We start from the raw sequence: 60,948 nt of genomic DNA, 5'->3' as shown, positions 1-60,948 counted from the left end.
ACCTGCAGCAGAACAGACGACTGCAACATCAACTACCACTGCTGGAACACCACAAGGATCACGACCGGCGACAGCGTGACACGTCTATGACGTCATCAGACGGAAATTCAGGGACCCCTTTTTTGGACGCGGTAAACACACCAGTTGAAGACGCGTTCCAGGGACCATAGCAGAACGGTCACGTATCACTCCGCGAGCGTCGTAGGCTCAAGAAACGCGATCTTCCTCCGTGTCGTCTGTTTCCCAGACTTTGGAAAGAGGTTTTAAAATATCACTCTGGTTATAAAGCAATGCGATTATACTGTACCCAGCGGCTACACATAATGTTCAATGGCCAAGAAACCTTACAGTTTGTTCGAATTTAGTGCAATATGTATATTTTGCAAACGCAAAGCGAGAAACACGGTCCGCCCGAAGCTCGCCACCCGCAATGTCGCTTTCCCTGATGGAAATTGGATTCCGCTCGGCGCACGTGGCCGCTTCTCTAACAATACGGAGTTGGCGGCGCTCGGAAAAAGAACGCAATACTCTGGCTCTGCAAGAAGAGCCTATACAGTTACTCTAGGGTAACCTAAAGCCCTTTCATGTCTTAAAAATAGCACAAGGTGCGTCGATGCACGAGGCACGTGCAACGTGCAGCCCTTGGGTAGATCATTGCGACACAGAGCAGCACAGAGCTAGGCTTCAGACGCCATGTTCTCCCCAGGAGTGGCGCGCGGAACCTGTCTGGAGCATTTCCACAACAATGAATGGTGCCACTTCTCCCAAGATAGAGGGGTTTAGGGTAATCCTTCAGCCAGCGCCACCAATAAGCGTGGTGGCCTCTACGCGAAACAACCACAAACCACACCGAAGAGAAAAAAGCAAGAAGGAGGCTACTGGCGGGCATAGGTCGGCATTTCCGAACCCACTCACTCACCATCACATCACTAATTACAGCAACACCAAAAGTCACAGCCCTTCACATCACAAAGTACATCGACGTCCAAAAGTCACAGCCTTTCACATCACAGAGTACGCTGACGTCTAAAAGTCACGGTCTTTCACACCACAAAGTACACCGACGTCCAAACGTCACAGCCCTTCACATCACAGAGTACACCGATGTCTAATATTCACGGCCCTTCATATCACAAAGTACACCGACGTCCAAAAGTCACGGCCATTCACATCACGGAGTTCAACCGGACAACAAACTCATCCCCATCACGTCACCACAATCTCTGAACTCACAAAGTCATTCACCGTCACTTCACGAATCCGTCAAGTTCACGAAGTACTTCACCGGCCATCACCGCCAGCTCTGAATTCACAAAGTCGCTCACCGTCACATCACGAATCCGACAGAGTTCATGAAGCATTCCTCATCCCATCACCGCCAACTCTGAATTCACGAAGTCGCTCACCGTCCCATCACGAGCTCATCGAGTTCAGCAAGTCGTTCCCCTCACGTCCGTGAACTGATCCCGTTCATGAAGTCGTTCGACCGGTTCGACTTCACGGCCCTTCACCGAGTCACAGTCATTCACCGAGTCAGCCATTCACCGAGTCACCGAGGTCACGGAAAGCGGCGTCGGCCCCTGCAGCCGCGGCCACCGCCACTGCCTCCGGCTCTCAGCCATCCTCGAAGTTCTTTCGCAGCGGCGCTGACGGCTCCAGATGTGTGTGTCAGTGTGTGTGTGTGTGTGTTGGGGGGGGGGGGGGGGCGGGTATTGGGCTGGGCCGGGCGACGCACCCTGCACTTGTCATTTTCTTTGTTTAGCTTGTTCCCTCTGGTTTTAGTTTTGTTGTCCCGTTTCTTTTATTTTCGTTTTGTTTCGCGCATTCTTCATCGAGCGCGCATGCTGTGGAGAGCGAGCGGCTTCTTGACTTCCCTGCTCCGAACTTGTGAGATAAGGTGCTTGTTTCCGGGAGAGTTATTAGCCCCACGGATGCCCAGAACCAAAATGGCTGCTGGTTTGTGGGCGAGCGGTATTACGAAGGGTGGCATCACTCTAGCAAAGCGCACATGAAGGCTCCCTAGACTTCGCCTGGTTGTCGGCGTTGTGATTGTGGAGGGACCCCACCTGAAAACCTTCTGGCCTGTCCTCTTTTTTACCTTTTGTTGCGGACGGTTTTTTCTACGAAAAAAAAAAAAGAAGGCGCTTATAGTTTTGCCAACTACCGCTCGCCGAGGGGGTAAAAAGGAGAGACAGACACGAACCTGCGTGCACGATTTTTGTGAAACATCTTACAAATATTAATACGAGTCCATATTATATGAACGAAGACGTTTTAGCGCATTAGAGTTTAGCGAATGGAGATCACATACGCGAGTCGACGTTTAGGCATTTGTAGGGGCGGAAAACTGGGCATCCAAACAGACCGCGCCAGGTGGTCTGTTCAGAACGATAGCAAGGGGTGCTTCGGTATAGTTTGAGGAAAATAATATGAACTCAAGTTCGAGCGTCCATCGCCAAAGGTTCGGCAAGCACGAAAACAGGACAGCGGCGGCCTTCATTTTATCTATTCGGTCAAATGAACGCCGCCATTCGCTAAAGTGGCATTCGATGAAACGCCGTGGGCCAGGTTTCGCTCGCTAAACCGTCGTTCGATCAGTACAAAATTGTTCTGTGTATTTTGTCTTAATAATTATGATCCATGGCAACCAGCCTCGTTGCCTACCTCACTTTACGTCGTAAAATAGCGCGTTGATGTCACTTTCATAAGAGATACCATAATAACGCAATACTTCACAACCAACCGCTGAATCACCCGTCTAATATTTTGTCACGGATTTCATCATATATATATATGAAGTAGACATTCCAAAACAAGAGTCATCCATTCCCAAAAATTTCAGTGGACTGGAACTACCTTCCCACATCTGTTGCCACAATTGCCACTTACTATATGTTTAAAAATTGCCGTAAATAATCTATACAGCTCAGACTGAGCTCCAAAGTGTACAGCTTTGTTCTGTTCTCTTCTAACTCCCGCTCACCTCTGTAGTGCTGATGGCCCTGAGGGTATGTCAGTTAAACAAATAAATAAAAAAAGTAAGTGCCTCGCCTGAAAAACCTCTTAAAGAGGTCGCCTCTTTAAGAGGTTTGCAGCTTGCCGAAGCAATGAAATCTGTGTTTTATTCGAACCCGTTGGTCAGAGTACACCTCATCATTAATTAAACCACTCATTGGATCATTCACCTCAAAGCAATATGTTTACTTCTGAGCGTGTTCGTGTCGCTCATCCTACTTTGAGCGAAATGCAGTCGAGATAACTAATGATGGCGCTCGACTCCACTTTTCTCAGCTTTGAACCGAGGCGATCGGCGCGCGACTCACGCGCGCCTCGCGCTCGTTATTTTACGCCGGGGTTTGGCTAAGCATAGACTCGTATTAGATGTAGCGTACTGTGTTTTCGGAGTTCATGTTTGAATAGAATCGGAGCGTGTTTTTAGGAGTTTATTTTGTAGCGTAGTCTACACTGGCCGAGGCTGAGCAGTTTCGCGTGGCTTCTGGCGAGCCGTGCTGCGTATGCGCGAGGAGCAGTGACGTCACACGTGTCAGCACCGACTGGCCTACCTTCAAACTTTACCACAGTTCGACTAAACATCTGTTGGACAAAGAGTCAATCATTTGCTAAAGTCCGACGGGGCGGTGTTCGCGAATATAATAGACTCGGAAACTTGATGGGACGCAAGTTCTTGAAGCGGGAATCTCTACGAAGCGTTTTATTAAAGGACAGGGTCTTCTAGTTTCACCCCTTGACATTGCTTTCAGTCAGGATGGCACGCGCTGTGCGATTGATTGGGAGCTAGTGCGCCACTTTCCGCGAGAACACCAGTAATGCAGGCGGCTGCTACCAACGGAGAAAACTGCGAATGACAAGGTCTAAAGTATCTAGACTTAAAGGGGCGGTGCAACGATATTCAATTGGAATGTTTTTGACTTTACACGAGCTTACTGGCACTAGTGGTTCTCAAGGATACTCGCACGCAACACCACTGGCCAAGAAACTCCTTTGTTGCGCTGTAATTTCGAGGACAAAACCGAGCGTTTTCATTCAATCTCTCCTTCGCAAAACCTGGTAACGTAGCTGGGCGGTAGCAGTACCGCCCAGTGACGATATGTGAATGCGGCTCATAGATTGGACACGAGCATGGCGTGGACACTCGATTTGGGCTCGTGATAATCGATAGCTCGAGAAGCATTCGGGTAGTGCCCTGCGTCCAATCGCTGCAATGACGAAAACAGCCGAACCATAACAATTTCTGGAACGCAGCGCGTGTCCTGTGCCTTGCCAACCCCAGCGCGTGGCTATGATCAACACTGGCGGCATATAATCGGCTCCAGATCACGTGGCCGCTTGTTCTGGCTGCGAGTTGAGGGGTGAACTTTGCTCGTTTTTCTTTATTTTTTTCTACCACTTCGATTGCGTGTGGTGAAAAACGAACGGGCAATTTACAGGTCATTAACGCCAGGGATCCGTCCTAAGCGGTATTTGCGCAAAATACAAAAATCGTTGCATCGCCCCTTTAAAAATGAATTTCCTAACGTTATACTCACATGACGTGACGTGAGCATGTAAAACGTGGTGCTCAATGGCACCTCATTTCACATCATTTTTCCACTATATTTTATACACCAACTCGTGTTTACAAACAAACTGGAGCGCTCCTAGCCGACGCCACCGGCGCCGCGCATGCGCGATGGGGTGTGGGCAAGAAGCTCGCCGCGTCGCCGATAAACAAACCATTGAATTGCGTTGTTGTCGGCGGTGGTGTGAGTCCAACGCAGGTTTCTGCGTTGGAATTGTTGATTCTACGTCTTCCTGGGCAATGCCTGACTACTTGAGCAGCCTCAGCGAAATTACTGAGGCTCGCTATACCACAAAACTTCGCGTGAATAATGTGACATGCGGCGATTCATTCCGCGTGGACGCCGCAGAGGGTACGCTAAAGCCTGATTCGCATGATGAAATTTCGGTCGCAATTTTCAGTCATGACGTCGCTCGGGTTACAACAGCGTGAACCGTAGCTGAGATGTTCAACATCGATACTGAAAATCGCAAGCAGAATCGGACCAAGTGAATGAGGCATAACAAGTCGTTGATGGTCACTGGTAACAGCGATCAACATCTCCTTGTATCCACTGTTTACATCGAGCCTGCTTACCAATTTTTTAGGCCTGCACTCACTTCTTATCGCAAGTACCGGGCCAACATTTGGTCCACGGGCCGGTGTCGTCTAAAAGAGCAGACGACGAGCAGAAGCCTTTGAAAGAGCAGACGACAGTTCGAGCGATCAGGCGGCCGTTCGATCTTCAAGACGCACTGAACGTCCGCATGCAGGCGGTCCCAGCAACTTGGCCGTATTCCCGCTTTCATGACGGAACAAAACAAATAAATCTGATGACAACAAGTATCCGTGAATTTAACCCAAACTGCTTCCCGCCCAAGCAATCGTGGTCCGACGGCGACTGGTTTTCCATTTTCACGGCACATATCCACGTTCTCGGACGAACCGAGCACATGAAAACTGATCTTCAAACCTTTCTCGACTCTTTTGGTGCAGCCCCAGTCGCGGCGTTTTGACGAGAAGGCAAGTTTTTGTCAGGTTTTTTTTTAATACAACCCTTGAATACACGTCTCACATAGGGACTTCCGCCTTCAGCCCCAGACCGGAAGTGCGCCCGACGTGCGACCATCGCGCCGTTACGTAACAGAGATGAGTTCGTTGGTTCGTGTATAGCACTGCAGAACATAATTTCGGCGAAATATTCGCCTATACATGAACTCATCTCTGTTACGTCACGGCGCGGTGGTGGCGCATCGGGCGTAACAGAGATGCTCCTCAATACAAAAACCAAAAGGCTCCTTAAAACCAAAACCGACAGACTCCACACGTAACCCGTAACAGAGAAGAACAGGTCATAACGAGTCGACAAAGGACTTAAAAGGAAAAACCCGAACAACGAACTTTTCCCTACACCTGGCAAGGTCAAACTTTGTACCTACAGGTTGCCTCAAGCTTGAAACACAAAAGCACCAATCACAAACGAGCGTGTTGGGGACGAATTAAGTAAGTGCTTATACTTCCTTTACACGTCTAAGGGCCGGTTGCACCAACGTCGCTTAGCGCAAAGCGGAGCTTAGCCGGGAACTTAAGCTTAGTTTCGGTTTCGTTCGGTTGCACCAAACTCGCTTATCGCTAAACCTAGCACTAAACTACGCTTAACTTAAGCGCCCAACATTGGGCGCTTTGCTTCTGGTTGTTTCTTAATCCTGGATTAAAAACGTGGCGGCTGGTTTGTCACGGTCGACGCGGTGGACGAAATTGGTTGTGCAAAGTGTTTTAGGCTACATCAGCGTGAAAGTCTCGACAAAATGACTTTCGATTGTGACAAGGGTGCAAGATATTGTCGCGTGAAGTGTTTATCGACCCCTGTTTTCAAGTTGGCTCTCCACTTTCAGGGCGTGTTAGCCCTAACCGAGAAACGTACGGAGCTGTGGGGCTCACGTCTGTATTCCCGTTGGTTCTTCTGTCAACGAGCTTATTCGTATGCACTTACTAATTTTCGTATACACTCCGTGCGGGAACTATAGGGGGCGCTTTGAAAAACGCGCGCAGCGCCGCTAGCGGAGGAGCTGGCGTTCGACTGTGAGGCGCGTTCAGCAGCCTGCGGCGCCTTTTCGCATGCCAAACTGTGGCGGCGGAAGCGCGCGCGGACGAAACTTTTGCTTTTTAAGCCGATAAGTTGAGGGTGACGTTGCATGAGTGCTGGGGCAGAAGGGCATTTAGCTGTTCTCCACTTCTTATATATTGAGTTTGAGTCGTTATTAGGGGTAATTTCTCTAGTTGCGGCCGAAAAAGGAGTTGGAGCAATTTTCCGAAAAACAAGACGGCCGCCACCGTAATTGCTCTCATTGGGAAATTTATTTCGCTCGTCGCTATAAACCTAGGACTGCTGGAACGATGATATTTGGAGGCGAGTGAGATGTTCACTAAGTTTGTGCACGAAGAGTGCCAAGTTTCTTTGAGACAGCAGGTGTGAAAGTTATGTTTCTAACGAATAAAGAAATAAAGCTGTACGGGATATCCAATATTGGACCCAAAATGTTGTGTTATAGCGGGCTGTGCAAAGTGCATATTTGGGCAGACAGGTGCTTGGACTTGACAGTAATATGACACAGCACTTATTATACAAAAAGAAAAAGGTGGCATAGGGAAACCAGATGAAAATTTGGTTTAGGCGGCGTAACTCAATGGGAACCAGTTTTGACCATGAAAAGGCTGTCAAGAGAATACCACTGATTGTGGGAGGTGGAGACTTTACAGGTAGGAAGGGACTGGTGGACTGTACTTCCAATTGAAACAACTTTACGGAAGGTGGTTCCAAAACCGAGAAAACAAAGCTGTCGGCCAACACACGGTTTGGCCGCCAAGGGCTTTTGCGGCCAGCTGTTGTGTAATAACCTGTTGTGCGAGGTGCTGATTTTCGGCGCACAGCTACTTTGACATGACCGTCACTTGGCACAACACTTATTATAACAAAAAGAGTTGGCATAGCGAAACCAGGTGGAAATTTAGTTTGGGCGGCGTAACTAAATGGGGAACCAGTTTTGACCGTCAAAGGCTGCCAAGATAATACCACTCATCGTGGGAGGTGCACACTTTACAGGTAAAAAGGGACCAGTGGACGGTACTTCCAGTTCGAACCACTTTGCGATAGGTGGCTCTAAAGCCGAGAAAAAAAATTGTTGTCTACAAAACTCAGGGTGTCAGCGTTTTCACATCCAAAAGGAGGCTGATCCAGAAAGAAAGCACACCACATAAACTTCCATACTCAAACGTCGATTCTCCAGTGATTCCGAGTTTCATTGTTGTTTTCTTTAGATTTATATTTGTCACTTTGTTTACGGTTCGAATCTTTCTTCATGAAGTACAGATTGCGTGCCATACTTGTCCGGAAATATCATCGACACGTACGATGGGGACGAAACTTCTTTGGAGGTCATTCCTCCAACGAAATTGGCACTTCATACCCGCGAGTGTGGGATGGCATTTCAGTTCGTCCCATCGACGCTTACACATGTAGGCGTTACTGGTACGAAAACAAACGCAGAGCGCAAAGCGGCAGTGTAGAATATGTCAGCCGTGATGACACAGTGGCAGACATGATCGGGAGACCAAATTTCTCGCGTCGTACGGCACGGCTCCATCGTTGTCGCTGTCCCAGAAAACATCGGCGAGGTGAAAACTGTGAAACTTTGTCTCCACGAGATACGACGCATAACTATTGAAGCACTTAATGACGCAGCACAGGCAGCACTTCATGCTGTGAACCCAGCGCAACCGCACCACTCCGACTTCAATGCGTACCAACGTACGCGGCGTGGTTTCGGTTTCGTTTTCTCCGGGGTTCTCACTGCCTACCTTCGCTACCGGCCGCGCGGCGGCGCGCCAGTCGCGTCGCACGGAGTGTATAGCTGTAACGTATTGTTATTTACCACCTTGTTTATTTACACTTGCAGCGCGTATCCTTGAATCTGATCAGCGCGTTGAATAGTGGCAGTACATGATCTCGGCGATCAGCTGCTTGTCGACACCTCTGCCGTTTGCATTAGATTGCGGCGCTTTTAAGTAATAAAACAGCGAAAATTCAATTTCTTTCGTTTTCTGAGTTTTGAGACAATCTTCAGTGAATTTTTCTCATCTCGCGAGTAGAATCTTGGCTTCAGAAAACTGTATCGTTCCATAACTGCTTTTTTGGTGATCGCATTTTTTTTTTTTAAATATACTTTGCTTTATATCTTTCATTCGTTTCCCGAGAACGAGATACTGTTGTTTCCGAGTTGTGCTCTGTGATGGTGTTTTCCCTTTACTTTTGTTGTTTGTTGTCATTGTGACGATGGTTGATACTATATACCGGAACACGTTTTCAATAAAATTCAGTTGAAAGTTGCGCCTTGTTGTGTCCTCCGTAACTTTTTTGGTGATCGCGATTTTTTAGGAATATTTTGCTTTATATCTTTCAGTGGTGGTGACGACAAATCGTAACGAATACTATGCTAGATTCGTTCACTGCTGTATCGGGGCAGGCTGGGGCAGGTGATGCGAAGAGACGACCGTTCTTATCGGCACGATGTGATGTACTAGTGGGAGTTTTTTTTTTTTTTTTTCTGAATTCGACAGTGTGAAACTGAAGTCCGTTTGAGGCTGCAGCGGATGTTCAACGACGGTACACTGCAGTTCTGTCACCTTGCTGATAGCAACGAGTACCGTCGATGCAAGGACTCTTGACTTGACCTCTCGACGACTTCTATTCGAAGATTTCCGGGCATTTTCGCAGCTGCCGTGGCGAGTTCGTCACTGTTTTGAACTTCATCGGTCTCAGGCTTGACTTGGTTTTAGTAGTCATCTTACCTGCCTACTTATATCCATGATGTTTTGTCTTCAGCGATGTAGCGAGTAGAGTGTCCTTCTCGCGTTCGGTGAGATTTGGGGCCCCCGATGGCTCCTTCGCCTCAAAATGTGAGACGAAAACTACTACCACTGTCAAAATATCCTGTTATCAACCGATATTAAACACACAATCAAAGATGTAAAGAGCATTCGTGTTTATTTGAAGCTCTGACTTCTGTTATTGAAAGTTAAACGAAAAAATGATTGAATTTGGAGGCCTTTAATTTGTTACTCGCCGAAGAAATACAGCGAAAAGCAGACGCCGACGACGACTACTACGGCAGTTTTTCTTTTTTTGTTTACATCTCGTGATTCCTCTCCGCCAATCGTATTAGTCGCTCTGAGCGTTCCCTAGCTTGCTCTGTTTGTCCCTAGATTCCCTACGCAAATCCAGCGTTTAGCTAGGGGCGCGTCTGTAAAGCCAGCTTAACGTTGGTGCAACCGGAATTTAAACCCGTGCTTACCTAAGCTCGGTTTAGGGCGCTAAGCCGGCTTAGGAAAGCGCCGCTTTGGGTTAAGGTAAGCGGCGTTGGTGCAACCGGCCCTTAGAAACTAGGGAGTTGTGTGTGTTGTTCCAATAACTCCTGTAAGAATACCCGATACTCCTCTGTCGTCTTTGTGCATGCATAGTATCGTTATTGGGTATCGTTACCGAGCACAAAAACCGTCTACAAGAACTCCCTACCGTTTATCGTTTTTCTAGTGAAATTAAAGACGACGTTAGCAAGGAGAAGCAAGCTAACTAACCTCGAAGGGAAGGGAAACAGAGGTCGTCTTCGCTCCCTCAGCTCCCCTTGATAACCGGTGATTTCTTCAAGCAGACAGAGCCAGTGAGGACGCCTTCAGCGAACATCAAACATAGTCTTTGAGATGAATAGAGGCAGGTTCTTAATTTTGTTTTTGTTACAAAAGAAGGGTCATTTTGAAACAAGGTCTGGTGGGAAATGCAAGATGGGAGGACGGGTAAACAGCTCGTCCACACTTCTAGACGGGGAACACAGCCTGTCAGAAAAACTGGACATCGCCGGCTCATCTGACAAAAAGGGGCAATGCCAGGCTCTAAAGAGCGTGGGAAAGTAAAAGCTCTTTGAGTGAACCGACGATACGTACCCTAGAACAGCACAGCGACGTGCGTGAAAAAAGTTTAAAGGAACGCGGCAAGCCCGGTTGAATAGTTTTCCATGTTTTAAAAGTAAGAGGCTTATTCAGCTCTTTGCGCACCTCGTGTGTTTGTTTACCCCTCAGACGCACTGACGTACCGCTATTTACACCTCGTTTTGACCAATGACGGCGCGCGCTTTTCTGTCTCGTCTTCGCGCGTTCTGTGCACGCCCTTTATGTTTCCCGCTGATTGTTGTGATATTCTTCGTATTTACTTCTTTTCAATGGGTCACGATAACGTTCGCAAGCGCGGAAGACACGTGTTGGTACCCCTACTTGCACGTCGTATAAACACTTACTTCGAATTTGACTTCGACCTCGACCGCGCACCTTGTTTTTCATTGGTAGCCTGCTTGCAACAGAAGGATGACGGTGATGACAACGCAATCACGGTTTGCTTGTGGTCCTGTGTGATGGGCTCTCACTTCCGATCGAAGTGAGAGCCATTCGTATCGCTCCGACGTTGTTGAAAAAACTCAGCAGACCTTTGAATGAGTCACTTGCTCAGGAAAATAACGAGGAGACGAATGCCTAAGCGCTTATGTAAGAAGAGTGGTCTCGATTTCAAATGAAAAGCACTTTAGCAAAATGTGGCCGATATGGTTCGTATGCAAAACTAGCTAGCATAAAAAAATAGATAAATTCAGAAATGGGGACGGACTATCTGTCTCCCCCCTTGGAAAAGATTTATGTCATTTTATCAAGAATCTTTGAACACTCGTACTCCGCCTTCGCGTTCGGAGCGCTGTTCACAGAGTAAGGCTAGGCTGCTTAGTGGATTGAGTTTCGCCACGTGTTCGTCGCATATTTTCTGATGGGGTCCGGCTTTTACAGACAAGTATCGTGCCAGTAGCTGACTTTTGCTCAAATAAACAGAAACAAAAACCTCTTTAGTCAATATTCACGTTCAACGGAGATCGAAGAACTCTGTTCGTATTCCTAGAATTCAAGAACTCAGGCATATGCACGACTGTGATGAAACCTATTATCGGCAACAGCAAGCGAAGTTCCCCACCTAAACGCCTGAGAGCACGTAAAATTCTCTCTGCCTGTTATTGCAACGGACACGTCCGCGCGCTTTTTAGGAAACGTGGGCGACGAACCGTGATGCCAATCGGCTGCTTCCTCACATTTTTAAAATTATCATAATTCTCTGGCATATGGATAAAGCCCGTAAACTTCCGTGATTTTTCTAGAATAGAGTCAAGCCTTCCCGAGATCTTAGATGCTAAATAGCGTTTGAAAAAATCCGGAAGCGGCCGAAACAGATCAAATCCGGCGCACGCTTTTTCGTGTGGACGGATAAAAACGAGCGTATGCCGCATATTACCAGCATCAGAACATATGTAAGCATTATTAAGCGAGAGCGAGAAAACAAACATTGTATACTCGGTTAGGGTCACACCAGTACTCGCGTAAAAGCTCCGGGAAGACGGTTTTATTTGTGTTTCCTTGAGGGGTGCGCGCACGCACGCGCTTACAAAAGACAAAAACATGGGCGCACGGACGCACGCAGATGCAATCAACGCGAAGAGAAACTCTCCCGTGGCAGAACAGCACAGTGGCAAAACGACACCTTCCCCGGCTCCCCACACACAAGGACACACCCACCGAAAGGACGAGCCGCCAAGCCGCGCCGCGTAAACGGAACCCCACGGCCATGCAGGAGGCTCAAACGTCTGCCGCGCACAGACAAAGCCCACCTAACGTTCGCTAAGCTGCACGTGTACTACGCGACGCGGGTACGCACGCCCGCAGTATCGGGGCAGAAGCGCGGAGGCCCGCCAAACTCGTTGGAGTCGCCGCTGAGTCTGTGCCGGTCCAAACATCCCCCCCCCCCTCCCCCCCCCATCCCCATCTGGGAAGCGCTGGTGCCGCTTCGTCTGCAATACACAGTCCCCTCCCCATTTCCGATTTCGCGCTTAAGCCGCGCACAGTCGCACACGCAAAATGTCACATCCTCTCTCAAAGTCCTCCAAAGCAAACGCCCCTGCAGTTGCTTCTCCCAAACGTTACCAGACTACCCCTATGAATCTCGTTCTGGCCTCTAATAGAAGTTCCTCCCAAGTTTCTGCTCCGTCTACACTCTATACTAACCGCCACAACATGTTTGTGCGTGTAAGGGCACCAACATGCTGCAGACACTACCAAATGTCAAGTCGGCTATCAGTCGCGAAGAGTACGCACACGCAAGCAAATCCATACCAACATCTCCTGAGTCCTGACTCCTAGTTCACGAACTCAGTCCCCATCACATCACAAATTCAGTTCACGAATTCATTCACCATCACATCACGTATACACCAGAGTCACGAAGTCCTTCACCACTGCATCACGGGTGCGTCAGAGTTCACGAGGTCACTCCCCGTCACATCGCGGCTCCTTCCGAGTTCATGAAGTCACTCCCCTTCGCATCACGACTCGTTCCGCGTTCACGAAGTCACATCCACTTCACATCACGGCTTCTTCCGAGTTCACGGAGTCACGCCTGTTCACATCACGACTCCTTCCGCGTTCACGAAGTCACATCCCCTTCACATCACGAGTTCTTTCGCGTTCACGGAGTCACGCCCATTCACATCATGACTCCTTCCGCATTCACGAAGTCACATCCCCTTCACATCACGACTTGGTCCGAGTTCACGAAGTCATTCACAGCCCTTCACCATGACGCGGTGAGCGTGAGTGAGCGTGAGTGAGCGAGTTCGTGAGTGACTTCGCCGAGGTATGCTGGCGGGTAGAGAAGCGAAAGGGCGGAATGGAGGGAAATCGACAGAAAATGTTCTCCGTTCATGAAAAAAAAAAAAAAAGGAGAGCTTACCGCTAGGGCATTATTTGGCGCTACCAGAGAGAGCCCCTGCGCGCGCCGTCTTTACAGATCGTATTTACCCTTTAAAGCGGCCACGTTACTTCGCGATTTGACAGGCATTCTACAACAAAGGAGGCTATGTCCGGGGGCGTCCTCTTTTAAGTCAGCAAGGCGCGCCCTGGGCTTTGCTCGTACAGACCTTTTCATCCTCCTCCGCATGGGCGCTGCCATCTTGGAATCACGTGACGCGGCAGCCATTAGGTTGATTCAACTTGCTACTCCGCTCTCCCCTCCGCGCCTTGGCGAATGCGTTGTATTCGTGTTTTTCGTCGCGTTTCACCGCGCTTTCTTGTCTTACTTCGGAAACTGTAGTCTGACACTACTACTCGACGACTAAGACATCACGAGGGTTCAAAGGTGCTTATGAAATCGAGGTTTGTTTACTAATAGTGACGTAACATTCTCGGTAAGAAGCGCGTATATTTATATCGCACATTTAGGACCGGAAGGCGTCGAGAATAGTCAGCGCAAGGAGTCTAACTGTATTTCCTGAAAGGAAAGTTTCGATTACAGTTTTCAAAAGAAACTGTTATCGAAAACAGTTTCTTTTTATTATGTGAGGAAACTCGCGGAGGGGATAGACAACGAACGTTTAACTTGTATTTTATCTGAGGCTAAAAGTAATGGTACGTCAACATCAGGCAATTTGTTTTTTCATAATATCACACATACTTGTGTTTGAGGTTCTCAATCTTTTTTTGTGACGTAAACATTCGGTTGGTCGGTTTACCTATGAAGCTTAAAAAATTGTATACTGTGCTCGCTCCCATTTCGACAGTCATTTAAGTGATTTATTGGTTATGTTTAGATAACAAGTGGCATTTACTTAATTAATCTTAGCACAAAGGTCGAGTCTTCCCGCATAAAAAGCTACCACAGACACTTAGCAGTATCGAGTTTTAGGTTACCGTGCACAAAGAAATAACATCGTTTCTATTTGCAAATCCAAAACGCGGTTTGGGTTCGGCGCATGCGCAATAACAACAACGCTTTTTTTTTTGCGTATGCTGTTTTATTTTTTGCCTGTATCTGGAGCCCGCAATAATTGACGCCAAATAAAAAGAAAGAGCCGTCTGCATAACAATTACTTGTGTCCATGATTGTCGATGGCGAATAGAGGTTTACTTTTTGTGACCGGCGACGCCGAAATTTACAAAGCGAATCTGTTCAAACAAATAAATATTTGTTCACACAGGTCCGTGAAATGGTGCCTAGCACTAGAATTCAGCCAAACTTTCAGAGGTATTTCTCCTCCTGTGCCCTGTAATTTTATTTGGCCAATTTTACAGAAGGCAAATGCCAGATTTAATTTGACGGGACTGTCACTTATTCTTGAGTAAGCAAATGTTCATATAAAAATAATTTATTTCCTAAGGCAAATATCGTGAAATTCTGCTTATGAGTACTTTTGAAGGGTTGATAATTAAGAAATTTTCTACTCGGCCTGTCAAAACATAGTCGAGTACTGAGTTTAAAAAAATGCCGAGATGATACTAATTGGTTATATCAATTATCTGCGTCACCACACGATACGTTTTAGTCTGCGAAGTTCACTAAAGGCTGGGTGCCCACTAAAACCAAACAGTGGGTAGTAAACTCGCGAGTTCATCTGTTCTGGCTGATTTAGCACATTGCTAATCAAACTGTCGATATGCTTCTTTACATTCACCTGTTAGTCTCTTCATTAGTTTCTTTTTCTAAAAACTGGGGTCATCGGGCACGGCCGCAGACGACGGTAATCTTCCGTGTACATCAGTCACGCGTTTCGCAACCGACCATAATCAGATACACCAAAGGAGTTGGTCAAAAAGCCCGCAGTTTAGGCTAAATAAAATAACCTCGTAGTCCTCAAAGTGGTTCGATACCACTGTTTCATTGGTTGTGTGCTACAAAGAAAATAATCGCATCACAAAATTAAGCAAAAGCAACGTAAAAGAGCAACATAGCCGAGTTCACGTTGAAAACGAAACCAACCAAATTGAAGCAACCTAATGGGGCCGAGTGCGTCAGCGCCCTCTGTCCGTCGGTGAGGCAACTACTAAAATATGTAAGGGAATAGTCGCCTTAGATTAACAAGTTTACGCCTCCTTTTTTTCTTTTTCCTTTTTTTTTTTTTTTTTTTTTGCTGCTTGAATTTGTGATGCGTGACGTAAAGAAAAGCCTTCAGTGCCTTCAGCCGTAGAGTTATTATACTGTGCGCTAGAGGTTCAACTGGCGCTAGTGTGCTGCTGCAAATTGAAGCGGGCAGCAACCAGTCGAAGACTGACTTCCGGTAATGCATTTCTATGGGGAAAAGTGAGTGCATTTTCTCCCTGCGCTGGATTATAAGAGCAAATATCACGAATAATTCGTATATACAAATAGATTGGAACATTTCCCAGTCACGCAGACAGACTAATTGGTCTGTTGCGGCGTTTTTCTTTTAAATGCATGGCATTAAAAACGGTGTTAAAATGGATGGCGTCGTACATTTGTTTATGTAAGCTGTCCGACACTGTTAGCGCGAACACGGCAACGGCGCTTTTCAGCAGGAGGTAATACGAGCCAAAGCAATGAAGAGCACCTTGGAAAAGAAGAGAGACGTAAATAACTACGCAATAACACTAGGTCAGTACCTACATGTGAATGTAGAGGATAAAAATTAAGCCGATTAATAAGAGCAGTTTGCAATAAATAACGTTCGTTTTATTCACTCTGCTGCTCAATATATCCATGGGTACAAACGTAAGTTAGCTCTGGTGTTCAAACCTCATATCTGCATGCTCGAGAACATTTTGTTTAATGGGGAAAATCTAGAAAACTATACTCGCCCGATAGATGTATTACAATAATAAAAAGAAAAACACCTTTTATAGTGCGCGTACTCCTACCGTTTAGCGCGTTTTTCCCGCTAGTAAATGGGGATCATTTTCATTGACTGACGGAAGAACTTGATTGAAAAAGGGGTCGTTTTAGTGGCATGTATATCTCGCAGATTATTAATATTAGCGTCACCGAGACGTTGGCTCCCCTTAAAAACGTCCTTCGTTATCTTCGACTCGTATTCAAGTCAAATTCGCCGCTTGTCTTTATACACTTGCCGTGGAACATAGGACTGAAGCCGGAATATTTTAAATTTAAACATCGGTCAATGATCAGGAAAAAAAAAGTGATCAGCCGAATTTTATGAAAAGAAAAAAAAAACTGTCACGAAGAACCATCACGTTAATTTCCCCGCCGAGATAAAGAAAACACTGTAACTACTGCAGTGTCAATTTTGTAGCGTGAATAAAGTTTCCTCCTATGCAGTACAGCACAAGAAAGTTCATTTCTGTTATTCTCCGGCGATGAGACAAAATGCACGGGAGATTTCCCGTAGGAATGTGCAGGAGAACCACAAAAGTGGTCTGGTTGCTGAGTGCTTCAATGTGGATCCGGATGTGCCATAGACACTAGCGCTAGTCGAACCTCTTGCGTACATGATGATTACTCTAAGGCATGTTGCTGCTGCCGCGCCACCTGCATCGGAGTCTGCTCAAGCGCCGCGCGAAAAGTGCTCACAGTTTGGCAATTTAGCCTCCTTCTTCTATAGAAGCAGCTCCCGGCATTCCTTGCGGTGCAGCAGAGGGCGCTGCACGCTTTGCGAATATGAAACCCCTTGATGCGTTTCTGTTTGCAAGTAGCGTCAAATGCGCCTCGTGCAGTACAGCATGAGGCGCATGCCTGGTTTAGCCCTTGGAAGTAAATGGCGGCGATTGGCTCAAATAAGCGGCCCTTGGAAGCGAATGACGGCGGAGCGATCGCTCGTGACACTTGTCTAGCGCTTTCCGACGACAAGGATACTTGCAAGACGCGCGAAGCGCCAATTTTATGGATGGACGTTTTATGCGAAAGGTATGTTTCGTTCAGTGGTGTCATTTCATTTTGCCCATCGGAAACGCAGGAAGTCCAACATCGTGGAAACGATGTTCCAGATGCTCGAGAAGTATTCGAACAACCTGGAAGACCTGATCAGGGAACGCACTGTTCAGCTCGACGAAGAGAAGAAGAAAACCGAACAGCTGCTCAACCGCATGCTTCCCAGGTAGGAATCGACGAATCAAATAAGAAGAAAAATTAAAGAAGCTCGATCATGTTGATACAGACAAAGAGCGGTAAACAAATATTGTGCTGAGTGCGAAGTGCTACCTCGCAGAGCCACCTCGGAGAAGCTAACGTCACGTGACTTGAAGTAACGTGACCTGTTCACGTGGCATCGATTTCTCCGCTAAATGAATCGGAGAAATTAACCTGACAGATGCTCGTAAAAGCTGTCTAATGGAAATCGGTTGATAAAACACATTCTATGTAAAAACGTACCAGCGACCTTTATATTCAAAGTTTTATAGCGCATGAAATGCAATCTCTAGTAAGCGACCCTTTAAATTTATTTTTTCAGAAAACATGAAAAAGCCCTTTGGGGGAGTGAACAAAAAATCTCGTTTAAATTCCCCGTTAAAAGAGAGTTTTAGTAGATCATTCCCATGACTCCGATAACGATACCCGATACTCCTCCACCGCCTCCCTTGCGCATGCATAGTATCGTTATCGGGGCTATCGGAGGTATCAGAACGATCTACTAAAACTCTCTAAAGTTAGAGGGGAAATCGACGTCGCAGTTTCAAAACGTGGTGTTGTGTGACGCTTCAATTCCCCCCCCCCCCCCCAATTTAGCGCATAAATTAATTTCTTATTATCTGACATTACGTGGCAGGGTGACGTCATCACGGTGTCAAGTCGCGGTGCCGCACTTAAGGCCCGGCGTCACCGGACCTCAATTTCCTCGTGAAATGTAGCGGGTAAATCGACGGACAGACGGACGTACGGACTGACATAAACACGGAGTTTTAATATATAGTTTCGATGCTTCCGGTAAAGATACAGAGAACAATACGTTGCAAGCGCAAATGCGTCAACAGAGTGTCGGCTGTCGTCATCAGCGAAATCGGAACTGATATAAAGCGCCTTAATTTGTCACTAAGGGGTTTCGTTAAAAATTATTTTATGCTTTAAAACTACCTCGATGTTTAGCATTTCGACTCAATACGCACGATTCCAGGACCAAAATAATTCCCATTCCGACTGAATGGGATATTATACACTCGGTTATAAACTGAATCGACCATACGGCAATTTCCTTATGGCGAAGCAGGACTTCAGCTTAAGTGTGCGTCGCCAACGCTGTCTTTTATTTTGCACTCATTATCTTTTATTTCCCGCCGAGTGGCGGCGCAGTTCCGTAGCTGAAACCTTGAAGGCAGGCCTGCCCGTGATTCCCGAGAAGTTCGAGGAAGTGACGGTCTACTTCAGCGACATCGTGGGCTTCACCACCATCTCGGCCTACAGCGAGCCCATGGAGATCGTCGATCTGCTCAACGATCTCTACACGGCCTTTGACTCCACCATCAATCATTACAACATATACAAGGTGAGCCCAGCTACCGTGCCTGGAACACGTGTTCGACAGGCGTGTTTAAGGCCTGTTCCCACATGCAGCGGAGCGCTACAAGCATAGCGCTTACCTCGCGCTAAGCGCGTGCTGATGGGAGCGTTCACCAGCTTTGTATCGCACCGTCAAAACTGTTGCTCATGGCAGACGATAAGTAGCTGACGGCACGTGAGGAGCGCTACATCAGCGCTTCGCTGCATGTGAGAACCGACCTTTAGTGTCCTACACCGCTCTCATTAGGCAAAGGAGTTTCAAAGGTGACAACGAATTGCGTCACAGGAGCCGGCTTGTCGTGTTGTCTGATGCCGCGACCCTTGACGGTCGGTCGTAGAAGTTCAACAAAACAAGACCACAGAGAGCAGGTGTCGCAGCTATTGCCGCTGCGTCCCAACCCGCTGTCGCAAAAGCTTCCTTGACAGTCGAGCTGCGAGCAAGCTGCAGCAATACACATCTAGCCGCTGCTCCACCTCCGCTACTCTGCCACTACCAAGATCGCGGCAAGCAGCAGCGTTACACATTTATGACGTCATCACCCGGAAATCAAGGGAGCACATTTGATGTCCAAGTAAACACTAGTCTGAGACGCGCTCCTTGTGTCATAGTTCAGCTGAACCGAAGCTGAGCTGGGTGTCTTCACATCAGACATGACAATACACTTTTTTAAACCTCAAATCTTAAAACGGGTGTCTTCATAACACACTAAGCAATACACTCAACTAAATTTCAAACGATAAAACAAGAAGTTTTATCATATAAACTGAATAATTTTATTTGCATGGCACATGTAAGTTCAGTCAGTTCGAGTCACTAATGAGTCAGCGGTTCAGATAGTGAGAACACGACATGCATAATTGTTTTTTATCTTGCTGGTTAAAGAACAATAGAAAAAATAGGCTTAGGTGGCAGTGGTCCACGCGTCGATGAATGCCGCCTCAGAGATGAGACACCTCCTCCTCCCCCCCCCGCCAAAAAAAAAATTATTTTTTGCCAGGCGATTTAATACGCTGTCAAACGAATACCCAATCAATATTTTGCTACAGCGTCGCGTGTATTTTTCATAAAAAAAAAAAAAATGAAAGCCGTTTACAACTCCCTGTAACGCCGAATTTGAGCGCAGCTCTTGAGGAGGAGGAGGGAAAAGTACTGGGGGGATCAGTTGACCTCGGGGGGGGAGGGGTCACGTGACCTCGGGGGTCACGTGACGATGACGTCATCAGTGGTGATGACGATGACGATGCGGATGCCGATTACGTCATTGGCATCCGCATCGCCATCGTCATCATGACTGATGACGTCATCAGTGACGTCACTGATGACGTCATCGGCATCGTCATCATCATCATCACTGATGACGTCATCGGCGCGTGACCCCCCAGGTCACGTAACCCCCCCAGCCCCTAGGTCCTCCCGAAGGAACCCGAGGTCCTCCCGAGGTCCTCCCGAAGGAGCCCGAGGTCCTCCCGAGGTCCTCCCGAAGGAACCCGAGGTCCTTCCGAGGTCCTCCCGAAGGAACCCGAGGTCCTTCCGAGGTCCTCCCGAAGAAACCCGAGGTGCTTCCGAAGTCCTCCCGAAGGAACCCGAGGTCCTGGGGGGGTCACGTGACGATGACATCATCAGTGACGATGACGATGACGATGCGGATACCGGTGAAGTCATTGGCATCCGCATCGCCATCGTCATCGTCATTGATGACGTCATCAGTGACGTCACTGATGACGTCATCGGCATCCGCATCGTCATCGTCATTGTCACTGATGACGTCATCGTCACGTGACCCCCCCTAGGTCCTCCCGAAGGAACCCGAGGTCCTCCCGAGGTCCTCCCGAAGGAGCCCGAGGTCCTCCCGAGGCCCTCCCGAAGGAACCCGAGGTCCTCCCGAGATCCTCCCGAAGGAACCCGAGGTAGGAACCCGAGGTCCTTACGAGGTCCTCCCGAAGGAACCCGAGGTCCTCCCGAAGGACCTCGGGTTCCTTCGGGAGGATCTCGGGAGGACCTCGGGTTCCTTCGGGAAAATTTACCCATAATGCACCGCGCGGTTACGCCGACGGTGACGGCGACGGCGACGGCGACGGCGACGCCGCTCAAGCCGGAAACGGGCGCCTAAGAGCTGCGCTCTAAAAAGAAATGCAACTGCTGCAAAACGAAACCATAACTGGACTAGGGAGGGAGGAGAAATGTAGAGGAGAGACCTGACGGAAGGCACCAGGCTACACTCGACCGCGTGTCGTTTTTTTTTTATTTTTTTTTTATTTATTATTTATTATTTTTTTTTACATTGGAGCTGGTAAGGGCTGGTTTCCCCAGGATCATGTCCCCCGGAAACAAATGAAGACCCCGAACTCTGGACATCTACCGCCATCTATGAGCGACGGCGGCAAACCACGTACCTGGTACCTGGTTGCCGCCGTCGCTCATAGATGGCAGCAGCCTTTCCCCTTTCTCTGGCTTGCCTACTTGCGGTCGGCCGTTACTTTCCGCGGTACAGCTCCTCTGGTCTTCCTTCTTCGCCAGAGTGGAAAGGCAAAAAGCTTTTTTTTTTCCTCCATTTTTTTTTTCTTTTTTGTGAGAAGCAGACTGAAACTCGCCCGTCGCATGTCGCACGAAAAACGTAGACTCCAAGCTCTTTCTGCATGATGTTTGCGCGTTTTTCAAGCTCTTACCAGTTGGTATTCGTACAACGAGGGATGTCTTCAGCCAGGAGAAGGGGCGACGACTTGTCGACGTCTTCGCGCGAATCAGCATGGTGGTGCGGCGTGTCGGGTGTGCAACTCCTTTTTTACCAACGTATTTACAGCTTTTTACAAGTCACGAAAATAAGTTTCCAATTTTAGAGCACAGCTCTTAGGCGCCCATTCCCGGCTTGAGCGGCGTCGGCGTCGCCGTCGGCGTCGCCGTTGGCGTCGCCATCGGCGTAACCGCGAGTAACCCTCGTAACCTCGTGAGGGTTACGAGGGTTACGAGGGTTAATCTCACGAGTGTTACCCTCACGAGAAGCTCGAGGGCTACTAACCCTCGTAACCCTCACGAGGGTTACGAGGGTTACTAACCCTCGTAAGCCTTACGAGGGTTACGAGGGTTATGAGAGTTACCCTCACGAGGGTCACGAGGGTTATGAGAGTTACCCTCACGAGGGTCACGAGGGTTACGAGAACACCCTCACGAGGGTCACGAGGGTTACGACAGTTATTCTCATGAGGGTCACGAGAGTTACCCTCACGAGGGTCACGAGAGTTGCCCTCATAAGGGGTTATCCTCACGAGGGTCACGATGGTTACCCAGGTCACGTGACCCCTCCCGGGGTCAGGTGACCTGGGGATACCCTCCCGCCGAGGTCACGTGACGCCCCGTTGACGTCATCGCCACTGATGACATCACTGGCATCCGGATCGTCATCGGCATCATCACTAATGACGTCATCAGCAACGTCACTGATGACGTCACCGGCATCCGCATCGTCATCGGCATCGTCACGTGACACCCCAAGGTCACGTGATTCCCACAAGGCCACGTGACCCCCCAAAGTCACGTGACCCCCCCCTCCCCCAAGGTCCCTTGACCCACCCCCCAGTACCCTTCTCTACTCCTCCTCAAGAGCTGCGCTCTAATTCGGCGTTACAGGGAGTTGTAAACGGCTTTCATTTTTTTTTTAATTTTGAGTGTGTGTTTTAAATTACTTGCAACTTTGATTATATTTGGTGTGTTTGTCTGAACGCCATGTGACCACGGAATAGAAAGTGAGCGCGACTCAAACCGGCCAATTGTCAATTGCTATTAAAAAAAAAAAAAACGAATTTCGTGTCGCAAATTGTGTTACGGGTATTTGGGCTCTCACTTGTCATGTACAAATAAAACCTTGGCGAGCATAAAATCCCTGTCAGTGTCTCTTTAAAAAGGCACCAAAGTGTTTTTCTGAGATCCTCGTTTTGTGGTCATAATTCAATCTACGCGGTCTATACATCCTTACCAAAAATAAACCACAAAATTACATTCATACGCAGCCGATTTGCATATTAAAGAAGTGATCAAAGACTGCGACACTTACCATTGTCACACAACGACAGATGGCGTTACCGATCCCTGTGACGCCAGTGGGATCTGTACCCAAAAACGTCTATAGCCAAATTTGAAGAGACAGATACAATGCGCAAGATGTAGAAAGAAGGCCGAAACAACTGAGCATGTGGTTCTGAAATGTAAGAAGGTCAGTCCTGCCCCTCTCGAGGAGGCGACAGACGTACCGGTGGCCTTTGATTTTGCTGGAAAAGATGGAAGGGTGGGTTATAGAAGTGAAGAGGAAACGAAGAAGATGTTGTAAAGTGGGGATTTGGGCCAGTTGGTTCATTGCAAGCAAAAAAGCGCCGAAAAAATACAGGGACACAGACGAAGGGAAACAGGACAAGGCGCCTTGTCCTGTTTCCCTTCGTCTGTGTCCCTGTATTTTTTCGGCGGTTTTTTGCTTGCGAAGAAGATGTTGCAGTGATGGTGGACATTATATGCGGAAAATTGAACCAAATACAGCAAACTATAACACAGCTTGGGGACAGAGCGAAATTGGGTCTCTTTCTCGCGTGGCTCTGGTTCAAGGTCTCAGCTTCGTTCTCCAGTGGGACTGCAGTTAGTTGACGCCGACAAGGTTCCACCAGAGGAAAATTGGCGTTTCCCCCACAAGGAAAAAAGCAAAAAATTGTTTTTAGTTTTTTCTTCTTTTCTTTTTTTTTTTTTTTTTGTCCGGTCCTTCAAAGGTTTGCTTGGCAAGCACCTTCACGGCCTGGTGGTAGTTATACAAAAATGCATTGGCCTGAAACGGCAAAGGTAATTCTGGTGTTTGTTGTTGTTTTTTAGGCAAGGTGGCGCAAGCTACCGCCCATTATAAAGAGAGCAGCCGTTAGTATCAAAGCCGTATATCTAGAGTGTTTGGCCATTCGTTGGGAAGTATAGGAGACAAATGAGGAGGCGCCATTGGTCGAAAGCGGGCTGGGCGTGTTCCAGGGCATCTTGAGAAATTCGAATGTGGCCAACCAGAAGTCCGAAATAATACCCTGGCGGTGGTCGAGAGAAACAAACCTGATATGTCCATCGGAGTGACTCTCAATGACTGAAAATATGGTGCACGTGATGTTTCAATCACGGTCATCCAAAACTATGGTGGAAGGGTGTGACGAGCGGAACGATCGACATAGTCCGTACGCCAAGTGCTGAGGGCCGGGAATCTGACTTCCGAGCGGTCACACTCTGTGCGAGCAAAACAGAGTTGAGCGGCGCATTCATTTCTTACAACTTTCTACATGATAGTGATCGAAACATCACGTGCAACCTATTTTCAACCATGAAGGGTTACTACATTTAACTCTTACGCTCTTATTAAAACGCCCAAATCTGTTTCTCGCTACCACCACTAGGGGATTCTTTTCGGCTTCTTTTTGGCCAAGAGAACATGCCAAGTCGACTTTCTGCGCCTGGTGCACGCCCTGGTTCTGCCCGCGCCTCCCATTGACCAAACTTTCTGTGTACACAGCTCTGGTTAGTATCCATCAATCCATCAGTTGAACACAAAGCGCGTGATTGGATACGAGTTCACGCCGAACGCTGACACTGCCCTCGTGTCCAAAACATGCTCATTGTGCGTGATCAAGCAATGGCCGACAGGTGTTGGGGCGGGTTTTTTAAATGGGTCCATTGGCGATCGTTACGGTTCGCAAATGCGATTTTATAAGCTCTATCTACGGTGCCAGGAAGCTCAGACGATCATTGTTTTGCTCTGCCGTGAACTGTTTCAATATTAGTGAGGTTTAGGGGACGGGTTTCGCGCATCCAATGCGGTACGATGGGCCCTCCAGTACCAACTGCCCATGTGCGAGTATTCTGCGGCCGCGCATGCGCAGTTTGTGCCGGAGGGATCATCGTACTATATCGGATGTGTAGAAACGGTTCCCTAAAACTCTCTATTATTAGACGACGGAAAACCGCGGCCCGCGATTTCAAATAGGCTTCAGACCACTGGCAAGAAAATATTTTCAATATCAAGGTGGCAAGAGTGACGTCACGTTGAAGAGTTTATTACATCGTTGCTCTAGTCAGAGTCTCACGCAAGAGGTCTGCTGCTTCACGGTGTCGAATGAACTCTTCATTATCCTCTACCTCTGCCCTGGCTCCGAAGGTGGAGACGATCGGCGACGCGTACATGGTGGTGGGCGGGCTGCCGGAGCGTGTCCGGGACCACGCCGAGCAGGTGGCCACCATGGCACTGGACCTGCTGCACCTGTGCGGAAAGTTCAAGATCCGGCACATGGCCAATGTGCCCCTCATGCTCAGAATCGGCCTGCACACCGGTCAGCCCCCTCTCTCATTTTTGCGCTAAAATAATCTTTTTCTTTTTTAAGGCTGCTTTTATGTTTGCACGTATTTCGCTTTTCCCTGGTGCAGCAAAGAAAGAAAACTTATGCGCACTTGGCCAGTACATTGTCACTGAAGTGGATCGTATACAATATGCTCCATTTTATTGATGCTGATGAAAGCGTAGCCGTCTGTCTTTTATATATTACAACAACAACAAAAATATGCCATTTCGCGCCGCATGGTAACATATGTGTAGTAGTCTTTGATCCACAGAGATCAGCTACTCTTTCAGATCGATCCTTCCTCAAACTTACTTTACGCACCACAAAAGAAGGATGCCTCGGAACTGGTGTGCAGACCGACATGCACTGGCCGCACTGCACACTGAAAAAACGAGTACCGTCTTAATTCTTTCAATAGGAAAGTTTTGCAAACTGTTACCGTATTCCGCGGTAACGGTTTGCAACCTATGCAGCGACGTAGTGCGTTATCCAAACTGACACGCCAACACCTTGTTCAAACATTATCCAAAATGACGTTCAACTCTTAATGACCTTCCTTTGCATTGATGATTTGTTTGCTAGTCATCACGGCGAGCTTTGAGTAAGGCAATTTTAATACGAAAGCATTATATGCCCCATTGCGCGAAAATCGGGCGTCGTCTGTGGCGTGGCCGAGTGAAGGTACCAAAAATGACAGACGGCGCAAAGAGTAAAAACGCGTCAAAAATGCTCGGAATGACGTCAATTTTTTCAGGTAGGTTCCTGTAAACAGAGTTAAATAGTGGCTTTAAAAATAAAATTTGGTACATTACGGTGTGGGTGGGAGTCAAACCCGGGTCTTCGGGGTGCGAGACGCAAACACTTTCCCGACGCCAGGGCGGCTCACGGTTCTGGCTTACTAAAGGTGTGCCTAGTGCGTGAGTCATTGGGCACATGACGGCGCAGCCAATGGGGAAGAGGTGGCGCCAGGTCTTGAGTGTATAAAAACATTTCATCAAAGGTACTGTAATGGTTTCGCACTCCCACACATAAGCAGTCTTAAGTGTATCTGCCGAATTCGTATTGTCTACCATGAACAACATTTGTGATTTTATCAAACGAATCTCGGAAACGCGTGCTGTGAGCACACGCAAAAACAGTTTACACCTTTAAGACTATAAATCAGGTTACCCTAGGGCTAGCATCCTTAGGATCAGGGATGGCCAGTATTTCAAATACAAGTATTTGAAAAACGTATTTCAAATACTTTGTGTATTTTGAATTTGTATTTAATTACAAATTGGGTAATGTATTTGACTTGTGTATTTAAATACTAAAACGTGGGTATTTCAAATACAATTGTAATTAAATACAATTTTGTGGGCGAAAATACATTCCTCAAATTTATTGTTACTGTCCACAGCAGGAAGAAAACTACGTTCTGCACCGAATGCAGTGTCTCTCAATCAAGCACAAGCGTTTAGTGACTTTGTAATTACGGTGCTGGTCCAGAGCAAGAATAGGGACGAAATCGACGTTCATAGGCAGACTGGCTAAATAAGTGCCTGTGACAACTCGTGATGCTTTCCAGCCTGATTTCCATCCATTATTTTTCCTGGAACATTCTAAATGCGCGGGTCGTCCAGATTTTCATAACTGGTGCGAGTTGCAACATTAAAAAATTTTCTAGCTAGTGCTGCGCGTCTTGGTCGTCCCGGTTCTTTATTGGTCTATATTAAAATGTAATCGACAAAACAATCTGCTTGAAGCTCTGTACTTTTTTCACCTATTACGTCCAAGCTTATTACATTTTTTTGTGATTATATTTCTATTACGTTACTAGAGCCCCGCAAACTAACTCCCGAGTGTGCGATGCAAAAGTAAAATGAGATACCAAGAAACCCGTTGCAGGTGCCCTGAAATCGCTGACGAAAATTTTGAGGAATGTATTTGGAAAAGTATTTGGAGGACACCACATACATTTGGTTGTATTTGTATCTTGTATTTAAATGCTTTTTTGGAAAATATAATTAGAATTGTACTTAAATACATTTCTGACGAAGTATTTTGTATTTGTATTTCGATACATATATCTGCATGTATTTTGCTCACCCCTGCTTAGGATATTACAGGAATACTTTTGGGATGTTGGTGAGCACTAAAAATAGGATGCTGGCGATCTTAGCAGCATTCAAGGCGTGGTATTTTACAAGCAACATGTTAAAAGCAGCAAGCAACACCTGCAGTATAGACGTGCAGATGAACAGGAAACACAGACGCAATGACCACGTATGGCATGGGAATAGCGACCCCGTTGACTGCTTTACCGCCCTGTATACTGGACAGTGCAGATACCCTAATTTGAAGAAAACCATCTCTGCAACTACGAAGAGTACATTACGTTCTTTGCTCTTGTAAATATTTCACGTAAAGCATAGTAAATATAAGTTTAATCATCTATCTACAAGTAGAACGCAATAATACAGGTCATAATTATCTGACCTAGTCGCTAAAACAAGCTGTTTGAAGTGTGTTTTAGGGCAGTTCTACGGTGCGGTGTTCTCGCCCAGGCCGTGGAACCCTTTTCCACACCACGTTTACACCCTTCAAAATAAAGGGTGTTTTTCAAAGCAGTACCTGTTTTTCACGCAAAATATGGGTACTACTACTCGGAATAAAACTACTGGAAAGGTAAACCCATGTGTGTGAGTCTCTGCAACACCATTTTTACATTTTTAGAGTACACGCGCTTGACCGCAGGGCACACATGACTGTCAATATAGTGATCTCTAAACTGGAAAGAGATAACCCTTGAGTCTTGCTCAGTCGCTCCCAATGCACACAGCACGACTCGAGCATACGAATGGCATTTTCGATATTATGCTATAAATTGCAGTCGCTCAACTAGGAATTCGTTCCCAGCGAAGAGCACAACGCTGAAGGCCGATTCTCTTGAAAGCAGGCCACTTTTGCAACCGGCAGGTCCTGTGGTGGCTGGAGTGGTTGGCCTGACGATGCCTCGCTACTGTCTGTTCGGGGACACCGTGAACACCGCCTCTCGGATGGAGTCGACGGGCCGAGGTAACCTCCTACTCTCGCTGCCCCGCACGCGAGAACTATTTATGGGAGGACACAAAGGTAATCCTCACTTAGAGTATCGACACTCGCCGATTGTCCTTTGGGCATCGACTTTTCCTTATACCTAGTGTACAACGGGTTCAATTTTCGATAGTGGGCGCCATCTAGCGGCTGCCGGGCCAATCATCCGAGTCCGCCATTGTATGGGCAGCGTACATTGAGCATGTATCGGACACAAGGGCTGTGTCAGCGTTCGACGAGGAGTCGGAAGACAAGGCCTGCACATGACGTCATCGTTAGTGAATTCCCGACCAGCCCAAAGCGGCAGGCGCGCTGAAGCTCAAGGAGAGCCGCCGCAAAAGCGCAAGTTGCGTCCGTCTTGGCGTCACCGTGTGCTAGCGTCGCGTTCCTTGTGAGACGCTGCAAGACGCCAGGCTAGGCGGCGCTGCGCAGAACCACTAGTCATGACGTATGAAAGGGAAAGGGGCCGGCCTTGTCATTTTGTTCATATTGGCTGATGTGTTATTCAGGGGCTCTAAAGAAGGCTGATGAGCGGCGTCTCCTTCCCAGCATACCGGATTCATATCAGCCGAACCACAGAGAGAAAGCTGAGGCAGGCTGGCGGCTACCATGTCAAGTACAGGGGCGAGATTGTGCTCAAGGTGAGTGTTATATTTAGACTAAACATGTATACGACTAGGGTTTTGCAAAAACAAAAATATATCCCCCAAAAGAGTGGCGCAAATTTAGCGCATTCATGCCTTGCAAAACTTAGCGGAAATAATTCCAAGATATATTTTGTCGGAAGCCTCAATCGTCACATGGAGTTCCGCGAGCTAGCGGAAGCTCGCAAGTAAATATTTTCCTCAGCTTAAACAACGCACATTCTTTGTCTCCCCACATCGTTGGCGCTTCCACTTTCTTGTATTTCACTTCAAAACGATATTGGCAGGCACCATTTGTCCTTTTAGTTTAGTTTCCAAATGAGCACTTTACACCACACAGGTAGTTCTAAAGGGGTACGGAAACAAAATGTTTGTACTTATTTCTTTGTTTAGACGTGGTCGATGATGTGCCGGCAACCCAGAAGGAGTAGTCTATAGACTAGTGTTTCTGGGCCGCCGGCAGAGAGGTAAAGAAAACTAACCTTAAAACGAATTAACAGATTTAAAAAGTGTGCCTGGTGGTGGTCTGCAAATCTCCGTTGGAATTTATTAAAAAGGATGCTTGGGCGAGTTGGGTATTCATAATGTAGGAAATAGCGCAAAGTAAACTCACACTGAAAATACACGCACACCAGAAAAATCTCCGTTGAAATGCCTTCATGTCATGAGTTTCGGGCAAGCAGCGCCAGTTCGCGGTAATATGGCTCGCTCGAGAAGTTACTTAGTCCTCAATGTGACTTGACGGAGAACGCTAACGTGTTTATTGGGCGCCATATTTGAGGACAATTTACTGGGCGCCATGTTTGAGGACAATATTTAGAGCGCCATGCCCAGAACGAGCTCACATTATTAGGCTGTTAAGACCGGCAATCTTGATGGTGCGGAATGCACGTTCCAAAAGAACTGTGGAAGCTCGCCGTCAGCACGCGCTCAACAATCGTAGACACAGTTATGGCCCCCAGTGAATACTCCCTATAGGAAGTATTCACTGGCAGCCATAGCTGTGTGCACGACTGCTCAGCGCGTGCTGATGGCGAGCTTCCACAGTTCTTTTGCAACGTGCATTCCGCACCCTCAGGATTGCCGGTCTTAGCAGCCTATTAATGTGGGCTCGTTCTGAGCACGCGCTCTCGACAGCACCCACAAATATGGCGCCCAGCGAATACTCCTTATACATTAAAGCTTCCACAATGATTCCGGAGCGCGCAGTTCACAGAATCAACATCAATGTTTTTTTTTGCAGGCGATAGGCACGAAGTCGATCTGGATATGAGGGGCCTCTGCAAGGCCAACCATAAAACTACCTTACCCCTAGGATGCGCTGTGAATAACGCACTCAAATATGGCACCCGTGAATACCTTATATACATACTTGCAAATGTCGCCATTGGTCTGTACTAATGGTTATTTCTTCTTGCTGGTTTCATTGAGCTACTACTACTTCTGCGTTATGAAACTAACACGGTTAACCGAACGCTCGTATCACATGAAATACCGTCATTGCCGTGAATGTCGTTACGGGCAAGCTATGTAAAAGCCATAGGGCGTACAGTCCTCGGATATTACTTCTAGGCGAGATTGTCACGCGTTGACGCCACTAAGCGGCAACGCTCGCCACTACAGTAACCTTGGCACTGCCGGACTATACTCTGTTTAAAGGGCAACTTCGCTCAATTCCCAAGATTTCGGGATAATGAGTGATTTCGAATTAAAACGCCCTAGTAAAAGACACTACGTCGTTTGCTTCGCGAAAAATGGGATACACATTTTTAAATATAATTTTAAACACGAGCGGAAATCGAAACTGAAACTTCGGCCCCGTCCGGCAACATTGGCCTCGGGCCGCCAAGTACACGGCCATCACGTGGTACGAGATGTCACGTGATCCTTGGCCCAACGACGGGCGGGATAAGGGCAGGCGTGCGGCAGGCGCGAGTGTCGTCTGCACCGCACTGTTCGCCGCGTTTTGGTGTCTACGGCATTCGACGACGTCTGCACAACTGCGGCGTAAGTCTGCGACTCCGCGCACGTTGTGTCCATAGTGTGGACGAAACTCCGAGAAGCAATAATCACAAACGGTGAGACGACGACGGTGGTTGTGACGCGGAAGACGGCGGTAACGGCGGGACCACGGCGGGCGGTTGGTCTGCTCCCAAGAAGCGCGCTGCACAGGCGCGTACGCCAATCACGTGGACACCGCTGAGCGCCGAGAGGAAACGTTGCTGACGTCATGCGCTACGCTCGATCGGAGAAGTAAAAACAAGCAAAAGGGGGCCATGGTGATGACGTTTAGCTCAATGTTGGCTCCGCCCATGCCGTAGCCTTGACTGCGCTCTTGGTTGCGCCTGAATTCGACCGCTCGAGTCAGCCGAGTTCGGCAACTTGGCGAGTTGCAAAGTTTGCCGGGCCGTTTAAGAAACATTTAGACAGAACTGCGTCGTAATATTTGACGTTTGGTCTTCCTAGGCGATACTGAAGAGGACTGCATTGTTTTTTTTCAAAACCAAAAATGAAGCGGAGTTGCGCTTTAAAGGGGCCATCAAACGAAGTTTGTGCTCGGATAAATGATTTTAAATTGGGACTTTACTAATCCCATATCGTTCAGTTGGCCAAAAGAAAAAGGTTAGAAAGTCAAAAGCCAGCTTTTCGGTACGAACATTTGAAAGTATAGCGGACTATTTTGTACCCTCTTTCCTTCGAAAGCTCTCCGCTTTTTCACTATGATACATCCGCGGTTCCCCAGGCGCATCAAGGACAAGTAGCCACGATCGCCGATCGTCGCTACGGGTCTGCGTATATTTCCGCGGGCAGATAATGCACATGAGGCGTATTTCTTAAGTAACGCGCACAACTATGCCTTTGATGGTTAGCATGACGCGCTTTGTGAAATCCAAGTTGGCTTTGCGCAGGGGCGGGGTCGTCAGCCAACCTACTGGCTTACTGGCAAGCAAGGGTTCAACAAAGCTCTTCCGTCTCCTCCTCGCGACGACGAGTAAGAAAACCTACTTTTTTTGCAAAAATGAGCGAAATTTGAAAGTTGTCACAGTGACACTTCCGCGTTCTATCTCCCAGAAAGCGACCGGTATTCAGCTGCCTTCTTTTTGCTCTCATGCTCTCAGTGGGAACAATCATGGGTAAGTCCTTATTTCGTATTTGATTTTACGTATCAAGTTGCATAGTTGTTGAACTGTATTAAAACTGCAAGTTTAGCTAGTTGGTTTTGATTCATAATGGGAATATACGCCAAAAACACGAGGAGAAGAAGGTGAGAGGCACACAAGATAGGGCGCCCTATCCGGTGTGGTACTGTTCTTCTTGTCCCTGTTTTTTTTTTTGGCTTATATCTCTAATATAGTTGTTTAAGGTTTACCGAAATGCTTGAAGCATGTAAACCAATTGAATAAATAATAAATTATTGAGATGACTACCCTTTAATTTGGGCTATCGTTTTGAGCCAAATAGGATGACTACAATTCCGTAAGCTTATATGGAGTGGTACTAAATGGCAACCAAGCGAAACTCCAGCAGTAAGTAGTGTTTTTATTTAGTGAAGTATACCTTAACTTTGTTTAAAATACATCAAATAGTGGCTCGGGGTATTGAAGAACATATTGTAGTGATCAGCCGGCGCGAGAAGAAGAGGAAGAGGACAAGCAGCACGAGACAGCTTTGGAAACGACGTTCGTCCCAGCTTCGCCACTCGGCCGCTTAACGCTTTTTAGATGTATATATGTATATATTAAATATTTATGTAGTCCACACGCTACATATTGGTGACCCGATCTAAACGACATCAGCCTCCTGCAAGCTGCCTATAATCAGCTGTGTTCTTGGTGAGCTACTCAACACATTCATTTTTTCACAATGGACGTTCGCAACGACGTGGATTCTTCTGATACGCCCACCGCGGTACAGGCGACGGCAGCCCCGATCAAGTTTCCAGAATTTTGGTCTTCGGATTCAGAACTATGGTTTCTAACTGCCGAGTCGATATTTCGCAAACATCGCATCACATCCTCTCTTACCAAGTTTGACTACGTGGTTGCCGCTCTTTCCCAGTCAACCGCAGCCATCGTCCGTGACATCTTGCGCTCTCCGCCTGAAGAACAGCCCTACGAGACGTTACGTACGGAACTCGTGCGGCGTACGACGGATTCTGAGCCTCGACGGATACAGCAGCTGCTTACAGCCGAAGAGTTGGGAGACAGAAAACCCACAGAACTTCTCCGACGAATGGAGCAACTTCTCGGTGATAAGGCAGGGACTATGGACACGTCAATCTTGCGAGAACTTTTTTTCCAACGTCTGCCGCAGCAAATTAGGCTCGTCCTGACCACTACCACCACGGAGTCCGTCACGACACTGGCTCGCATGGCAGACCAGATGATGGACGTCTACTCACCTGGAATATCATCCGTCCATTCACAGACGATCAACCCGACGTCACGCCTATCTGTGGCTGATCACAACGCCCAGCCACAAGCCCCGGATCTCCTGGCAGCCTATGTGCGCATGGAACAGAAGATCGACGACCTCAGCAGACAGTTTCGAAACATTCAACAACGACCCTCAAGATCATCGCGCAGTACCGAAGTCACTACTGCCAACCGTCGAGTAAATGTCGACAACCGAACCACCACCTCGTCGAGTGCCTCTACTCAGCAACAGCAGTGCTGGTATCACCTCCGTTATGGGAACGCTGCTCGCCAGTGCCGACAGCCATGTTCCTTTTCGGAAAACGGGATGGGCACTCGCTGAAGGCGGCAAACATCGAGAGCCCTACATCATCAAACCGCCTGTTTTACGTGACCGATCATTCAACCAAAGTTCGCTATTTAGTAGACACTGGCGCCGAAGTCAGTGTAGTCCCTCCTACATCAGAGGATCGCCGATATCGACAAGAAACTCCCCCGCTTCAAGCGGTGAATGGATCCACAATAAAAGCCTATGGAGAAAAGTCACTGACTTTGAACATCGGTCTCCAGCGGACATTTCGTTGGATCTTCATGATCGCTGACGTGAGGCAGGCCATCATCGGGGCGGACTTTTTAAGACGATTCGGTCTCACCGTCGATTTACGGCACTATCAACTCATCGATACCGAGACGCAACTTCGCGTCCAAGTGTTGGTATCCAAGACACCACCTCTGAGTCCTTTTCTTCCACGTGCGGAGACCGACTCAAAGTGGAAAAGCATCGCGGACGAGTTTCCCTCTGTGTTCGGGCCAAACACGGTTCAACGGTCGGTTGAACACAATATTACCCACCACATTAAGACAACAGGCCCTCCTGTCTTTGCACGCCCACGTCGCCTGCCACCAGAACGACTTCAGATTGCCAAACACGAGTTTGAGCATATGCTTGAACTCGGGTATGTGCGTCCATCTTCGAGTCCCTGGTCTTCAGCTCTACACATGGTGCCAAAGAAGGGGGGCGACTGGCGACCATGTGGGGATTATCGGGCCCTCAACCAAGCTACGGTTCCCGACCGTTACCCTATACCCCATCTTCAAGACTTTGGTGGATTACTTCAGGGTGCTACGATCTTCAGTAAAATAGACCTCGTCAAAGCATACCACCAGATTCCCATCGAACCCGAACACATTCCAAAGACTGCAGTCACAACTCCGTTCGGATTGTACGAGTTCGTGCGAATGCCTTTCGGCCTTCGCAACGCAGCTCAAACCTTCCAGCGGTTCATAGACCAAGTGCTGCGTGGGATGTCCTTCTGCTTCGCATATCTGGACGACATCCTGATTTTCAGCACCATGTCTGAAGAGCATGCCAGCCACCTCCGGCAACTGTTCACACGACTGGCAACATATGGCCTGGTTGTAAATGCGACGAAGTGCGAGTTCGGTGTCAAGGAGCTAGATTTTCTTAGACATCACGTAGATTCTCGGGTAATCCAACCGCTTCCTGACAAGGTGGCAGTAATTCGCAGTTTCCCCCAACCACCAACAGCAACAAAACTTCGAGAGTTTCTTGGACTCGTCAACTTTTATCGTCGGTTTATCCCTCACTGCGCCCATATGTCCCAACCGCTATACGACCTCCTCCAAAACCCAAAGATGAAGGCAACACCGCTGCAATGGACGCAGAAAGCGGAGGACGCCTTTAGAGCAGTGAGAGAGGCCATCGCAAATGTCACCATGTTGATGCACCCTAGAAGTGACGTGCCCATTTCTCTTATCGTCGACGCCTCAGACACCGCCGTCGGGGCTGTCCTCCAACAACTGGTTGGGAACACCTGGCATCCTCTCGCATTTTTTTCGAAGGGTTTAAGTGCCACTGAAGCTCGCTACAGCACATTTGGTCGAGAGCTCCTTGCTATTTACCTCGCCATACGACATTTTCGACACTTCATCGAGGGCCGCCAATTTTATGTTCTCACTGATCATAAACCTCTCACGTACGCACTAACATCAAACAGCGCGGCACATACGCCTCGAGAAGTACGACACCTTCTCTATATATCAGAATTTACTACTGATATTCGATTCGTGAAAGGTTCTGACAACACCGCAGCCGATGCACTTTCCAGGCTAGGTGTCAACCTCTGCATCTCCGACTGTCCCGAGATATCCTACACGGAACTTGCGGCAGCCCAACGAGAAGACACAGAACTCCAACGCCTACGAACATCATCTAAAACACTCACCTTCAGGGCATCCAGATGCATGGTTCTTCTGTCACTGTGGCCTGCGAAATGTACACTGGCCGTCCCCGCCCGTTTGTACCCCTAGAATTCCGTCGCAAGGTTTTTGAGGCTGTCCACTCACTGTCTCATCCCGGAATTCGTGCTACACAACGACTCGTGGGATCTCGGTTCGTTTGGCCACGCATGAATACAGAAGTGCGAGAGTGGACAAGAACATGCATCCAATGTCAACGAAGCAAGGTTCAACGCCATACTGTGACCCCGCTGACCGCCTTCAACCCTCCTGACGCGCGATTCATCCACATTCATGTCGATATTGTCGGCCCGCTTTTCCCATCGCACGACTGCCGTTACCTGTTGACCTGCGTTGACAGGTTTACTCGATGGCCAGAAGTGGCCCCCATGAAAGACATAACAGCACAGACTGTCGCCCGCACGCTCGTCGAAATGTGGATAAGCCGGTTTGGCGTACCCGAGACCATTACAACAGATCGCGGACGACAATTCGAATCGCTACTGTTTCAGAATCTGTCTCAGCTCTTGGGCACACACCACATACACACTACCGCCTACCATCCGATGTCCAACGGAATGGTCGAACGTTTCCACCGGCAATTGAAAGCGGCCATCAAAGCCCAAGATAAAACACTTTCGTGGACAGAGACCCTTCCCTTGGTTATGCTCGGCATTCGGACAGCGTTCAAGAGCGATCTGAACTGCACCGCAGCGGAGTTGGTGTATGGGACGTCCCTTCGCATCCCGGGAGAGTTCTTTCACAAAGCCAGCAATCCCGCAATTGCCAGCGCGGAAGATTATGTTCATCGGTTGCGGCTCCTGATGCAGGACTTGCGGCCTGTGCCTTCACGAGTTCCTTCCACACGGAGCACCTTTATCAGCACAGACCTCGCAAAGTGTAAACACGTTTTTCTTCGAAACGAAGGCGTCAAAACGCCACTCCAACCTCCGTATGAAGGTCCGTTCCCCGTTATACACAGAGATACAAAGACGTTCACGATCCTTGTTAAGAACAAAGAACAAGTCGTAGCTATCGACCGAGTCAAACCCGCCCACCTGGACTCAACCGCAACACCGCCTTTCCCACCTCCTTCTCATCCGACCTCGACCAGGCGTCCCCAGAAAAACTATGCGTGACACGGTTGCTCCTAGCGCTAAAAAGAAAACGCTTGGTCACTGCGCCTCCAAGCTAGGGGGGGGGGGGGGGATATTGTAGTGATCAGCCGGCGCGAGAAGAAGAGGAAGAGGACAAGCAGCACGAGACAGCTTTGGAAACGACGTTCGTCCCAGCTTCGCCACTCGGCCGCTTAACGCTTTTTAGATGTATATATGTATATATTAAATATTTATGTAGTCCACACGCTACAATATTATTTGCCTTTACGTGTGCTTCGGGAAGAATCATAATGTGGTATGTGTATTAGGACATATGGGGCATGCACATCAGCCGGCACACGTAGAACGTTGTCCAGATTGCCCGATTTTTCTGTCTGCTTTCAAGCGTATCGTCCGCAGAATCACGAGTTCGTAAAGGGCGCTAGAAAGCTCGGGCCACAGCGATCCTATTTGAATCTCGTGACGATGACGCAGTGTTTTAGTCACAGAAGTCCAGTCGGCGCGCTCCGTGAACTTTCGTTCCAACTTTGTGTTTGACAAGTGTTGTACCCCAGGAGTGGCAATAACGACCAACGCTGGCTGCGGTATCAGTTTTCTGACGCTGGTAATAATGGCAAGCTTGTCTTGGACAAGAATTCAAGTAATACACTACGTATTTTGCGCTGAGGTTTTAAAAGACGGCCGTAGTAGCGTCACATATTTCAAGGACGAATTGACAAAGTACAAAGTGATCAAAAACGTCGCATGCCTTTAGTTATTTTTAACCTAACCATGTGTGGATGCTAACGCTAAAGATGCCCGAGGCAAAACGGTGAATGCTGGACATCGGAAAAAGGTAAAAAATCTAAGACCTAGATCTGAAAACTCACGAAGTCCGACTGCGGCTTCACTGGGTGCCGTTTTACGTCCCAGATGAAAACGTCCGGAAGGCCTTAAAACACTCCGGTAAAGTCACCTGTATCTCCAGGGAGACCTGAATGACCGAAGCAATTGAGGGCATTGAATCCACCACAATGTAATCAACATCACACGCAGAAAAAAGGTATGACCATCGAAGTCATGCCTCATCAACTGAGATTCTTTGAAGACAGCTCATTAAGATTGCTGGACGAACCTTCTAGTGCCTTCAATGTCGGCGTACCACATGCACCAAGTTCAACCAGGTCGGGCATGAGAGTGAAGCCTGCGTGAGGACATACGCAAGAACTGTTAAAGCCGTCGTGGTGGTAGACGCGAACTTTAACATGGATGCCGAAGAGGCAGAGCGAGCAACTGAGGACGTCGCTTCCACTGGAAAAGATCAAGATGCTAACATTTTTACCGCCGCTTAATCTACAAATCAGCTGCAGGAAGCTGCGAATGTGCAGCAACCAGAAGAGTTTCCAAATGAGGGCGCAACCGACCCAGAGTTTCAGTGATTTTACGGGTTAACGTCAACAAGAACTCGAACAAGGACGAAGAGAGACATGTGGACATGGCCAGTCAACCAAGCGCCTAGTCGACGAGACTTTGGGAGTGATGATTGTAGCTTTAAACAACATTGGCTGTTGCTTGAAGTCACCAAGCGTAAAAGATACGCCGAAACACTTAGCATCCCTCCCGACGACTTGAGGAAAGAAGACTCTGAATGAAGACTTAAGGTTTAGGCTTCGTTTTGAACGTATTGCTTTACGGTGTTGAATTGCCGGTGTATAATAGTGTAAAAAAACTATGCCTTGAAAGTATTTTTCATCGTCACGTTTAACGCAAGGGCCTAAGTTGAAGGAAAACAGTGTCAATTGCTTTGATTATAGTCTGACTAAGAATACGACACTATGGCTGTTCAGAAAACCAAAATATCTGAAGAAAAGCAAGCTGCTCGAGCCTTCAAGTCATTTTGTTTTGTGTGCGAAATATATGTTTCTCACGCAGTCGGCCCGCCCGAGGAATTTTGCTCACCGGAGATACGCTCATCGAAAAAAATAAAAGCTGACCGCAAAACCCTAGGATTCGGAGAGATGCTCACCAGCTTTTTCGCACAGGCAGATAAAAGCTTACTTTTGTACCTGTGAAGCGATTCAATGGAATTTCTTCAGAGCTAGCGAGCTCCGTGATCCGTTGGGAATGTCCTCGCGCAAACCTAGGCAAATGTTTCCAGACGATTGACTCTGGGATTCAATTTGTTTTGCCTGGCTAAATCCTAAAACAAGCACAATTATTTATTCGCATCTTTTCATTGCTCATACTGTGATCAAAAGTTTAAAAAACACCTCATGTCACATTATCCTCTTAATACACTATAGTCGGTTACAAGTTAAGAAGGTAGGCGAAGCTCCTCCCACAAGCGTGATGCGCCGGTTTTAAATCCCTCCGCAGTCAAAAGAAGAAACGCTCCTTGTTCCGCTTCAATGTATAGATATTGGCTACAGAGTGATGCCAACTTGTCTCCGATCCCACTTTTTAAGAAAGCGACCTTTGTATTCATCGAAGGGAGAACCGAGCCCTTGAAATCAGCCTTTGTATCCATCGGAGGTGGTTAACCTAATCCCGGAAAGTCGTATTTGTTTCCATCGGAGGGGAAAAACTCTAACCTCTCTCTCGTGGCTTCCACAATGCTAAGTCAAAGTCGAAAGATAAAGCAAATATGTACAGAAAGGCAAGACCCTTCTCGCACGTCTGCCGCGACGTACACGGAAACGTTGGGGCGCTATTGGATGCGGAGGTGGCGGAGGGATATATGATCCACTTTCAGGGGCATTGCCGCTACCTTCTTGACTTGTAACCTATTATAGTCAACATTGCATAATCTGCGTCAACATCTGCATACTTTATCACTTATTTAAGAATTGTCCTGAATCCTAACCTCTTCCAATCGTCCATTAAATTAATCGCATATAGCGCCTCTATTCGGCTACGTCAAAATTGGACATGCAAACAGTTACAACAAGCAAACAAAAACTTGCGTACTATTGAAGTGAGGACTGCAGCATCGTACGGCGTCCGGTCGTGTGTCACTACTGCGTAGTGCACGTTAAAGACCCCAGGCTTCCGGTTTGTACTGCATTGGCTAAATTTATCACCTTCAGCTGGGAGACAAGTCGCCCGTTGGAACAGACTAATTTCTAGGCTGTATACGCACTCCTCAATTTTTTTATGGCTACAGCACAGAGCCTTACTTCGAAATGTGTAACATCTGCTCTCTCCAGAGGCGCCTGTTACCTAGGTATTACTACCGTTTTAAAATTCTAGCGACCACCTTGCTTGGAAGAAGTGTTTCAAGGCGTTCATGTTTTTTGCATTGTGCTTTTATAAAAAGTACATGTACGCTGATCCGGGTTGGTCTAGATACTGTTCAGCTTTCTTCCGGACCTGCAAAAACGTCTGTAAGTCTCTTCTAACGAGCTTCTCTCTGGTCAGCTAGTCTCCGGGATTCGCCAGTGTTGGTATGTGTAAAAATGCCTTGTATCGATTCATGGGTGTAATCTCTCCCTTAGAGTTTATTTACAATCAAGTTGTTAATATTTTTTACAATGTCATTTACTAAATTGTACGTCCATTTAAAGTTTGCAAGTAATTAAAAAAATCAGTAGCAAATGTTTCTCAAAACTGCACACATATATCACTGCGCCAGACAATCATTTCCACTCGTTATCTTGATCTTACAAATGAACTGTTTTCAACATGGCAGCTAGCCTAGCAATAAGGATGTTGGCGACGCCGACTTCTCGAAGCAATTTTTCTGCCCTTTACCTACTGTGTGTATGCCGGTAACATGTGCCGTCATTAGCATTTGCTCGGGGCAGCTTCTGTAGGGTGACAGAAAAATGTGGGCATCATCACCACTGAAGTGTTCAGCTTAGACTGCATGCGATATGCGGACTTACTATAGTTTCATAGGACGTAATCTGCATCTCGAACAGCTGACTTCAGAGTTACTAAATAAAGGTGACGTACCGAACACCATGTCTTGAGGGCGTCTTTTGTGCGTTTGTGTGTGTGTATATGTGTATATGAGTAATTTTGTGTGTGTGTTTGTGTGAGAGAAAAAGAAAGAAAAAAGTGTGAGTGTAAGGGAGAGAGAGAGGGGAAGAAGAGGGATGTCCTTGCCAAGTCTTGCTGTCGCCATGAGTCGCACGGTAAGCAATAATTGAAAGGGACGCTCAAGCTGGTGTCTCCACTCACACCTTCGAGAAAGTTAGTTTTTGCGTGCTACATCACGCAGGACTCGTTGCTACCCCGTGCTGACGTCGTTTACTGCCTAATTGCAATACATTATTATGTGCACATGGAACAACTTCTGCAATTAAGTTGTAACACGTTGTGCCTTTTTGTTTACCGTCGGCGTGCCGGATACGTGTGAGGAGACTATCCGAAGCATAGAAATCATCGTTTTCATTTACACTCATTGAGTACGCAGATGATTCTAACACAGCACGAGAATCCAAAGGTCAGTTACTTATGAAAATTAACTCGGGTTCGCTTACTATTAGTGGTGGGACATTCGCAATAAGAAACGCAAGGTATATTTACGGTCGCGCATTTAGGTTGTTGAGGAAGGGGACAAAGAGAGTTGTTTTCTGAAAGCATAGCCTTGTGTATTCATAACAGATTGAAAACAGTTGTTTCTGATTATATGGAGAAGCTCGTGGAGGAGACAGATATTGAACGCTCAACCTGCTTTTTTTTTTTTTTTCATGTAAGTTGAGCGTTCGTGCATCAGTTCAGGGGTTTTGGCGCCAAACCTGGCCGAAAGTAACTAAATATAATCAGATACATCAAAGGTGTTCTTAAAGAAGACCGTAATTTAAGCTCGAAACCACTTTGTCATTATTAAGGTGGCTTATTCCATATTGACACGGCTGCGCAAAGGTACCTTTAGCTTAGGTTCGTTAGCTGAAGGTACTTGTAGTAAACGGCGTTCTTAAACACACGATAAATAAATGGAGCACTTTAAGTTGATGTCGATTGCATTCCTGCTAAACCACAAGAGGGGTACATGATAAACAATTATTCCTCGAAATCGGTTTGACCCGCAGTTTTTGATAATTGTGTGTGAAATATTACATCTAAACTTAAATATAATTTGTGTTCGCTGTTGCGGCACTTTATTTTTTTCTAAGTCTAAGGGCGCACCTAAATGAGGATTGCTTTAAAACGCCCGACCCTTCTGGCCACACTGGCCCTAAATCATCTGCGTTTACGACTTTCCATTGCGAGGTGGGCGACCTCTTTCGGTTTAGCAGATTCATTCTTGTTCTCACTGAAGTACCTAAATAGTGCCCTGCAGAAACGAACCACGTCGGCGTTTCACGGTTGCACCAGTCACGACATCGTAAAGGATGGACGACGACGAGGATAAAAAGTCCTGGGCGGGAGAGTCGGACGACTCGTCTACAACCTCGAAAAAGAGCTCGCAGTGGTCAATCGCGTTCGGGTTCGTAGCAGACATTGTTTTCCACGTGCCGCCGCTGCAACCCGCAAGCTGGAGTATGCGTTCCTCGTTAATGTATTATTTCATCACATTTTTGTTCACAATCAATTAATAATTTGCTACTTATATATATATTCAATTTATTATAATGCATTAAAATATATACATATCTGTGATTTTTATTTTGAGTTCGTGGGTCTGAGGCTACTCCCTGTAGCTGTAAAGGGAGCTTGGCAAGCTCTGTTTAACACAGGACCTTTCATCGCGAAAGGGACCTTTATGCGCCGTGTGATTACAATCTCCAGCTCCCCTTACTACAGTACCTGTGCCAAAGGTACCCTTACGCTGCCGTGTGAATTGGGTATTAGTACCATTGCTTTAGAGGTTTTGTGCTACAAAAGGCATATTTGTAAAACGAAATTAAGCGAAAGTGACATAAAACAGCAACACATCCGCGTGAACGTTGAAACCGAAACCAATCAAACTGAAGCAGCCTAATATTGGCGAATGCGTTTGCGCCCTCTGTCCTCCGCTCAGGCAACTACTGAGTTTAAAAGGTATTTATTATTAGTAGCATATATCAAGAAGGATCAACAAACATGTGGCTGCTTTTTATCTTCTTCTACGTACCGATATCACAAAAAATATTAATCCATTGCAAAAGAACTGAAAAAAGCACCTTTTAAATGCTCTGCTATCTCCGAGGAGAGACATAACAATGGATAAGTCGGTACCTGAATAAACATCATAGCCCAGGTTCTAAAATCATGAGCACCGCCTGCCTACTATTCTTTCTTTTTTTTTCACATTTCGGTTGCTAGGTTGCTTTAGTTCTCGCTACGGGCTAAGATAGGCGATAGCACCCTATTGCTCTCCCTGGTGTTTTTTGCTGTTTTTTGCGCCACCTGGCGTCTTTTGTTAAAGTGTTGTGAATACCCAGCATCTCGCTGTGCTCACATGCAATTCCCATGATCTAAGTCTGAAACGTTTCACTGCTTAGATATTTAATCAGGCGTCATTATTAGATTTCCCACTGTTTAGTGAGGCAATTCAGAAAAAGCTTATTTTCGTTATCAGCAAGGATACTCTGCAGTATCACGGATTGTCAACATGGCGAGCTTATACCCTGCGTTTATCGAGCGCGGACGGTCTCCATCGCAGTTTCAAAGACGAGGAGATCTTCAAGTCCATGGGTCGGAAAAAGGCCGACGATTTCCTGGACGCTCCGCCCTCCCCGCTGTCCCCATACGCCAACAAGCTTTGCGACGAGAGCATGGACTGCCCAGGGGCGTCCACGTCCACTGCCGAGATCCACAGCGGCTACAACCCGGCTGGCCGAGCGTCCATCGCGTCTTCGATCGAACCCTACCTCCCGGATAACCTCAGTCCGTGCCCGAGCCCCGTCAGTCCGTCCCGGTCCTGGGGCATGTCTTGTCCTGGCGAATCCTGGGCAAACAAGACCCGCCAGAGGGCATCAACCGACGTGACGTCCGCTTCGACGGCCGCTGCGACGGGAGGGGTGCTGCGAAAGAGCAACCGCGTCTCTGACAAGAACTCCGCCCCCGTTGTGCAGCCGTCCTGGTCAGAAGGGAGCGAGATGTCGGACGTTGAACGCCGCAAAGGATCGTCAGACCTGGGCGAACTGCGGTCGTGGCCAGCCACCAGGAGTCCTTCGCCGACGCCGCTCTCTCTGCAGCACAGTTGCAGTTCGCTCAAGCAGCTTTCGTCGCCCAGTGACGTGGAAGCCCTCTGACTCGCACCCTGTTAGACCGAGTCTGCTCCGTCGTTTGTGTGCCCGGGTCGAAGTAGACCAAAAAACAGAAGCAAACGACACCGAAAAACACGTCAAGCATGCACGCGATGGTGCCTTTGGTAGGCTTGCAGGACCTCTTTGCTCGTGAAGTAAGCACGAGTGACCGCAAGCCTGCCAAAGAAAGCTTGGCGTGCATGCCGCACGCGTTTGAGGCTTGTCGTTGTCGGCTGTTTCTGTTGGTCGCTCTAGTGGGGCTCGGGCATTGGGTAACAACTCATCTGTGCGCATCGCAGACTTCGTCTTTAATGTGTGTGCTTGATGAACTCTGATTCGCTCGAACTCTTGAGAGGAGTGCGGGGCGTTATTTCATTTATGTGTGTTGTATTAGGTGCAGTGCCTGATTCTGTGTTTTCGTACCACACGTAGGAACTTCACTCATGACACCCATCGTTCATAGCTAGCCGAGTGTTTTGTAAGTTATCCTTGTTGGAAGACATTTTCACGCGAGCTCTCCAAGAAAATAAGAAGTACATCACGGTAGTTTTAATAAACCACGAGAACACACGCTACAGAAAGCTTGATCAATTCACATTCGCAACCGCGAAAGAGTTTAAAAGCGCTACCGGTGCAGCTACAACTTCCGGAGACGGAGGTGTAACGCTTAGTACTCTCGTTTGTGGAGATTTCTTTAAGGCGCCGCTGCTGGCTCGTATTTATAACAAATGTTTTGGTTTTTTATTCCACTTTGTTTGACTGGTATAATCATCGTGCTCCTTTTTCAACTTGCATTTTGGTGTCAACAAGGATGCTGCGAATCTGACTACGCCCATTAAGGAAGATAAAACGCAAAAAGAGTGAAAATAGAATGGCATAGAGTAAAGCATTTACGCCTCTATTACGATCAGGTGACAGCTCTACTGTTCAAACGTGAGCTAAATAAGGCCTACGACGGCAACCAAATAAGATTCTTTTTCCGCGTGTTACAAACTCTCTGTTTCTGGATGAAAATAACAGATAGTGTCATAGGTTACAATGATAACTGTTTTCCTTGAATGGTATGTGACGCGATATGTCCCAGCTTGTGTAAGCGTACAAACGAAACCTAAATGTCTTGGCGACACACATTTTCGCGTTTGAAACGGACAGCAAATGCATCTATTTCTTTTCGAGTGAATGACCTGCTTAAATTTATAATCCCAGGTTCATATGCAATCGGTGGTGAGAGAGCTCTGAGCGAAAAGCAGGGCACTGCACGCGAAACCTCTATGCATTCTGAACCTTCGCGGTTTTGCCTTGACATGCTGGGGTTAAGCGACCTCACCTCAGGGTTGGCGCCCTGTGTTTTCTATTTCCGAGTGAGTTCATATCTTTGGGTTCTTACGAGCAATCATTAACGCTGCGGATAAGTTATTATGGTGAGACGAAAAAGGGCAACTGTTTCAATATCGAGATTCATTGATCATCAAAAGCAAAAGAAGATAATCCACATACGTGTTCTCAAAGAAAGCTATAGAAGCTTTTGTTAAAAGTGCATGTTTGTCTTAATGTATTTCTTTTGTTTATACAACTTAATGTACAAAAGCGAGCCTCACTGTGAGAATAAACATTTTTAACATCGCTTTCAATTGCCCTAAGCCACGAAGCTGGAACGCCCACCTAAGCCACGAAGTGGAAACCTCACTCAGGCGGACAAAGGTCCTTATAATAAAAAGATCATGAGCCATTCCACTCTGTGAAGGTGGATGACCAGCAAAGCTGTTTAACACAGGACGCAGACGTGGCACAGAATTTTAAACAATGGTGCGAACACATTTATTGTCTTGATTGGTGGTCATCGTCCCGAAAGGTACGCACACACATTTCGAGGATCCAAAGGAAACTAGACACGCGTGAAGGGAAGGATAGGAAACTAGGCACGCAAGCGGTTTGGAAACACGACAAAGAGAGGGCAGCGCGAGCACTCTGAGTTTTGGTTGACGCACACGAAAATTCCACGAAACCCCAGACCATAAACAGCTCCGCTGTAAAAAGAAAATTACCTTCTTTTCTCTAGCCGTCGACAAAATCTAAAGGGCTAGGTGCGAATATTTGGGGCTATCATCACACCGTGCGCAAGCTTTAGTTTTTCTTTCGTTTTGGTTGAGGTAATTGCAATTTTGGCGACTCTCAAAGAGAGTTAGCACGAAACAGAAATTTAGAGATTTTAAGTTATGTAACAGACGCAACAATGCAGGCGATTAATGAGATCTAAAAGACAAATATGTTACCCATTTTGTAAACAAATTGTAGGGATTAAAAAAAAATTGCGCTGTTGAAAAAGGAAGGTTGAGCACTTTACGTATTGATTTTGCACAAATGAAATGTAAGCTGCTTAAGAATTTCTAAAGCCGAGGTTCCTGCTTCGAATGCCGCGTGGCAATGAGTTCAATGAGACACTTTGCACGCGAAAGGTGGGAGTCAATTTGGCTTCTATCTTTATAAAGGGGCCCTGCAATCATACTGAAGCGTCTATTTTTTTTTGCGGTTTCCACATCTCTTGGGGTTCGGGCAAGCCCGCGGGAGTGAAGAGAGTAACAAAATTTCAGTGAAGAGTTATGCCGAATAAGTGCTTAATCGCGCAGCAAATGCAATGCGAGCCGCCCTGGCCGCCCGCTTCCTACAGCCTATCCAACTTTAGTGGCGCCCTCTCGAGCCGTCGACCCGGAGTGCGGCAACCGTGAACGCTCGATGAGCTCACTACCCCTCCTCTAGTTCACGGCCACTCAAGCCAGGACCTACGACGTCATGAAGGAGGTTATTTTTGGTTGTTTTTGTAATTATAATTTACCTATAACTTTTAAAATAAAGCGAAATTTGAGAAACGAAAAGTTTCATTAAGTTACTACGTTCAGTGTGCTCAGGTTCGGTACAAATTAAAAACCAGTCAAAAAGTTCCTGCAGGGCCCCTTTAAAGTGTCGAAGTGTTGACAACGACTGCGGAACCGAGTTCGAAACGTAAAGGCCGTTCATACTGGGCCATTTCTTACGTTAAGTTACGTTACGAATTCTTAAAGGCTCTGTTATACTCCGACGTAACGCGCGCGCAAGAGAACGCTGGCCGAAGTCGGCTACGTCACGTCAGTTACGCCGCGCGCGTCAAAAATTCGCCCTCTTAAGGCGCATTCACACTGAGCAAAAAACGCGCGTTGCGGTCGACGTCGACGCCGGCGTCGTAAAATACGAAGCAGTCACACAGGTTCACCCAAACGGCGGCGTCGTCTCGGGGAATCTCACTTTTGTCGAGAGAACACGGAATTTTGTATTCGTCTGCTTCGCACGATTGTTGTTGCCTTGCCTTCGCGATTGCATATGCGGTGGGAGACAACCGTCTTCACTGAATGGACAACGGTGATGATTATATATACGTTTACACTCCGGTTATTTGCAGCATTGGCGAAAGGCACGGACTCGAACGAGCAGCTTCAGGTGCTCTTTTGCCGCGTTTTTGTGCAAACAAAGCACGGTGCTACGCCGGCGCGTCCCAGAGCCTTCGCGTCCGTACCTTTAACACTGCACGCAGCCTGTGCGAGAGTGTTTTCGATGGAGGGCTGTTGTATTCCGTAGTGATGGGTGTACACAAAATTACACAACACATTGGGAGTGATCGCTCCCGCACAGTCGGAGGTCGGAACACACCGCGAACTTCGGTGGCAGCTTTTGCGGCAGCTTCGCGCAAACGATGAAGAGTAGCTTCACAGCGTCGTACACGCACATAAAACACTGCTCACAGTCAGATGTTCCAATCGGCTTGCTTCTTTCCACGCTGGAATACTTCCAGCCACGTTTGGCGAGCGCACAATCCCCCGAGCTCTCTGCCTTTTCGCCTTCATTGTGAGTCGAAAATAAAAAAAAACAGCGAAAACATGTCCCAACCGGAAAAGGGAACACGTCACGTCCGGACGCTCGCTGATTGGCTCAAGCGCGCGCGTCGTGGGAGAAATTGGGTTCCGAGGCGTCGTCTCCCTGCGTCGTCCTCCTCGGCGCGCGACTTTTTTCAATACAAAAATAAGCAAAAAATTCCCCCCACGACGCGCGTCTTTCCGCTGTTTGAATGCGCCTTTATACTCCGGCGGCCCTGGCGGCTCCCGCGGCTTGCGTCGGTGGGCCGCCGGCGCGGCGCATGCGCAGAATCTGACTACGAGGGCACGTTTCCTGTGAGAGTGCACCACTTCCGGTTCCTTTTCGTTTCGAATAGCAGACGAAAATTCTCGCGCTTCTTGAGCGCCAAGTTCGAGCGATGGCGTGGACGTACCTTGCCTGACGAAAACTCGCGCTTGCACTGTTGGTGCACCGCCTGCGCCGCAAGCGTAGGCGGTCAATGTACATACGGTAGATCTTTTACAAGAGCCCGGTCTACGGTACTCGCTTCCTCGTGTCGTAGACACAAGGTTGAGGACGAATTCCCTCGATGAGCTTCTCGACGACCGAGTCCGATCCTTCAAGCATGACGCCACGCCACACGGAGTGCTGCTCCTGTCGTCTGCTATTGCTCGTATTCGCCGCGCTTCCCGCGTGAGGGCTGCCGGGAGCCAGCGCGTAATGCATGCATCCCGGTCCGGCGTCGCTGGCGCGGCCGGCGTGGAATACGGCATGCTCCGTTTTGGCGTCGAGGCGGTCAGGCTGCGTCGAACGCCGCCGGTCGCGTCGGTTACGCCACAACGCCGGGGAGCGTCGGGTTTTCGCCGACGTGACGTCGTTGTGACGCGCTCGCGCGCGCGCACGCGCTACGTCGGAGTATAAAGCGCGATCCAAACCAACGCTTCTTTTTGCGCCTGTAGGTCGTACGGCTGCGGATGTGACGCATTTCGTGGCGTTTTTGCTGTTTCCGGGAGCGCTTTCTGAGTCAGAACCGTGCGCTTTGGTTTGGACGCGCGAAACTTCGGCACGAGCGCACAAGCAAAGTGCCAGAGAAAGAGAGAGAGAGAGATCGCGTTGTCATGTTGGAAGAGAATAAAAGGGGGGGAGGAGAGGGACCAGACGGCGAGAAACGCGGAGCCGGAACTAGCTTGCCCTCCACCGATTGGCCGGGACACAGGAGCGCCCTACTACGTCACCGCGCGTTTTTGTGCGCGTTGAGAAGAAGTTGAAATTATCCAACTTTCTTGTGCGCGTCCGGAAGGAGCGAAGAAGCGGGGCGACGTCACGAAAATGCGTCACATCCGCAGCCGCACGACCTACAGGCGCAAAAAGAAGCGTTGGTTTGGATCACGCTTAACAGAGCCTTCAGGAGCCCGGCGGCCCGGCGCTGCTCTCCAAAATGGCGACCGACCCAAAGGCTCCGTCGACGCCGCCGACGGTAGAAGTGCAAATTTTCAAGGTAGAAGGGTTTCCCTAGTCGTGGTATACCCAGACTTGGACGTAGTTCAACTACTCTACTCAAACTACTGTAGTTTAACTACTTTTTCGAGTAACTTGGTAACTTTCAATTACAACTCTATTTGGGTAATTAGTAGTTTAATTTAACTACTTTTTTTAGGTAACTTCTACTCAAATTACTAACTACTTTCGAAATTATATAGTGCTAATTTTGCCCATTACGAAAGTTTGAGCGGAGAAATGAATAAGACGCCGGCAGATGAAGTGGCATTCCCGAACAAGGGGCCCCCTTGTTCGGGATGGCGTTCTTGGGCCAAGGTGGCGGCGAGCAGCCAAAACATAACACCGGCGCGCAAGAACGCGGGAAGAGATGCTGAACAAGCCTTGGTCGGGTATTGACCTAATCCGGTAATGCACGCAGGCGCCGCGTTTCCAGCTGCAACCGTGAAAGACGGGGGGGGGGGGGGGGGGGGGCACTCTGAGAGTTGTTGTTTTCGTGCTGTCTGTCTTTAGTGAGTTCTGACTCAAGCGGTAGGTTCCACGGGAGGCGCCACTGGAATGACCTCGCAGCTGGGCGCCTTGTCGTCAGCGCATACGCCTTTGCAGAGCCGGACTCCCCCGCGCACAAACCCTGGTATGGATAATCCGTTCATGGGAGCACGTTCCCGCTTACAGCTGCAACTGTATACGAGCGACGATGCTTGTTCACGTAATCCTTCGCGTCCTTCCGACCATCTATGCCTGGAAGACCTCCTTTTTGTTAAAAATGATTGAGGCGCGTCAGAATATTGTAGTCGCCGGCGAGGATTGCGAGTTACCCTTGGGAGATCCTTTTGTTGGACCCGGCGTTAGCGGCGAAGTATACTTCGATTCTTTATCTGTTAAACCAAAACAATGTTTTTGTTTTTTCAGTAGCGTAGTACTAGCACTACAACGGGACGCGCAGTCGTCCGGATGACCTCATCGTCGTGGCGCGAGACTTGAACCCTTGACGGTCTGGTGCACTCGCTCAGCGTACTCTCAGAACGACGTCGGAATGAAGAGGGGCCAGACATAACAATCTCAACTTGACGAAGAAAGAAAAAAGGAGGAAAGTTTGTTATTAAAGACCCTCTACCCGAGGCAAACCTCACAAGTTTCGTCATGGACACCTAAGATGCCGACACTCGCTTACCCGACCCTGCACAGCCTGTTTCTCAAATTCAACGCGGCCGTTCCATCCAGCCCGTCGGTGGAACGTCTATTTAAGTGGGCTGGGGACGTCTTTAGAAGGGAAAGGGGAAAACTCTCTTATCAAGAACTTTGAAAGTCAATTGCTTCTGCGAGCGAGAAAACTATTTTGGCGAAAACGCAAGCCATAAATAGACTGCATTTATTTTAGGCTCGCAGGGTTTTTCATTTATCAAAACTGCTGTTCATTTTGCTACCACAAATATATAAAAAAGTAACTTCGAAAGTAACTTCAAAGTAACTCGCTACTTTTTACAGTAGTTAGTAGTTTACTCAATTACAATTACGAATGCGTAATTTCTACTCTACTCCAATTACTTTTGGCGTCGATACTCAGTAACTTAACTTAACTACCTTTTTTGAGTAATTTGTACATGTCTGGGTATACCCAAACGCATGGTTATAGGGACCACGTAATTAAAACGAACGCCTGGAAAGCGATCTCGGGGCGCATTTAGAGGAGCTGTGCAACAGTTTCAGTGCTTTGCTTAAATTATTTGGTAGTTGGTGTCTCGACCTTTCTGAAATAAAGAACAAAAACCGCTTTTGGCTGCATGTTCCAGTTTTTATCTTGAAAAGGGAGAAAGAATGAGGTTTTCGGCACCTCTCAACTCGTTCATCATCTTTCGAGTCACGTCTGCTGTGACGTCAATGAGGGTGGCGCGGGGTTCCGGTGAAGCTCTCTTTCGAGAGCCATCCGTGAGCAGCGAGAACTCATTCGCTCGCGACCGCGTGACCACGTGCTGGCGGGCGCAGCGCGAACAATATGGTGAAAGAAGGAAAGTCTCATCCGGGTCCGGCCATACCCGTCCGGCCCTGTACCCCTCCCCCTTTGGCTTCTGACGGCTGTTCGTGGTAGCAGAGAGAGCTGACGGTTTTGTGGACCTAGGATCGATGGCGCCACTAAAACTCCGTATAATAAAAGTTTTGTCGGTGATACCAGGTTTTCGACGCATTTATATTTATGTCGGAACGACAAGATTTATAGAAAAGTTACTTTTTATTGAACAGGTATTCGCACAACTTGCTATCTTTCTACGAGACCCCCATTGACGTCATGCCGCGTGGTTCTCATGGCCACCGATCGCGGCTGCAAGTCGATGAATAATCTCATTTTTGCCTCGCGATTACGCGGCGGAATCGCAACATTTCGAAGAAAGGAGGTGTGTTTTCTGCCCTTTGTGACAAGGTGAACAATGTCAAAAGTAGAAGATGCCAATTCTTTCAACGTTAAAATTGTTGCATAGCTCCTTTCAGTTATACCGCATTTCCTTCTATACTCCTTGCATGTCTGAAATATAGTTTTAGAATATAAGGCCCCCAAAGCCAGCGGACCCCTAACAAATAGAGGCTCACTATTGCGCATGCCTCGAACCCTAACCGCACTTTGCGTTTTTGGTTGACGCTCGCCCCTATCCAATATTCGAGAAATAACGTGGGACACCTAACGGCTTGGGTTCGGGTTGCGTCGGCAAACATGGCGGCGCCCTGTATCGTTCGCTTGAGAAAAAATTTGTCATAGCTCTGCAGTATTAGGCACGTTCAGCGGCAACGAACGGTGCAGCATGCTTTCGCTTTGCCTTACCTCGCTTAAATCACGAAGCTTGAGCGGTGGTCTGACCTCATTTTTTACATCGTCTTCTGAATCTGACTGTTCCTAAGCCAAGAGGGACGCAGTAATCGTTGACACGGCCATGTCTCGCAAATTTTAGTGAATTACGACACGTCGCAGCTGAGCTATAGTGTACGGGAAAGGACGAGTGGGGCCACCGGAGTGTTATTTTGGTACCTCCGCACGTGAAAAAAAAACCGCCTAATTTAAGCCGCTTCGCTCGTAGCGCCCGAGAGGGCGCTACGAGCGAAGGAATTCGGATTAGCCGTTTTTTATTTTAAAAACACTCGTTTCCTTTTAACGCCAAGCTTGACCGGCACGCTGGCCAAGGTCAAAGAAACGATAGAACGCCGGACTGTATTTTTTATACAACCTAGACGTCAGGCGTCACGTATGTACATAAAGTCACCGCTACCTGACTTGTCGTCACAACGTCATGCGGCATCAAGACGACGCCTTGACATCAACGCCCTCATTGATGTTGACAACGTGTGTTACACGACATCAAGACTATGTTCTGACTTCATATTACGTTGACAACGACGACGATGTCAACGTTGACGTTGATGATGACGACGACAACGTCACGGGACGTCAAGATGACGGCGTCCTTGTCAATGCAACGTCATAAGGACGCTTGGTGTCAGTTCGTTGACGTCGTTGCCGACGTGACGCAACTCGACGTCACGAAGACGTCCCGACAGCTTCACGACGTCGACGTCATCGTCGACGTCGTGAAGCCGTCGGGACGTCCACTACTATCCGTATTTACAACGACGGAAGCATTCTACTTTTCCAACGAAGTTCACCTGCCGGCAAAATATTTCTAGAGTGTCTGATGTCCAGAGACGGAGTTATTTAGTCAAAACGCGGCCACGTGAGAACGAATGATAACCTAAAGACGTCATAAAATGAGAAATAGAATAAAAAATCATAGCAAACCGTGAGGTTGTCGCTTTTTAACCTGATGGCTCCACCTCTGGACATCGAAAAGACTACAGAAGTACTCGGACGTCTGCCACCGCTTTGATATCTTCTGTGATTTTTGTTTTTCACGAGCCTTCAAGATCGCACATGTACAAGCGGCAGCTAAAAACCGTGAGTATGCCCCCTTTCAGTCATGTTGCGAGCCTGTTAGACCTTCTTCGAAAGCGCAACTGCATTTTTTTTTTTTTTTTTGCTATTAAAGAGGGGCCAGTGGTGTACCAGCGGGCACCGCGGACGGCAGCCATGTTGGATGATACGCTATTGGCTGACCGTAAGCATTGCCAGTGGATTCATATTGATCCTTTCTCATGGACGGCAGGGGTGTGAACGCGCAGATTGTAAGCGGCCGTAACGAGAGTTGTCGTAAGAGTTCGTAACGTAACTTAACGTAAGAAACGGCACAGTGTGAACGGGTTTTTACTATCGCTCTGAAATGAATTAAACTGCGGGGCTAACTGATAGAAAAAAAAAAACCTGAAGAACTATAATCAATAAGCAAGAAGCGTCAACCTAATAACTCACGCTCTGCGTTTGTTAAGTTGTCCGTGTCTCATAACACCGTAACCCTTTTTTATGATATTTTCAAGTGATGATGGTGTTGTATACAGTTCTTACTTCTTACATACTGGCCAAGCACGCTGCCAGTGTCTTGCCCGACTTTCGCTGCTCATTTCTTCCTAATCATTCCTAGGACTGAACTTTGACGTCCTATTTTAAACTTGGAAGGAAATTTCAACAAGGCTTGTTTTCAATTTGGACAGCCAAACATTTAGAAATGTTCTAAACAAGGGTTAAATGTAGTTTTACCTAACCTAACTAATAGGTACCACAATTAAGAAAAAGTGTTCCTTAAGTTCAAATGTATGCCTCGCTGCGTCGCGAAAACCAAACCTGGTAGTGGGAGTTTCTGGGTCCCATTTTTTCGGGAACTTTTTCCACGAAAGCCATTTATATTCGCAACAACCAAGAGGGGACACCAGTTACCACCCCTTAAAAAAATACGGAGCTATCGCTCATCCAGCCCTCGTCGAACTTGGCTAGGTACTTATAGGTACCTAGCAGAGAAGGTCGGTTAACGTTTTACCGCGGTTAAAGTTAACCGGCTTCGAGCAAACGGGCTAAGATGACAGTGACGACATTCCTGTAAGGAAATTACAGTAATAATATTACTCTCTGTTGTAAAGAGTAATATAATATTTTACTGTTCTAGGCTGGTAATTTAGTAATGTAATGAATTGCTTTCAGGCAGTAATTTGTAAAAATTACTAATTACTTTTAAAATAACTTTTTCCCCAAATAAAAAAAGTTCGTCTGCAAGCTTTAAGAAAAAGGTAGAAAAATCCTTTTGCGGCGTAAAGTGTGAACGGGACATCAGAGAAAATGAACGATGGTCATTTGAGAGCAAAGCCCCGTACGAGGAACACGCTAGACTCACAAAGGCGGGCTCTAGAGGAGGAAATGGAGAAAAGCTTGCCTGCGAAGACATCGCTATGAAGGCCATGGCTCAAGAACTCCAGACAGGATAGATTCACGGTACCAAGTCATCACGACGGTTCTTTCCTGAGCTGAGAGTTGTGGGAATCATGGGGTTCCCTATCTCCCTATTTAGGCCTAGCTTCAAGCAGGCCGTGAGAGTTGTCGTCACCAATGGTGGCGGCTACCCGGTTATGGAAACCGAGGCTGTATTTCCCGAAGGGGACGGCTCTCCCTCGGCCACGTAGGGTGAATGTGCCGCCGGCGCACTCTTGAGAGTGATAGTGGACGCGACTGCTACCGGCCTCCCCGGGCGCATCCATATATCTGAGGCTACATAAGCCGACCCCGAAGGAGGGCCGCAGGCTTGGGGAGGAAGTGGCCAAGTGGGCTAACGCGTGTCAGCTCGCAGCGTGGAGCGAAAGCTTGCGCTGGGAACCTCCTGGGTTCGATCCCCGCCGCCCCCGCCCGTTTCGATCTGGATGAGTTTCGTACCGGCACGCGTTCGTGTGATCACTACTGCGTGGTGCACGTTAAAAACCCCAGGTTAGCGGTTGTACTGCACTGGCTAAATTTCTCATCTACATCTAAGAGACCGATTACCGTTGAGGCGCATCTCCATCAAGGCTGTATAAACATAATGAGCAAACCAATTTTAGGGCCGGAGGCTCTCGTCGGCGGAGGCCCTGACTCTACGGAGCTCGGTTGTTTTTTTTCGGTTTTTTTTTTTTATGGACCTCCGACTTTCCGTGAATCTGTCGATTGCGGCAGCGCGGGAGACCGACCAGGTGATACTGGCAATTGAGCCAACGCCCAGACTTTTCCTATCTTAGAGCGAAACGCATTTACATTTTAGCAATAAGCAGGTCGAGAACGGACTCACTGTGTTAGTGTTGTCTCTCGTCCACCAGTGGCCAAAAAAGCCAGTCAATGGACGGACCCGGCCATAGCCGGGCAAAGAGCGGACTACGGAGTGGGTATTTACCTCAATGAGGACTTTGGGATAGGTTGAGAAACCCACACAGTACAGTGTGAGCTACATGATCACCGGAACCGATCAACCACCTTCTTTTTATCTTCTGACCTCTAGTCTATGCGTGGGTAAAAACGAGAGCGTTGTTACGTTGCGACATTTTAGACGCATTACTGAACGAGTGTTGAACAAAACACTCATGAAAAGTATTTAAGATAAGTTACTAAAGACCCATTTGGAAATTTATTTGGTGTAGTATTTAAGTTACTTCTACTAAGAACTATCTTGATTAGAGTACAAATACTTTGAAAAAGGAATTTAATTGCATTCGAAGATGCTCGGGAAGTAGGTTGCAAGCTGGCAATATAAGGAAAAAAAATACGTCAAAAAGGGTGCTCCATTTGTGATGACTTCACTGTAAATCACATCCTTCTGTGATCTTTACGACGTTAAAGAAACGGCTGAGCTGCTACAATCGAAATTTGAAATAATTTAGAGCATGCAATATAAAGGGTACTTAAAGATTTTAGGAACAGGGGGGACTCACGCATTGCAGGCATGGCAACTGATGAGCTTTAGTTCGGTGGCAGGCTCGGTTTATGACGCCTTCCGCAATAAGTTCGTAATACGCCTTGGCGCGATTTGGCGGACTTTATACATAGTCCGGCATTGCCTATTCTTAACAGCCGAACTAGAAGTTAAACAGGCAACTAGATTCGATGATGAATACGCGAGCGAATGACAAACGTGCACACTCAGGAGTTACAACAATTACAGGACAGCAGCCCCTGTCGCTGATCAACAACCAAGAGCGATTAATTTGTCTCCCGTGCTAACGGCGAGGAGGAAAGCCTGTTCCTTCAAACTGTCAAAGAATACTAGGAATATCAAGAAAGAAACATAAGTATAGCACAAGAAAGTGTGCATGACACCGCTTTCAATATCTAGCTCCACTTGGCGGAAAAGTAGGTTGGAGGATTCTGAGAATGAAACAATGTGCGCATTCGGAAGCAGATAAAAGAAACGCCCTTAAAGCAGCTTGGGAGACAAAGTAAAGCCACAATATGCACACAAGGAGCTGCGGGGGAGCCCAACCTAGGTCACTCACTGCAGCTCAATAAAGCCAGCAGAATCTATACTTGTTTTCACCTCAAGAACCGAAGTAAAAAGAAGTCACACACTTCAAGGAGCATTCCTAGCCTTCACCTTTATGTAGGGAAATAAGATATATCTGGGTGCATTTTAGATTAGATATTTGTTATCTTAACGAGAAGTACACGTTTCAAACGCCAAAATCATCGCCTCTTTTTCTGACAACCAAATCTTGTAAGAGCTACTTCGCGCGGCGTATTAACAGTGCTCAATAATTCCTTTTCTTTTTTCCTGAGATAAAAACGAGTATAAATTTCTTGGTCGAGAGAGTCTTCGCGCTCACTTGAAAACGTGTTCGCGCATTTTTTTATCAGAACCCCCTGAAGCGGCGATTCCCGAAAATGGTTCGTTGGGATTATTTTCGGCGTTAGCGTCACAGTATTCTGCTGACGGAACCACTCTTCAGAGAAAAGGTGTGAAATCCGGATGACGTCACCACCAGGTTGCTAACTCCAAGCGTAACGTGCCATTCAAAGACAATTTAAAATAATTAAAAAAAAAAAAAGCCGAAAGGGCACATAAAAGCGGGCGTACTTGGGGCTATCCATTTGGTCTTTTGTTGGCGCTCCGAGACTGCGTTTTTGCTCGTGCATTGTTTCCTGTCCTGTGTTTGGTCGCTTGCCTTCAGTTCTGCGATCGGTTTAGCTTTTGTCCTGGAATCTGCCGATCCCTAGTTGCGTAGATTGTTGTGGCGACGAATATTTTCAAAGGTTGAAAAATGTATTTGAGATACTGGGTACATGATAGTTAAAAATGTAATTAAGATAGAGTAGGAAATGCAGTAGTGGAACATTACTTGCAAGATGCGTAAATACTAACAGAAGAATTTAACATGCAGTATTCTAAGTAGAGTATTCACGATAGACTCAAGTCTGGACTGCGCCAACGAGTGCTTAGCTTTCACCGCACTGTCAGCCTAGTGGTAAACGGCTGATAGGCTACAATGCGAAGGGCACATCACCAGTGAGGTCAGCACAACTTAAAATCTGGTAGGACAGCTAGGACACGCGGATCCCCAGCCTTCTTACTCTTTCGTCAAGCAAGGTCAAAGTGTGAGTTTCGACCATTATAAACAACAAACGACCGGAATGTGTAGTTAATTTCAAATGCCTTGTCAAGAACCCACAACGTAACGTGCGTAGCCTTGTCCTTGACAAGTGAAGTTGCTTTTGGTCGGAAAACACGGGAAGTGAACAAAGCTGGTGCCGCACGTGGTATGTCCCTGCCTCTCCTTAGGGAGTTTAGTCGGGAATAAGGAAACGAGGAGGATGTCACCGCCCGTTTGATGAAGAAGTACAGATTTTTCGGAAGCTCGAGCTATCCCTTTCCTCAAGTGGTGACGCTTCTGCCCAACAAACATCCAGCCCAACTGTGTGACAACGTGCAAGAACTGGGGCTCTTCGGGTGTCTTGGAACAAAACTCCTCGAGTATTCGTCGACTACTGCTCTTGGGAGAAAAGGATCAGAGCGCATTCGAGTCGGAAGGGAAGCGTTTCCTACGATTTCTTGCAAGAACGAGTTTCATGGCCCGACTTAAGTTACTGGCGCTGACGATAACTTCTCCAAATTCAGAAAGAAGGAATCATATCACCATTTAGCCAAGGACCTTCGCCGTTGAATTAAGAGCGAAACTGGTGAGTCGACTGTCTTTGAGTGGCATCGTGTTTCATCGTGTTTAAAACGTTTTCCGTGTGCGCCAGCGGAACGACTGTTCAGTATGGTTCGCATTGGGGCGCATTAATCTGTTGCGGTGTAAACAGAAAGATCTGAGTTCTAGAACATACACTGTAAATAAGATAAACACGAATTACTGCCTCAATGTATTGAAAAGTGATACCAAAGTAATTTCATTACTTTTTAAAATCATTTGTAATGTAATGTAAATACTCTTAGTATGTGGCATTGTGTAATATAATGCCATTATATTTTCACAGTTTTCATAAAAGGAATTTCTAAAGTAATCTAATTACTTTCTAAAAATTAATTTTGCCATCTCTGCTGCAGATTAGCTGCGCGCAGCAATACTGTCCCGTTATTGACTGTCAGGAACCCTTTGAAATTGTTTTCTCAGAACTGTACAATCAAAGATATAAATCGTGTATATAATACTACCTTAGAACATAAACGCTACCTGATATGTTGTTTATACTCCGTTAACCCTTAAGCTGAGACTGCAGCCAAATACACGAGCACGAGAGCTCAAGGTCGCTGCTTTGAAGCGTTCTTCCGCAGAATGAGCACCCGAGCTAGAACTGCACATCTCAAAGCCAGGGGCGCGGGTCAGCTTGCGTTCGAAACTTTGGCTGCAGTCTCAGCCTAAAGTTGAGCAGAGAATAGTGAAAGTTCGACTTCTATTATTGTTTTCTTTGTTATGTGATAGTTCCACCAGTGTCACTAAAAATACCTTCTAACACCATGCCAGCATTTCATGAAACTAAATTCTAAATATATTACAATGCGTGTTTCTTGACCATATGCATCACGGCTAGTTTTCATAGAATAAAGAAATAATTATATAAAGCTGGTTTCTGAAATCATATGGTAAAGGCGAACTTTGTCACCATTGAGCATTGTTTTGTTAAAAATTATTAGAAACATATACAAACATCACAAAGGCTGAAATACCCTGAGCCTAAATTCTGCGTAACCTTTCTCCGTAGATTCGGACACGCCAACATCAAGTACGATGATGAAAAGCTGTGTACTTTTCCGACAGCGATAGTCGGTCATGTGACCGGGCATGTCCACGAAAGGGCGGCCCTTCGCGCGCAAACAGTGTATCCAACCCCTTGCGTGCCTTCCTCGCGACAGCGGGCGCTTTCAGGTGCATTTTACTACAGTCCGCTCGAGCATACTGCGGAAAAAGCTACATCCCCAGCGAACCAATCAGCGCGTCAAATCAAGTAACGTGACAACGTACCGATGGAGTGCACTACTTCCGTGGTGAGCTGTCACGTCAGGTGGTCCTCACTCATCGCTTCGATTGGCTTTCGGGGGGCCGGACTCTCGTCCCTTGTCAAGTTATGGTCAAGCAGAGTATATACTCAGTTTCGTCTCACGATGGACCGCAGCGAATGCTACGAACCGTCTCAGCCAATCAGGAGCTTCGCGCCTGCCACGTGACAACATCACGCTCCGCAAATCGCTCCGCCCAACCATATGGTAATGTGACAACCCCTGAGCTCTAGATTGGCTCCGGTAGCTCGTAGCGACCGCTGGGCTCCACGGAGAGGCGAAGCGGAGTACAGCGAGAAGCGAACGAGCAGCGAGAGATTGACGACTTCATCGGCCTTAGTGTCTGGGTCCACGCACTCGCGTCGAGGGCTTGTCAGAATGTGTACACAACGGGGGACGACGCAGAGGTCTCGGGAACACGATGCGGACAGCGTCGGTGGCGAGCCAGCAAGCTTGCAAGCTTCGTCCGAGCATCAAGAAAGAGCCGGAAAAGCTTCCCTTCTGTTGCAGAGTCTGCGTCGGCGCACTCGTGGTCTGTATTACCTTCTCTTCAACGTTTTTAGTTGTTTTCTTTCAAGTCAAGTTCAAGTCTTGACGGTTGAGCGAGTTGGTGTGCATTTGAAAGCATGATTGCGCTGTCGGACAATGACATTGGAATAACAGAGAACACAGAGGGTTAACTCCCTTTCTTCTTCGAGTAATTTGGACAAGTGAGAATAAAAAAAAAGGTTTAAAGTGCTCCAAGTCATGCCTATCCTCCCTGTGGGTATTTAAAAATATAAGTATAGGCAATAACTGTTCCTAGGGGGTGGGGCAACAATTTTTGTACTTTTCGCAAATATTGCTCTGAATTATTTCCCCGACGTTTATACCATACAAAACCCGTATTAGATTTTCTCCTCACAAAATGGTAGTCGCAGATAAATTCAAAAAAAAAAAACGAGCAGGTTCACACTGTCAACAAGCAGCCAGAACAAGAGGTCACGTGATCTCAAGCCAATTATATGCCGCCAGTGTTTATCAAGTGCTTGGAGTTGGACAAGACACGGCACACGCTCTGAGTCCCAGACATTGGTAACCCGGGGTCACACTGCTGGCACATCATATAAAAGACAGTATGCAAACACGATTCACCGCAAAATCCGTGGTTCGAATGCCGCGTGCCAATCTTTATCGTTTAACTCATTGCCATGCGGCATTCGAAGCACGGAAATCGTGGTGAACCGTGTTTCCATATTGCCTATTGTATAGTGT

The 60,948-nt window shown here is 47.4% G+C and overlaps 1 protein-coding gene across 1 annotated transcript; it reads left to right on the top strand.

Moving 5' to 3' along the window:
- Positions 1-17,404: 17,404 nt before the first annotated feature.
- LOC121046964 (retinal guanylyl cyclase 1) lies at positions 17,405-43,957 on the top strand. Its single transcript, XM_040501746.1, has 7 exons — positions 17,405-17,538; positions 18,729-18,921; positions 25,100-25,271; positions 28,242-28,340; positions 28,908-28,999; positions 31,912-31,994; positions 43,282-43,957. The coding sequence occupies exons 1-7, from the start codon at positions 17,420-17,422 to the stop codon at positions 43,955-43,957; spliced, it is 1,434 nt and encodes a 477-aa protein (XP_040357680.1). The 5' UTR covers positions 17,405-17,419.
- Positions 43,958-60,948: the final 16,991 nt, after the last annotated feature.

Source organism: Ixodes scapularis, unplaced genomic scaffold (assembly GCF_016920785.2).
Source record: "Ixodes scapularis isolate PalLabHiFi unplaced genomic scaffold, ASM1692078v2 ptg001212l_1___fragment_4___debris__unscaffolded, whole genome shotgun sequence".
Classification (NCBI taxonomy): Eukaryota; Metazoa; Arthropoda; class Arachnida; order Ixodida; family Ixodidae; genus Ixodes; species Ixodes scapularis.
Note: the sequence above shows the minus strand (reverse complement) of the source record. Positions and strands in the feature narration are given on the sequence as shown.

Bases quoted from the DNA above. Each gene is read 5' to 3' on its own strand.
- LOC121046964 (XM_040501746.1), top strand. From the start codon at position 17,420: ATGTTCCAGATGCTCGAGAAGTATTCGAACAACCTGGAAGACCTGATC. The intron at 18,922-25,099 runs GTGAGCCCAGCT...CTGGCTCCGAAG, and splicing joins ATCATTACAACATATACAAG to GTGGAGACGATCGGCGACGC. The intron at 31,995-43,281 runs GTAAGAAAACCT...TTTCGTTATCAG, and splicing joins TCTCCTCCTCGCGACGACGA to CAAGGATACTCTGCAGTATC.